The sequence below is a fragment of the Lethenteron reissneri genome, chromosome 63 (assembly GCF_015708825.2).
Source record: "Lethenteron reissneri isolate LAM-NWPU_2019-01 chromosome 63, ASM1570882v1, whole genome shotgun sequence".
NCBI lineage: Eukaryota > Metazoa > Chordata > Hyperoartia > Petromyzontiformes > Petromyzontidae > Lethenteron > Lethenteron reissneri.
Window position 1 is genome coordinate 1706337 of NC_083841.1, and position 71623 is coordinate 1777959.

A 71623-nucleotide genomic window follows, 5' to 3' on the forward strand; every position below is an offset into this window, starting at 1 on the left:
CCGGCGATTTGGAGAGATATTTGTGCTTTCGACTTTCCACTCGAATAAATTCGGACTTTGGAGCGGCGTTTCTTCACTCGGACATCATCAGCGCAATGAGGAGGGATATTTTCACACTTGCAAATATTAAACTGTGAAAACTCTTAAAGTTGCATATTATTTATTTATTGTAACCAGGTGAGGGTCCCGATGAGCTGCTACAATAGCACTCTTTTCTTTTCAGAAGCGACCTGGCAATCACGAATGCTAGCTCAGCGAAGTGGGCTCATCGTCACCATCGTCATCATCGTCACCATCGTCATCATCGTCACCATCGTCGCCATCGTCACCATCGTCGCCATCGTCATCATCGTCACCATCATCACCATCATCACCATCGTCATCATCGTCATCATCGTCGCCATCGTCACCATCGTCATCATCGTCACCATCGTCATCATCGTCACCATCGTCACCATCGTCATCATCGTCATCATCGTGTGGACATTTCGAGCAGCAAACGAAGACTGGGAACGCGTGGTGGTGGTGGTGGTGATTCTCACTGCGGAGGGAAAAAACTTGAAGACCCGTAGCGAAATTAACGCGACCACGGGGAGAGAGACACCACAAACTCCAAATATATAGCAGCAGCAGCAGGCGTCAGGGTCGGGAGAGAACCCACGACCTCCTGTACACCAGGCGAGGTAGTTAACATCTCATAGCCACCGTCGCACCCTTATTATCAAGCAAATATTCCATCACCATCATCATACATGCCCTCCTATCACCATCATCATCATACATGCACTCCCACCACCACCATCATCATCATACATGCGCTCCTATCACCATCATCATCATACATGCACTCCCACAACCCACCCCCTCGTGTGCCACAGTGCCGGTAGCCTTCACAGGTGCCGCTGCTACTCGCTAACAGCACTTGCCCCTACAGCCTGTTGAGGCTACACATGGGGGACGGGGGGGGGGTCTTTGGGGTCCTCCATAAATGACGTCACGCACCTAAGGGGGGGGGGGGTCAGACATTTGTGACGATGTGTGACGAGGGGGGGGGCGGGTTTGAGAAACGTGACGTCACATCAAAATGCGCAAATTTAAATAAATATAGACAACACGTTCTACTTAATTAAATAGACTTTGTAATAAAATGTTTTCTCCTACAACATCAGAGTGCAGCGCCACATTAAATACGCACTACAATGACAATAGTTTAAAGCGATTTGAAGCATGTTTTATTTTTTTTGGGGGGGGAGGGGGGCAGAGCTTTGTGACGTCATATTTGAGGGGGGGGGTCTGACTTTTTGTGACGCCGCGTGACGAGGGGGGGGGGGTCAAAAATCGTCTTAAATCGGGTGACGTCATTTACGGACGGCCCCTTTGCGGAGTTGATCATCGTCATCTTCTTGGTTCTTTCGGTAAAGTCACGTAGAAGGGAAGTAATAAAATAATAAAAATAAAACATAATAAAATAAAATAATGTTGTATAATGTTTTATTTTTATTATTTTATTACTTCACTTCTACGTGACTTTACCGAAAGAACCAAGAAAATGAATCCCTGCAGCCACGAAAGCTTTAAATAGAAATTTGATCATCGTCAGCTTCACGATCGCCTCGATGGAGCGACATCTTCACACGGCGTCATCACGCCGCTTGTGACGTCATCACGTAGCTGGTGACGTCATCGCGCAATTGGCCGCGTCATCACGCCGCCGTTGGACGGCTTAAAAAGGTAGGTCATCACGTTCAGTGACGTCATCGCGTACGAAGACGTCATCGCGCCGGTTTTGTCATTTCTATTATGCGCCCTTGACGTCATACCCGCAGGGCCGTAGGTTCTTACGTATTTTTTTAATCCTTTATATTAAGTTCGCGTGCTTGCTTGCGACCGTGCAAATCTTTCGGTCGTTTTTTAACCCACTTCCCGTGATCCAATCGAGCTGACATTTTCCACACAGACTCGTTGTGCCAGACAATTATTGTTCGTGAAAAAAAATTCCCAAAATTTTACACTTTTTAGGCAAAAAAAAATATTTTACATATATTCAAATAGAACGCATTCATGGCTTTGGCTGAACGTCAGAGTGTAAGAGCCCAGAGCGTAACCCCTCCACAGGCCGTGGCGGAGTAGCGCAGTTGGTAGCGCCCTCGCTTCCCATGCCAAAGGTCGCGGGATTGATCCCCGCGTCCTCCACAGGTGAATATATTTTTAAATCCTTTATATTAAGTTCGCTGCCACGCATATAAAGGATTTATAGTGAAAAACTTTGTTTTTACGGGTTATACTTATTTCTACTGACGTCTTCTGGTCACTAGAAAAGTGACGTCACAACTCGTTTGTGAGATGACGTCACTGGCACCTCGCTCGCCATCTATCGTTGTCACTCATTCCCTGTTGAACCACGACACATTCATATTGAATCGATCTAACCCCAAGACCACCTCTATTAATGGGTAACTATGAGCGATGATTAACTATCAATAACCATTCATGGATAACTACGTGGGCCGGCGCTTTGAGTGTAAATGAATAGGAATGAGGAGAGATCGTTGCTACTGCCACGTGCGTGAACTCCCGCAGGCAAATCGTCAAACGTGAACCCCGTGACACCATGTCATGACGTCACGCACCTGGGGAGGGGGGGGGGGGTCAGACGATGAGTGACGAAATCGGGGGTGGTTTGAGAAATGTGACGTCACATCAAAATACGCAACTTTAAATAAATATATAATTGTTATATCAACACTAATTGTTTATAACGACACTCCTACAACATCAGAGTGCAGCGCCACATTAAATACGCACTACAATCACAATAGTTTAAAGAGATTTGAAGCATGTTTTATGAAAATATGGTTTTGGGGGGGGGGGGGCATAGCTTTGTGACATCATATTTGAGGGGGGGGGGGTCTGACTTTTTGTGACGCCGTGTGACGAGGGGGGGGGGTTCAAAAATAGTCCAAAATCGCGTGACGTCATTTATGGACGGCCCCTAGACCTTGAAGGTGCACTGTGAATAGGTGGCACTATAATTGTTATATTATTATTGTAATAATACGATTAGATGTGTTACCTGCGAATATCGCACAATACAATGGCCACTTCCACGGGCTCAGGGAGACCGTCTCTAGCCCCGCCCTCTTACCCTGAGGGACCTCCCATCTCAGGCCTACACAAGGCCTTCATGCAGTAGCTTTGTCTATCTCTCTCCTGAAGACGATCGCCTGTGTTGCGATCGAAACGTCGTGATCTGTTATTTGTCTATCTACGTGACTTTACCGAAAGACCCAAAGAGTAGAGACTCGTTTCACCCGCAGTCATAATCAGGGCGGGCGCTGAATGCAGTGAACTGCTACCGCTCTCAACTTTATCCAGACCACCAACTCAAAGGAACTGACACTTTGGTAACTTTTGTCATGTAGACCGCCAACTGCAAAGTCCAACTTGACTCCTGTCCATTCCAAACACGTTGTCCGGCGTGTACATTCAACACGCGGGAATAACTTTAAACATTGTATCATCTCCTGTAGCTGTAGCTCCCGCTGAATCTTCACGTTCTGCTGATACCACTGATTCTTCACGTTCTGCAGATGTAGACGCCACTGGTTCTTCACGTTCTGCAGATGTAGATACCACTGGTTCTTCACCTTCTGCAGATGTAGATGCCACTGGTTCTTCACGTTCTGCAGATGTAGATGCCACTGGTTCACGTTCTGTAGATGCAGATGCCACTGGTTCACGTTCTGTAGATGTAGATGCCACTGGTTATTCACGTTCTGCAGATGTCGATGCCACTGGTTCATCACGTTCTGCAGATGTAGATGCCACTGGTTCTTCACGTTCTGCAGATGGAGATGCCACTGGTTCTTCACGTTCTGCAGATGTAGATGCCACTGGTTCTTCACGTTCTGCAGATGTAGATGCCACTGGTTCTTCACGTTCTGTAGATGTAGATGCCACTGGTTCTTCACGTTGTGTAGATGTAGATGCCACTGGTTCTTCATGTTGTGTAGATGTAGATGCCACTGGTTCTTCACGTTCTGCAGATGTAGATGCCACTGGTTCTTCACGTTCTGCAGATGTAGATGCCACTGGTTCTTCACGTTCTGCAGATGTAGATGCCACTGGTTCTTCACGTTCTGCAGATGTAGATGCCACTGGTTCTTCACGTTGTGTAGATGTAGATGCCACTGGTTCATCACGTTCTGCAGATGTAGATGCCACTGGTTCATCACGTTGTGTAGATGTAGATGCCACTGGTTCTTCACGTTCTGCAGATGTAGATGCCACTGGTTCTTCACGTTGTGTAGATGTAGATGCCACTGGTTCTTCACGTTCTGTAGATGCCACTGGTTCTTCACGTTCTGTAGATGCCACTGGTTCTTCACGTTCTGTAGATGTAGATGCCACCACCGCCATCTGTTGCGCGGCGGTTGAACTTACGACTCTCTGTCCGAACAGGCAACTGGACATACGGACAGGTTTGTTCGTATCTCTGAGAGTTCGTAAGTCGAATGTTCATATGTAGAAGCGTTCCTGCATTTGCGATTTGACGGCCGCTCAAAGACCACCCAAGGCACCGTGTTCAGTATGCAACGCAATGTATTTCCCGTGTTCGTTGTGCGCGTTACACAACAGGTACATACACACGCGTACGTACATACATTGTTGTTTGGTTTGCATCGCTGCATGCAGTGGGGCACGGGAGAGCGTATTGCACTTTAAAGAGTCAAAAACGACGGCAGCATGCACCGTGACAAGGCCAGCCAACATCCTTCCATAGCCCTTCCTTCAGTCGCAAATTCATTCACTCGCTCGATCGCTCGCTCAATCGCTCGCTCGTTCATTCGGTCATTCACTCGGTGGGGCCCGCCTGGGTTTGGTGGCTCACATGACGCGGGAGGTTGCAGGGAGATGGCAGTACAGCAAGTGGGATCGCTAAAACTACGTCGAACTTTCATCGGTGTTATTCCCCTCGCGTGCGTGCTGGGGTCTTTTTTTTATTCTTCGTCCGGGTACTGAGCATTGCTTACAAAAATACCAGACGCTTACCTCAACAATGAATTGTCCAAACATCCCAATGTAGGGCCCTCCTGAAATGCAGTGCTTAAATATAGAGCGTGTTTTTGTTTATATTTTAACTTGTTTTAATGATAGATACGAAGTTTTCTTGAGGATTTCTCCACAATTCTGGCTAATCGCCTGATGAGGCTTGTTGTTGTTGTATTTACTGGCGAAACGTCACGACCGGTGAGTGCTGAATTAGTATACTACACTATATACTACACTATACACTACACTATACACTACACTACACACTACACTATACACTAGTGCTGTACTGGTATACTACACTATACACTACACTATACACTACACTATACACTACACTATGCACTACACTATACACTACACTATACACTACACTATACTACACACTACACTATACACTAGTGCTGTACTAGTATACTGCACTATACACTACACTATACACTACACTATGATAGTAAATGTTGTTGTGGGGTTACTCTCCACCACACAACCGGTGAGTGCTGTACTAGTGACGAATTGGCACGTCTTGTTCACGTGACAACCCCTTACTGATTGTCTGTGTGCCGGGTGGTGGTGGCTTTAGCCGCACATTGAAACTTACGCGCTCCAACGCCAACAAAACCAATATGGTGGATGCTGTAGTTATTTTAACTCACTCTGTCTGTTGTTGTTGTCGTTGTCGTTGTTGTATCGTCAAATCTTGTAACTCAGTTTTAACCCACTTCCCAATGTAGTATCAACTGCAAACTTGGTATACTTATGTCATACTGATGACAATACTATATTCTATCATTAAAATATAAAAATATAAACATTATTTTTTATATGTTATGTTTCGACTTGGGTCTAATTGTCCACGGTCAACTGACGTTGGCTGTAATTGGCCACGGCCCCTTACGTTGTGGCAAGCTTCGGGGCCACTTCCTGGAGTTGTGGAGTTCTTCCATTACTAGCACATTTCATAAAAGCGTGTTTTAAAAAGTTTTTTTTTATTACTTATTTTTGTATCAGGAGGATTACTCCAAGTTGTGACCGCAGGAGGCCGTTCGTGAGCACCGCACGGTGGCTTTACACATTTGGACGATTTTGAACCACGACCCCGGCACAAATTGCCGCTTCCTTTTCCAATTTTGTACCGTAATCATTTGTTTGCGGGCGCCTCGGTGGCTAGATGTTGACTACGTCGCCTGGTATGATGCAGGAGGTCGGGGGGGGGTTGGTCGCGCCTTTAAACGACCGATAAGACGTCATGCTTGTTGGGGGTTAAGTCTCGGGAAATGTGTCCCAAGGCACCACATCACGGCCCTCCACAGCCAATTCGCGAGGTTTGTCACGTGAACAAAACATCGTCAACTCCAATTGTAAATGTTGCCTGGTTTTGCTCTCCAATACACGCGGTGTGACGCTATAAATGTCCACGTGATGATGATTATGCTGATGATGAAGCCACTTCGTTGAGCCATCATCATTTGTGATGGTCAGGTCGTTGCTGAAAAATAAGCTAATACCTCGGTGGGCTTCATCTGGTAAGATAAAACATGGTTTAGTTTAATTGTTTTTATATTTTTGTTCACGATTTGTTCACCTTTCCTACACCTGGCACGCCCATCGTGAGTTTGTCGTGTTCGTCGCTGTAACTCTCTGTCCCCGCGCCCCCTACTGGACATCTGTGAACATGACAGTTTCAGAGCCCGTCGGATTCCGCCAGCAGTCCAAAAACAAGAGTTCTGATGACTATTCTTAGGTTTTTTCGGTAAAGCCACGTAGGTAAAAAAATTAAATTAATAAAGTAAAATACAAAATAAAATAAAAATCACGACGTTTCGGAGGCAACACAAGCTTCCGTCTTCAGGTGGAACCGTCACAGCACGATAGCTGTACTTACTTGATATTATTTTTATTTTTTACCTACGTGACTTTACAGAAAAAACCTAAGAGTACGCATCCTTGCAGTCACGAAAGCTTCAAATCTGGTCTCAACTTTGTTGTTCGCCGGACGTTGTGACGGACCTCGAAGGTGCAGCCGATCACGGAGCGTTTAAACAGTCAAATCTTCGATTTTCTTTTTCAAAATCCATCGGTGGAGAGCCTGGGGAAAATAACTTTCATGGTGCGGTGGCGGCGGTGGCCGTCCACCCCGCCTGCTCGCTCAGCAGCTCACTCATCCGCTTGTCTGCTCACCCGCTCATCGACCCGCTCACCCCCTCGCTAACCAACTCGCTCACCCGCTCGCACCAACTCGCTCACCCGCTCGCTCAGAACCTGCAGGGTATACGACCAGAACTAGGCAGGGGGTAAAGGCCAGTTAACCCACCTGCTAACACACTCATTCACCCACCCACTCACTCACCCACCCACCCACCCACTCACCCACCCACTCACTCACTCACTCACCCACTCACTCACTCACTCACCCACTCACCCACCCACCCACCCACCCACTCACCCACCCATCCATCCACCCACTCACCCGCCCACTCGCCCACCTGCTCACCCGCTCACCCACTCACCCACCTACTCCCCCACTCAACCACCCACCCACTCATCCACCCGCCCACCCACTCGCCCACCCGCTCACCCACTCGCCCACCCGCTCACCCGCTCACCCACTCACCCACCCACCCACTCACCCACCCACTCACCCACCCACCCACCCACTCACCCACCCACCCACCCACTCACCCACCCACCCACCCACTCACCCACCCACTCACCCACCCACCCACCCACTCACCCACCCACCCACCCACTCACCCACCCACTTCTTCATCGTCCATCTTCTCTTGCAGCGCGTAGAGTCAACTCAAAATAATGTAACTGGCACCACTTTCATTCGCAGCAATAACATTCATCTTCTTGAACGCAATTAACACATAAATAGCATATTGTAGCTTTTTGTGTGTGTGTATACAGCTTGTAAAATCTTCCAAAGTTTATATTTTCGCAGTCCTTTGATTAGAGTGAGCAGTTTGATCGGTTTCTACTCCACAGACGCTCCACCTAAAGTGCTTTTTGTGTGTGTGTGTGCGTACGGTGTGTGTACTGTGTGCGTGCTGTGTGCATGCCGTGTGCGTACTGTGTGTGTGTGTGTGCTGTGTGCGTACTGTGTGCGTGCTGTGTGTGCTGTGTGTGCTGTGTGTGTGCTGTGTGCGTGCTGTGTGTGTGCTGTGTGCGTGCTGTGTGTGCTGTGTGTGTGCTGTGTGTGTGTGCTGTGTGTGTGCTGTGTGTGTGTGTGGCTGTGTGTGTGTGTGGCTGTGTGTTCTGTGTTTTTTTGGCTGAGGGCTTCGTCCCACGATGATTGTTTATCAGATGCCCACCACCCCCTCCCCACGCGCACGAAGATGCGTGCCACCAGGCGGTGCGGGTCACCAGGTGGTCACCAGGCGGTGCGAGCCACCAGGCGGTGCGGGTCACCAGGTGGCCACCAGGCGGTGCGAGCCACCAGGCGGTGCGGGTCACCAGGTGGTCACCAGGTGGTGGGGGTCACCAGGCGGTGGGGGCCGCTGCCGAAGCGGTGCTGACGGGCACCGGCGTGCCGGCCACGGAGCCACTGCCGGCCGGAGCGGGTGGAGGAGGGGGGGTAACGTTACAGGGGGAGTTAGTCCGTTACAGGGTAACGTTACAGGGTAACGTTCCAGCGGTCAACTGGTTCGCGGCGAGTGGTACCTCGTGCTTTCAGAGGCACCGAGCCATGCGACGTGACGCAATTCCTGCATTTGGTATTTTTTCGGAGTTGCGACGTCTGATTACTCACGCCGCCGCCTCCTGCTCCAGCGGCGGAGGCGGCGGCGACGGCAGTGACTGATTTCCTTCGAAGGCGTCGTTAGGAATTCTCTCGCGCCGAATCGACGGCGACGTCGGCGGAATCGCCGTCGGCAGAGGCGGCCGCGATCAACCGCCCGCCCATCCCAACCGCTGGACGAGGCGCTCCCCCCACGCCCCGCACCAGTCACGCAGGACGCACTCCGCACTCCGCCACGCCAGTCAGCGCCGGGATGGCCCCAGTGATCTCGCGGGGAGCGGGCGGTCGCGTTCTGGTCGTAGGCCCGGCGCTGTGACCTGCACAGAGCGGGGGAGTTAGTCCAAGAAGGATGACAGCGGCGTCTCTCCCGCCTTCCGGCTGATTTCAGTAATTAGAAAAAGAATGTGAACTTTTTTTCACTCTCTCTCCCTCTTTCTTGTACAGATTTCGTTTCACGAACAGCAACAAAAAGTTCGTCAAGCGAAGCGCACCACCAAGACGGGGCTATTCGACTGCGGGGGGCTATTCGACTGCGGGGGGCTATTCGACTGCGGGGGGCTATTCGACTGCGGGGGGCTATTCGACTGCGGGGGGCTTTTCGACTGCATCTCAGTGGGGAGCACAGAAGTGGGCGCAGAAAGACAAAGATCCCCCGCGTAGCCTGTAACAGACTGTAGGGGCAAGTGCTGTTAGCGAGTAACACCTATGAAGACCGGCACGGCACACGAGGGGGTGGGTGGCCAACACCACGCCCGGCCGCCTATGTCTCCCCCAGCGGCGATGTTCACGCACCGCACCAGCTACTCACTTGAGGCCGAGTCGACCTAGGGGCGGAGGCCCAGGACTGGTTCAGACAATCGCCGTCACCGCCGTTGGCGGCCGTGAGCTGGGAACCGAACTCGGCTCGCCATCGGGTTCGGTGGCGCGGACGCTGCGCCGACCGCTGCGCCACCGCTCCCCGCCGCGTGAGCAGAGCACGAGCGCCAGAGGTCGCAAACGGGTTTTGATTCCTTACCCCCCGTACCCGGTCGCACCAGGGTCGCAAACGGGTACCCGTACCCGTACCCGACCGTACCCTACCCGTACCCGTACCCTACCCGTACCCCGCCGGGTACGGTTAGGGTACGGGTATCGGGTACCTGATTGCGACCTCTGGGATGAAGCCATGTTGCAGGCGCGGGTGGGTTGATTCTAGGAACTTGAATTGTTAGAAGAGACAAGGCGTTGGGAAATAAGTTACAAACGGTGACTCACCAGTGGCTCACGGCCTACCCGTACCCGGCCGCACCAGGGTCGCCAACGGGTACCCGTAACCGGCCGGGTACGGGTAGCCGGGTATCGGGTACCCGGTTGCGACCTCTGACGAGCGCTGGTGCCCACGCGGTGCAGCGTGGCCACCAGCGTGGCCACCAGCGCGGCCACCAGCGCGGCCACCAGCGTGGCCACCAGCGTGGCCACCAGCGCGGCCACCAGCGCGGCCACCAGCGTGGCCACCAGCGCGGCCACCAGCGCGGCCACCAGCGCGGCACCGCCAGCCGGGGCAGGAGACCGCGTAGCCTCTAAGATCCCACGCCCGTCGGGGCTCCGATCCGCGCGATCTTTGGCCGTCGGCTGCCGTTGAGCGTTCATTGAAACGTCAAAGGAATCGACCGGGCGAGGGAACGGCAAATTGTGTTGCGCGCCGAGAGCGGAACCACCGGGAGGCAGTGTCCCCCTCATTGAATGTGGGAAATGAGGAATGCGACCTTCCTCCCGGACCCGCGAATATACAGGGCGCTTCAAAAAAATGTTCACACTTAGATGGAACCATCGTTTTCGATGGGACAAGAACGGATAACGAATGTAACGCTGATAGATTCACAAAGTCAAAGCGTCTCTCCCACTCGATCGCCGTCGTTGTCGACGCGCGTGCCTGGAATCTTCCCCAGGTGGTCTCCAGAGCTCGCAGTCAGCACAACTCTCGTGGTGGTGTCGTCGCAAATTCTCAGAAGTGTTTGAAACTTTTTTCTTGAAGCGCCCTGTACACCCGCCTACGTATCACTTCTCACAATACAAAAATAACAATTTCAATTTAAAGCTTTCGTGACTGCAGGGATTCATCTTCTTGGTTCTTTCGGTAAAGTCACGTAGAAGGGAAATAATAATATAATAAAAAAATATAACATAATAAAATACAATTCTCACAACGTTTCGGCCACAACGCAAGCAGCCGTCCTCAGGTGAAGAACAGGTATGTCGGAAAGACAGCGTCTGAATGACTTTCCGACAGCCTTGTTCTCCACCTGAGGACGGCTGCTTGCATTGTGGCCGAAACGTCGTGAGAATTATTTAATAATGTTTTATTTTTATTATTTTATTATTTCCCTTCTACGTGACTTTACCGAAAGAACTAAGAAGAAACGTAATAATAATAATGATGATGAACGTAAAACATTAAAAACAAATTGTAATGACTATGGATTAACAACCAGGGAACTCACCAACACGTCGGCAGCACGTTGGAGTGACTGGCGAGGCGGCGACGGCGTGGAGGCGTTCGGGATGCACGGCAGGAGGAATCTGAAGAGCTGAGAAGCTCTTTGTCAATGACAAGGTCGCTCTTGTTTGTCAAATCAAAAAGCGTCCGCAGAGTTTCCGCAACTTGCTGTCCGCGCGGCGTGTCGTGGGAAACCGAAACGAACGTTCCTCGAAATCGAGGAGATGCCCGTCGCCTTCCTTCGATAACAAAATCCAATCCCAGCGACACGTCGCCATGGTGATACTTCGATGGTCCAATCACAGCGACACGTCGCCTTGGTGATACTTTGCTCGTCCAATCACAGCGACACATCACCATGGTGATACTTTGCTCGTCCAATCACAGCGACACGTCACCTTGGCGATCCTTCGATGGTCCAATCACAGCGACACGTCGCCTTGGCGATACTTCGATGGTCCAATCACAGCGACACGTCACCTTGGCGATCCTTCGATGGTCCAATCACAGCGACACGTCGCCTTGGTGATACTTCGATGGTCCAATCACAGCGACACGTCACCTTGGCGATCCTTCGATGGTCCAATCACAGCGACACGTCGCCATGGTGATACTTCGATGGTCCAATCACAGCGACACGTCGCCTTGGCGATCCTTCGATGGTCCAATCACAGCGACACGTCGCCTTGGTGATACTTTGCTCGTCCAATCACAGCGACACGTCACCTTGGCGATCCTTCGATGGTCCAATCACAGCGACACGTCGCCTTGGTGATACTTCGATGGTCCAATCACAGCGACACGTCGCCTTGGTGATACTTTGCTCGTCCAATCACAGCGACACATCACCTTGGCGATCCTTCGATGGTCCAATCACAGCGACACGTCGCCTTGGCGATCCTTCGATGGTCCAATCACAGCGACACGTCGCCTTGGTGATACTTTGCTCGTCCAATCACAGCGACACGTCGCCTTGGCGATCCTTCGATGGTCCAATCACAGCGACACGTCACCATGGCGATCCTTCGATGGTCCAATCACAGCGACACGTCGCCTTGGCGATCCTTCGATGGTCCAATCACAGCGACACGTCGCCTTGGCGATCCTTCGATGGTCCAATCACAGCGACACGTCACACCACGGCAACGCATTTCTCACACTGGATGCTAACGGGCGGCCGGTGCGATCGCTTAGGTGCTTTCGCCACCATGCCGACGAATCGGTGTCACCCGCGTGCAGCGCATCACATCGGCGAGGGCGATTTGGGCGTCAAAACCACGTGGTCATGTTTCCGGTAACGGCGTCTCTTCCAAAGAGCCTCGCTCCGTCAACCATGACACTCACCCGTCCGGCAGGACGTGGGGAAGCTGTGAACACCGGAAACTTGAAGGGGGAGTAGCGGGGGGTGGGGGGGGGTCCCTCGTAATGGGGTGGAAAGGGGTCAAAGGGTTTGTGGAGGACAGTGCACTGAACAAACCTCTCCGACTCAACCCTGACATTGAGTCTCCAGCCTCCCAGGCGACGAGCCAAAAGCTGTTCTGCCCCCTCCTGCCGTTTCCCACTTTGGCTCTGGAGTGAGCTCCTTCTCCGCTGCTGGCCCCCGAGGTCTGGGACTCCCTCCGGCCACGTGCGCACTCGTGATGGCCGACGTCACGAGGCTTTGCCTCCTCCTCCTCTTGAAATCCCTTTGGCCCCCCCTGCTCAAGCCTAGGCCGAAAGCCTTTCCATTGTTTTTTCTGTCCCTCTGCCTGCGACTGACCGCCTCTCTCTCTGTGAAACAGCGTCTTTTCGATCGCATTTAAATATTGCACAACTTCACACGCTGATAACCAATGAGCGGGTAAATTACTCGTACTGAGCCCTACACCCCACCACACCAGATCACTCTAAACATAACGAGCCAACCTGCCACTCGTAATATCCCCAACTAGCCAGTGCATCCCGAGTACCGGCCCTACCTCTAACCAGGCACAAGCCAACAACCGGCTCGCACTCGCCGTAACCCTACGGCCAACGGCGCCTCCACCGCCTCACCAATTGGCCCCCTCTTTCGCTCTCTGTTTGCTCTTCACTTCTCGGCGTTCACACAGTCGTCGTCGTCGTCGCCGACCATCGCTCGAGGCGTCCGCATCGTATCCGGTACAGGACGCCGCCGGCGCCGAGCCTCATCCGTCGTGGGCGGCCGCTTCCCCGGCGGCGCTGCGTCTCTCCACGCAGGCCCACGGCGTCGCCCCCCCCCTCGCCTCCTCCCCGCCCCGCGGACGGCAAGAGCGGCCACCCCTCTTCTCCCTCCTGGCGCCGCCCTCCTCCTCCTCCGCGTCCCTCCCCTCCCCCGCCCCGTCGTCGCCTCCGTCTCCTCCGTCGCCCCCCTCGGCGCCGCGTGGCCGGTCCCGCCCGTCGCGTCCCCGCGCCCACTCGGCGAACGCGTCGAAGAGGCTGGGCCAGGCCTCGTCCTCGGCGTAGCCGGCCAGGTCGGGCCCCGCGGCGTGCGCGAAGCTGGGGAACATGAGCCAGGTGTCGCGCGACACTCCGCGCACGCCCCCCGGGTTCTCGCCCAGGAAGAGCAGCCACAGGCCGAGCAGCGGGGGGCCGTCGCGAGCGTAGACGCGCCGCCACAGCTCCGCCGCCGCCCCCAGCGGCACGCAGCGCCGCCGCCGGCCGGGGTCCGCCGAGGACGCGGCCGCCGACGACGCGGCCGCCGCGGCGTCGGCGGCGGCGGCCGCGTCGGCGTCGGCGGCCGCGAGACCCAGGTGGAAGGCGTAGCGGTAGAAGTCGCGGAAGGAGTCCTCGTGCCGGAGGTCGGAGAAGAGGTCGGGCAGCCGGGAGCGCAGCGAGCGGAGGCTGTCGGCACGCATGGAGCGGCAGCCAGAAAAAAACTCGGCTCTGTTTGGTGGGGGGGGGGGGGGGGGGTAGGAGGAGGACGAGAACGAGAGGAGCGAGGCAGAGGGTAGAGAGGTGGGGGAAGGAGAGACAGGAGAGAGACAGTGTGGGAGAGAGATGGAGAGAAGAGACATAAGGGAGAGAGACAGAGGGGAGAGAGAGACACAGAGGGGAGAGAGATGGAGAGAAGAGAGAGGGGAGAGAGACGGAGAGGGGAGAAAGACAGAGGGGAGAGAGAGACACGGAGGTGAGACACAGAGGGGAGGGAGACACAAGGAAAGAAAGGAACCAAGGGTAGAGAGGGGCATGGGGGGACAGGGAGAAAGAGTGGAGAGACGGCCTTCAAGGAGCAGTGGGCGCTGGAGGAGGCCGTGTGCTCGGTGGCAGATGACGGAGAGCTCTGCATGCTGATATGAGCTACCCGTCGGAGGCCGTCGGACTGCGAGAGGGGCTGCGTGCAGAACGAGAGAGAGCGAGAGAGTGAGCGAGAGAGTGAGCGAGAGGTGGGGGTTTACATAAAGCAAAGTTTAAAAATGTAATAAAAAAAAAAAATTACGAAATGATGAACGAAGCAAAGTGCCGACTACACCGAGCATCTTCTTGTTTCCTCTGATCGTAAAAAAAAGAGAAGGGAGAGACTGGAACAGAGGGGAACGGAAAGGGTAGTGGAGAAAAAGCGACCGATGGGAGAAAGAAGATACAGAAAGGTTGAGAGTGGAAGGAGAGATGAGATGCGACGCAAGTGAGAGGCACGGGGAGGTGAAAGAGAGACCTGCGGAGCGGAGCGGAGGAGAGCGATTAACAGAATGAGGTGGATTGGGGAGAGAGAAATGGATAGAGCAGAGGGAGGTGATAGGTAGATACACAGATTCTACGTACGTATGCTGAACTTCTTTCACACCATACATAGACAACCGTGCTAATCGGAGTGTATATAGATTAGTGTATAGTAGTGTTGTGTATATTGTAGTGTATAGTGTACTGTATAGTAGTGTAATGTACAGGAGTGTAGAGTGGTATGTATGTTGCACTTATTTCGCACCGTACGAAGAAAACCGTGCTGATCGGAGGTGCGGGGGTGGACAGCGAGATGCACAGGTGAGAGAGAGAGAGACCTCCCAATACGTTCCATTCATTGGCTATCACATTCTGATAAGCTCCTCCCCCCTCTCCTCCTCCTGAACTTGTATTTAAGAGCTTGCATCTTGAATCCCTGCCTCACTTGATGCAGCAAATCTGGCTGTGACGGTCCCACCTGATGACGGAGACTTGTGTTGCCTCCGAAACGTCGTGAGTTTATTATTTTATTTTTATTAATTTTAATTTAATTTTTTTTTACCTACGTGACTTTACCGAAAGAACTAAGAGTATGAGTAAGAGAGACACAAGAGGTACAGAATAGAATCGGAGGGGTGGAGAGTGACATAAATGAAAGAAAGATGGGGTAGAGAAAGTTACAGAGACAGCTACACAAAGACAAAGAACCTCCTCCGTGTGGCATGAACAGACTGCGGTGAGCGAGTAGCAGCACCTATGAAGGCTGGCACGACACACGAGGGAGTGGGTGGCCAACATTACGCCCGGCCGCCTTTGTCTTCCGAGTGGCGATGTTTACACACCGACCTATGGGAGGCCCAGGCCCGGTTCAGATAATTGCCACGTGGTGTTGGCCGTGAGCGAGAATCGAACTCGGGTCGCCGGGTTCGTAGCGCAGTGTAACGCTAACCGACGACACCACCGCTCCCCACACAGACACACACAACAGACACGTGACACTCGCGGACTGTTGGGGCAAGTGGCGTTAGCGAGCGCCTATTAAGCATGGCATGACTCCCGGGAAGATCGTGTTGCCAGCACAACGCCGATATTTACACGCCTCAGCAGGTAATCAATTTGAGGCCGAGTCGACCTAGGAGAGAACCAGGAACAGTTGAGATATCCACCACTGATTTGGCTGTGAGCGGGCTTCAAACTCGAGGGTTCATAGCGCAGTGGGCTCACCTCTACAACAACAACAGCCGCCATTCCCCACTAAGTGATGGTGACGTCACCACGGCGCCTGTGCCAGGCTAGGTGCACTACCAGGCCACGTGAAGTGTCGAAAGCTCGCTGCTGGCAGCAGGAGGTCACGGGACAGACCCGGCAGGTGCCATGGGTTGACTGACTGAGATGACCGGCAGATGCACCACCGCCTGTGCCGCCTACAGTGCTGTTTTATCTGCCCGGCGCTCCGCTCGCTGATGTGTCGCCCTCCGTTGCTGGAGGGCGACTGCCTCCAACGTCCCAGCAGCGTCCTTCACGAGCCTCCACCGTAAGTCGATGTTGGTTATTGATTTGAGATTGTTTGCACGATCACCGGCATTTGTGTTGCGACTACCTGACAGATGGCAGCAGCAGCAATGACAACAACCGCTCAAATGAATGAACAGATTCATTTATCGTCTTTAGTTTTCTGCGGCCGCTCGATGGCCGGTCCTTGGTCCAAACAAGGTCCCCTCCATCCTCTCCGATCTTGATCTCTCTTCATTTCACTCCCGCCTCCCAACCGAAACCTTTCTTGGGAGTCATCGGACAGCATCGTCCTTTCTGTGCCCTTCGACCTTTCCCAAGATCCTTCCAGGCCTCCCTTCCGAACCTCCCTTCCAGATCTTTCTTCCATACCTCCTTCCATACCTCCTTCCAGACCTCCCTTCCAGACCTCCTTTCCGAACCTCCATTTCAATCCTTCCTTGAGAAATTCCTTCCGAACCTCCATTCTGATCCTTCATTAGGGACCTCCCTTCTGATCCTTCCTTGAGAAATTCCTTCCGAACCTCCCTTCCAGATCTTGCTTTTGGACCTCCCTTTCGGACCTCCCTTCATGAAGCCATGAAGGGAGGCCCTTTCATGAACCTCCTCGTGGAAAAAAAAAAACTTCCTGGACACCTGCAAGAATTACTGGATGCCTCCGTGGGGGAAGGGGAAAGAGCCTCATAGCTCACCGCCCCCCCCCCTGACACAGCCGGCCCGCACCTCGTAAACTGGCAGTCGGTGCAGGCGTTGAACTTCCACGCGAGCGCCAGGGCGGTGAAGTCGGCGGGCTCGGAGCCCAGGTCGTGGCACAGCCTCTGCACGCCCTCCTCCAGCACCGCATCGTCGCGCTCGTCGCGGTAGCGCCGGAACAGCTCCTCCACGCGGCGCTCTTGGACCCTGCTCACTCGGCGTGGGTGGGTGGGTAGGATGGGTGGGGTGGGGTGGGTGGGTAGGATGGGTGGGGTGGTTGAGTGGGGTGGGGTGGGTGGGTAGGGTGGGGTGGAGTGGGTGGGTAGGGTGGGGTGGGGTGGGTGGTGGGGTGGGGTGGGGTGGGTGGGTGGGGTGGGGTGGGGTGGGTGGGTGGGTGGGTGGGTAGGGTGGGGTGGGGTGGGGTGGGGTGGGTGGGTAGGGTGGGGTGGGGTGGGTGAGTAGGGTGGGGTGGGGTGGGTGGGTGGGTAGGGTGGGGTGGGGTGGGTGGGTGGGTGAGTAGGGTGGGGTGGGTAGGGTGAGGTGGGTAGGGTGGGGTGGGGTGGGTGGGTGGGTAGGGTGGGGTGGGTGGGTGAGTAGGGTGGGGTGGGTAGGGTGAGGTGGGTAGGGTAGGGTGGGGTGGGGTAGGGTGGGGTGGGGTGGGGTGGGGTGGGTGGGTAGGGTGAGGTGGGGTGGGTGAGTAGGGTGGGGTGGGGTGGGTGGGTGGGCAGGGTGGAGGAGAATAAGGATTCACATCACTCACTCCCGTCCGGACCACCCACAATCTCCTGTGGCTCTCTCTCTCTCCCGTCACGTGACTCGCTGTCGCGTTACACCGCCACGTGTCTCGTTGTCGCGTTACGCCGCCACGTGTCTCGTTGTCGCGTTACGCCGCCCCGTGTCTCCAGTAGTGTGGGGCGGCAGCGTGGAGTACTCGGCGTACCGCGCGACGAACAGAGCGACCCGAGTTCGATTCCTGCTCACAGCTGCCTACGTTGAACTTCTTTCGCACCGTACGTAGCCGACCGTGCTAATCGGAGGTGCGGTGGATCAACAACAATGGCTACGATTATCTGAACCGGTCCTGGGCCTCACCTAGGTCCACTCAGCCTCAAATTAATACCTGGTGCGGTGTGTAAAATCATCGCTGCTGCGGAGGCAAAGGCGGCCGGGCGTGGTGCTGGCCGCCCACAAAGTTTATCGTTTGAATAGTTTTATAGCCAGGAGCACCTATGAAGGCCGGCAACGCCTTCGTTGCCGGCCTTCATCGGTGCTGCTGGCTTTGAAACTATTCAAACTATAAACTTTTTTTTATTAGAAATAAAATGTTACCAGGTGAGGCCCACTGAGCTGCACAGCTCGGGCCACAAACGGCAGCTCAGCGAAGTGGCTTATCACGTGGACACTTACAGCAGCCAAACGCTCCGAAGTGCGTGACGTTGATTCTGCATGTCGAGGGTGAAACTCGAGTTGCTCCGCGCACGATTCCATTCGGCGTGCTCGATTCACACACACACCGCGTATAGTGTAGTAGTGTATAGTAGTGTAGTAGTGTATAGTAGTGTAGTGTATAGTAGTGTAGTAGTGTATAGTAGTGTAGTGTATAGTAGTGTAGTAGTGTATAGTAGTGTAGTGTATAGTAGTGTAGTAGTATAGTGTAGTAGTGTATAGTAGTGTAGTGTATAGTAGTGTATAGTGTATAGTAGTGTAGTGTATAGTAGTGTAGTAGTGTATAGTAGTGTAGTGTATAGTAGTGTAGTAGTATAGTGTAGTAGTGTATAGTAGTGTAGTGTATAGTAGTGTAGTGTATAGTAGTGTAGTGTATAGTAGTGTAGTAGTGTATAGTGTAGTGTATAGTAGTGTAGTAGTGTATAGTAGTGTAGTGTATAGTAGTGTAGTGTATAGTAGTGTATAGTAGTGTAGTAGTGTATAGTAGTGTAGTGTATAGTAGTGTAGTGTATAGTAGTGTAGTAGTGTATAGTAGTGTAGTAGTGTATAGTATATAGTAGTGTAGTAGTGTAGTGTATAGTAGTGTAGTAGTGTATAGTAGTGTAGTAGTGTATAGTAGTGTAGTAGTGTATAGTAGTGTAGTGTATAGTAGTGTAGTAGTGTATAGTAGTGTAGTGTATAGTAGTGTAGTGTATAGTAGTGTAGTGTATAGTGTAGTGTATAGTAGTGTATAGTGTAGTGTAGTAGTGTATAGTAGTGTAGTGTATAGTAGTGTAGTAGCGTATAGTAGTGTAGTGTATAGGTAGTAGTGTAGTATATAGTAGTGTGTAGTAGTGTAGTGTATAGTGTAGTAGTGTATAGTAGTGTAGTGTATAGTGTAGTAGTGTATAGTGTAGTAGTGTATAGTAGTGTAGTGTATAGTGTAGTAGTGTATAGTAGTGTAGTGTAAAGTAGTGTAGTGTATAGTGTAGTAGTGTATAGTGTAGTAGTGTATAGTAGTGTAGTGTATAGTGTAGTAGTGTAGTGTATAGTAGTGTGTAGTAGTGTAGTGTATAGTGTAGTAGTGTATAGTAGTGTAGTAGTGTATAGTGTAGTAGTGTAGTGTATAGTGTAGTAGTGTATAGTGTAGTAGAGCCCGTCGCCAGGGACAGGCAGGTCTGGGACTGCCGTACTCAGCACGCTGCCGCCGCGACCCTCGCCAGGCCAAGCGGACTGAGAAACGAGCCAATGAATTGGTGACATTAATCACATAGAGCGCCTTCAGTGGAGGTGCTCTCTGTACATATTAATTGGATTATTTCTGCTCGGCAAGAGTAAAATTCTAAACGCCGTTTTTGCGCACTATTTGTCGGTGTCCCGTGCGCTACGACTTATTTGTTGGGAAAAGTGCCGTAAGTTTTCGTTGTTTAGTTTTTTCACCAGGGTGGGATTACCACCACGTTCACCGTCGTCGTCGTCATCATCCAGGAGCCGCACGCGAGCCGATTCCACTGATCTCTCCCGTAGCTCCCAATGCACTCCGTGCGCGACCCCACGATGCATGCACATCACGTAAGCTTTAAATAATTAACTGCCCGCATGAAACCCATCTGATTTCACTGCGCTGGCAACATTAATGTTTTATATCATTATTGTTTTATTACCACCATCGAGAGTGGCACTAAGTGGAAAGATCCAATAATCAGCCTCGACAATACACGCAGGAATAGGATTAAAAATGTACACTATGAGACCTCCTTTACCAGTGGCAAAATATAATAATAGGTTTTTACCCTCTCAACTGGTACAAAAACTGACACCTTTATACAAGGCATCATGTTTGCAATGACCACAACACAAGCAGTCAAAATGCAAACAAAAAGAAACAACTCTGATGGTGATGATATGCGCTGTCCTTGAAGTTGATTGGTCCACACCCGAGATAGCTTTTCTTAGAGCCTAGTTTCCACTGGTGTTGGACCAGATGACGCCAAAAGGCGCACAACTCAAAGACAGCGCACTATCAGAGTATTTAGAGCTCGGGGGGACGTGGGGGGTGCGGGGGTGGGGGGGTGCGGGGGGAGGTGGGGGGGGGGGGAGCGGGGGGAGGTGGGGGGTGCGGGGGGACATGGGGGGTGCAGGGGGAGGTGAGGGGGGTGCGGGGACGTGGGGGGGTGCGGGGGTGGGGGGGTGCGGGGGGAGGTGAGGGGGGGGTGTGGGGGTACGTGGGGGGGTGCGGGGGAGGTGGGGGGGTACGTGGGGGGGGTGCGGGGGGACGTGGGGGGAGGTGGGGGGGTGCGGGGGAAGGTGGGGGGGTGCGGGGGAAGGTGGGGGGGTGCGGGGGTACGTGGGGGGGTGCGGGGGGAGGTGGGGGGGGTGCGGGGGGAGGTGGGGGGGGTGCGGGGGAAGGTGGGGGGGTGCGGGGGTACGTGGGGGGGTGCGGGGGGAGGTGGGGGGGGGTGCGGGGGAAGGTGGGGGGGTGCGGGGGACGTGGGGGGTGCGGGGGAAGGTGGGGGGGTGCGGGGGGACGTGGGGGGTGCGGGGGGACGTGGGGGGTGCGGGGGAGGTGGGGGGGTGCGGAGGGGGGGGGTGCGGGGGGGGGGTGCGGGGGGGGGGTGCAGGGGGAGGTGGGGGGGGTGTGGGGGTACGTGGGGGGGTGCGGGGGGGTGCGGGGGAGGTGGGGGGGGGTACCACCTTCACTCACCCGCCACCTCCACCGCCCCCGTATCCGTGCTCTCCGGCGTTCCCCAGCGGGCAGCCGGCCCCCACGCAGCTGCCCCCCACGACGCCCCCCACCACGTCCCCCAGCCAGCTGGTGCGCCGCTTGGGCCCCGCGGCGGTGGCGGTGGCGGCGGTGGCGGCACGGACGGGCCCCGCCCCGTTCTGCGCCTCCTCCGAGTTCACGGCGGTCGCGTCGGGGCGGCAGTGGCCTCCGCCGCGGAGCGTCGGCCCGCGGCCCGGCTTGGCGGCTCCGTTGCCGCCGCCGCTGTGGGCCGCGCCGTTGGCGTGGTGCTGGTGGCCCTGGTGGTGGTGGCCCTGGTGGTGGCCGTGGTGGTGGTGGCCCTGGTGGTGGTGGTGGTGCGAGCCGCGGCCGCAGCGCGCCACGCACTGGCCCATGGTCTCCACCCTGACGGAGTGCGGTCGCCGGGACCACGTCCGCTGGCGATAGCGACGGTGAGGGCTTCGACGATGGATACCGGTGGTGGTGGTGGTGGTGTAGGTTTGGGTGATATCAGCTGTGGTGGTGATAGTGGCGGTGAGGGCTTCGATGATGGATACCGGTGGTGGTGGTGGTGTAGGTTTGGGTGATATCAGCTGTGGTGGTGATAGCGGTGGTGAGGTTTCAGTTGGTAGCAGCGGTCGATTGGAGTGGTAGCTGTGGTGATAGCCGTGGCGGTGCTGATGGTAGCCGTGTTGGTGGTGACTCTGGTGGTAAAGTTATTCTGCCGGCGGTGGCGAGGGTTTTGAGTTTGGGTTGCAGCGGTGGCGATGGAGGTGATCGTGCTGGCGATCGCTCAGATGTTGAGCATCGGCGGTGGTGAGCGTTGCGTGTTGAGCGGCAGCGGTGGCGATGGGGCCACGATCGCGTGGCGGAAGTTGTTGGCAGCGTTCGAGGTGGTAGCTTCAGGTGGTGTTCAGGGGATACGATGTTGGGCGGACGACTTACGTGGCAATGGTCGTTGCGCTGGCGGTGATGAGGGTTTAGCCGGTGGCTCGCAGTGGTGGTGGTGGTTGTGAAGGTGGTGTTAGTGGCAGCGGTAGTTACGGTGGCAGTGGTAGTCGTGGTGATGATGAAGATGATGGGTAGCAGCAGTAGCGTGGCAGTGGCGGCTGGTAGCCGTGTTCGGTCGTAATCGTGGTGATGGTGGTGGCAATTGTTAAAGCGGTTGATACACTTATGTGACAGCGTCGGTAACGGTGAAGATGTTGAGAAGTGGCGGTGGTGGTGGCGGTGGCGGTGGTGGCGGTGGTAGTGGCTGTGGTGGTGGCGGCGGTGGTAGTGGCTGTGGTGGTGGCGGTGGTGGTGGCGGTGGTGGCGGTGGTGGCGGTGGTGGTGGCTGTGATTCGTCGCGAAGTGCCGACTCTGCGACAAACTTTTGGATCTTTCGAAGTCAAGGAAGCAGTGGCGGTCGTGAGTGGCGGTGGCGGTGGTTATGGTGTTAGTGGCGTATTGGGTGGCGGTGGTGGCGGCTGCAGTGGTGATGGTGTTAGTGGCATATTGGGTGGTGGTGTTGGTTATGGTGTTGGTTATGGTGTTAGTGGCGTATTGGGTGGTGGTGGCGGCTGCAGTGGTTATGGTGTTAATGGCGTATTAAATGTGGTGGTGTTGGTTATGGTGTTGGTGATGGTATTAGTGGCGTATTGGGTGGTGGTGTTGGTTATGGTGTTGGTTATGGTGTTAGTGGCGTATTGGGTGGCCGTGTTGGTGCCGGTGTTGGTTACGGTGTTAGTGGCCTTGGGTAGCAGACGTTAGTGATAGCAGTGGCTGTAACTAGTGGAAGTCCTGTACAGTAGTTGCGTGTAATCAGCGGTGTGCAGCGTTCCCTTTAGACGAACATTAGGCTACATCAATTCCGCCTTGGCAGGGATTAGGTGATATTAAATATAAATATACGTAATGTAGAACTCCCTCACTAATGGATGCTGTCAATCTTTGGCCGGAAGACTTGGAGTGGAAACCTTTAGTGGACGCGTTCGGCCGTGGGTGATTGACAGGTTTCACCCTTTCAAGAGTTCATCAGTGAGACACGTCCAGCTACGTGAGAAATACGATAGCAGTCGAGATATATAGTATCGTTAGCCGTGATTACATTCGTTTACATAGTTGTTATATGGAGTAAGTACAAAGCCTCGCTTAATCGTTATTGTTAATATAACAACAACGATGATGATGATGACTCTTGCTATATAATGCCGTTTAGAAAATCCACTTGAACGCAATGGGCAGAACGCTGAGCGATATTCGTGAACAGCAATAGACTTTCCATCGAGCGCAGTATAAAACACGCACGCACTGTGTGTGTGTGTATATATATACATACACAGCATAACATTTCACAGACGCAATGCCCTTTGTGTTCGCCCAAGATCTCGGGGCTCGCTTATTTACAAATCGACACGAGCGTCGATCTCTGCTTTTGGCCTTGTCCGTGACGAAGCCCCATCATCATCCACCATCATCCACCATCATCCACCACGGCGCTGTTTGCCGCTAGGGTCAAGCAGCGTGCGGAGGCGTGCGTGTTCACGCACGCACGCGTCGTAAGCACGCGGGGATTTTATTTTTTGATATACTCCGTGCTATCGAGTGCGGTGATGCTTCTCTCTCTGTGCGTGCGTGTCACGTGCGTGCGTGTCTGTGCGTGTATGCAACGCATGTGTGTGTATAACGCGTGTGTGTGTGTGTGTAATGCGTGTGCGTGTGTGTATTTAACGCATGTGCGTGTCTGTGCGTGTGTGCACGGGCACACGTGTGTGCAACGCGTGTGTGTGTGTGTGTGTAACGCGTGTGTGTGTGTAATGCGTGTGCGTGTGTGTATTTAACGCATGTGCGTGTCTGTGCGTGTGTGCACGGGCACACGTGTGTGCAACGCGTGTGTGTGTGTAACGTGTGTGTGCGTGCGTGTGTGCAACGCGTGTGTGTGTATAACGTGTGTGTGTAACGCGTGTGTGTGTGTAACGCGTGTGTGCGTGTGTGTGTGTGTGTAATGCGTGCGTGTGTGTGTGTAACGCGTGTGTGTGTGTAACGTGTGTGTGTGTGACGCGTGTGTGTCTGTGTATGTGTGCACGGGCGTGCGTGTGTGTAACGCGTGTGCACGGGCGTGCGTGTGTGTAACGCGTGTGTGTGTGTAACGCGCGCGTGTGTGTGTAACGCGTGTATGTGTGTGTAACGCGTATGTGTGTGTGACGCGTGTGTGTGTAACACGTGTGTGTGTAACGTATGTGCGTGTGTGTAACGCGTGTGTGTGTGTAACGCGCGTGCGTGTGTGTGTAACGTATGTGCGTGTGTGTAACGCGTGTGTGTGTGTAACGCGTGCGCGTGTGTGTGTAACGTGTGTGTAATGTGTGTGTGTGTAACGCGTGTGTGTGTGTGTAACACGTGTGTGTGTGTAACGCGTGTGTGTGTGTAACGCGTGCGTGTGTGTGTGTAACGTGTGTGTGTAACGCGTGTGTGTGTGTAACGCGTGTGTGTGTGTAACGCGTGTGTGTAACGTATGTGCGTGTGTGTAACGCGTGTGTGTGTGTAACGCGCGTGTGCGTGTGTAACGTGTGTGTGTGTGTATCGCGTGTGTGTGTGTGTAACGTGTGTGTGTGTGTAACGCGTGTGCGTGTGTGTAATGTGTGTGTGTGTAACGCGTGTGTGTGTGTAACGTGTGTGTGTGTAACGTGTGTGTGTGTGTAACGCGTGTGCGTGTGTGTGTGTAACGCGTGTGTGTGTGTAACGCGTGTGTGTGTGTGTGTAACGTGTGTGTGTGTGTAACGCGTGTGTGTGTAGCGTGTGTGTGTGTGTGTAACGCGTGTGTGTGTGTGTAGCGTGTGTGTGTGTGTAACGCGTGTGTGTGTAACGCGTGTGCGTGTCTGTGCGCTTGTCCACGTTTGCCCTTCAAACCCGCGCGTGTGTGTGTGTGTGTAACGTGTGTGTGTGTGTGTGTAACGCGTGTGTGTGTAACGCGTGTGCGTGTCTGTGCGCTTGTCCACGTTTGCCCTTCAAACCCGCGCGTGTGTGTGTCTGTGTAACGTGTGTGTGTGTGTAACGCGTGTGTGTGTAACGCGTGTGCGTGTCTGTGCGCTTGTCCACGTTTGCCCTTCAAACCCGCGCGTGTGTGTGTGTGTGTAACGTGTGTGTGTGTGTGTGTAACGTGTGTGTGTGTAACGTGTGTGTGTGTGTGTGTAACGCGTGTGTGTGTGTGTGTATAACGTGTGTGTGTGTGTAACGCGTGTGTGTGTAACGCGTGTGCGTGTCTGTGCGCTTGTCCACGTTTGCCCTTCAAACCCGCGCGTGTGTGTGTGTGTAACGTGTGTGTGTGTGTGTGTAACGTGTGTGTGTGTAACGCGTGTGTGTGTGTGTAACGTGTGTGTGTGTGTGTGTAACGCGTGTGTGTGTGTAACGCGTGTGTGTGTGTGTGTGTAACGCGTGTGCGTGTCTGTGCGCTTGTCCACGTTTGCCCTTCAAACCCGCGCGCGGCTCTAAATCGCCTCGTCGCGGTGATTCGTCAATCAGCCGTCGTCACCGTTTGTCACGGCAGGGCTCGCCGGCCTCGCGAGGACTCCGAAATCTCCCCCCCCCCTCCCTTCCGTTCAATAATTTAATATTTAATATAACCCCCCCTCCCCTCTACCCCCCCCCTACCGCCACCATCCCCCCCCCCACCCCCGACCCTCTTGCCGACCATTTGCGTAAAATTGCACTCGGTGCGAATTAACGATCACGGTGCAGAGTCGTGATGCGCCGTCGTCCGCTGGCCACGCGGATGGCGACCCAACGGTCCGTGGGCCGGTAGCGGTGGCGAGGCGGCGGGGTGACGGTGCTGAGGGCGGCGGCGAGGGTGGCCGTCGATTGCGTGGCAAGGAGGTGGTGGTGAAGAGACTGTAAGAGGGCTCCTTGGAGGTCGCGGGTGTCAGCTGTGAAACATCGACAGGATCGAGCAGAGGGAAAGGAGCGATGGCTGGCGTGCTGTGGCATCGACAGCATTGGCTGTGATGATGGTCTTCATCCCCCTGACCCGAACGGCCACCGTTTGTTGTTGTTTATCTCCGCACGTGACCCCGTGACGATGTACGTGTGATTAGATCGCGCGCGTCCCACAAGATCTTTAAACCCCGAGAAACGTTTCGTGCGGCTTGCTCTTTTTCTCGAAGTTATTTAGTTTTTGTTGTTGTTGTTGCTGTTATTCTCCTTTGCTCGGCAAACCGCAGGCAAGCCCCTCGCCGCGAGGCACGGACAGCGCTACCGTGAAGGCGTCTCACGGACGATGCGGTCGCGACGCGCTCATCCCGTTCACGAGATCTCCGGCGACTTCACCGCGCACCCGGCAGGCACCAGGTCTTTGAGCTGCTACCTGATGTGGCTGTCACGGTTGCCCCCGATGGCAAACGGAAAGTAGGGGCGGCCTTCTCACGACCGGATGACAAGCGCCACCAGATCGAGCTGCGAAACCGATCGAGTGATGAGACGCGAGAGGTTTATATTTGCGCGATACTCACCCCAACAAGAACACGCCTTGTTATGGTCGCAGAAGCATACGACTGCGTGTTAAAGAGAGGCAAAGTTCACGTTGGTTTTGGGCGAGCGGAATAGTTTCAGCCTCCAAACGTGGCTTAGGTTTAGATGCCCCACTGCGCATGGCCTCCGTGCGGTCCCTTACAGGACTGTGGATCGTTCAGACTGAGCAGGCTCATGAACGAGGAAGGTTCAGACTGAGCGGGCTCGTGAACAAGGAACGTTCAGGCTGAGCGGGCTCATGAACAAGGAACGTTCAAGCTCGGCCGTGCTGCGTGTGTGCGCGCGCTCGTTTATTAAACCTCGGTGCGCGTACGCATCTTGCTTTGGTTGCAGCTCCAACAGCACGGTGAAGACCCTCGCTTGCGATGGCCTTGATCCGTGCGATGGCCTTGATCCGTGCACAGGTGCAGCGCGTGGCGCGGTGTCCACGCAGCAGGGCCGGCGTCTGTGCAAATTTGCGAGAGGAAAACCAAAAATGTAAGAAAATGTTTTTTTTAAAAATGCCGCCCTTTGCCAGCAAAACTTACGGCGGCTGCGGCGGCCGCCGTGGCTACGTGTGGGTATTGAACTTCTTTCGCGCCGTACGCGGCTCACGGCGCCGGCCGGAGGCGAGATGGCGCAAGTGACAAAGCTGAAAGTGTCGCGGGTAGAACGCAAAGCTGTCTAGATGCAACCGCGTCTCGAGACATTCCTCACGTCCGGGGACTTGTTGTTGTTGTTTGAAGATGCTGTATTTAAAGAGGGTTAAAGTGCGAGGAGGTCAGTGGGAGGCTAGAGTCAGCGTGAAGGTTTAACGGCGTGAAGTCTTGAGACTGCGAGAGGATGGCTCAGGAAAGAAGGGTCAGAGGGGTAGAGGTGGCGGGCGATGAGACGCTTCACGTCACGATGGGACGAAGAGACCGCCAGTCAGGAAACGACTGTGACATGACCCTCGTCTGTTGCTGAATTACCATCCTGTGTCACTGACGCGGTATTATTTGGACGTTGCAAATATTTACCAGGGTATCATTATTATTATAATTTACTGTTGATTTTCAAACTGTTCAATACATTTTCTGTTGCGTTATCAGCTCTCTGTTTGTTCCTGATACATTTCCCTGACATAAGAATGTGGAATTTCCACCACCGGGGCAGAGGGTCGTGAATAACCGGACCGTGTCACAACACTCGCTGCTACAGGCGATGTTTGCAATTGCGATGATTCTCACCTGCAACTGCTTTAATGTTTACAAACGGGTGTTGATGTTTACTTGGCCGAGTAATTGTGATTTCCGTCCTGTTACCTCGAGCATTGATCCGTGTGTATTGAGCACGCGTTTGATGAATACCATTCGTGCCGCTTGATTATTGGAGGTGTTTTCTGACACGGGAGGTGCACGCATTAGTCATAGTGAATCACCGCACCGCAGATTCACAATGTGATGGTTTGCAAGAACTCCTAAACATTTTACAACATTTTAATGACTGCTCTTGGACTATTTTCATTCAGCGTTTGTTATAAACGTTACGACTGTTGTTATTATTATTGTTTAGGTCTTACCTCGTGTTCATTAACACGATTAGGAAAAGTTACCGTTGAACATTGGATGTTTCCTATCAAATCTTAAGTCGTCGTCATCATCGTCAAAACCACTTACGAATTATTCTCTTTCTTTACGTGCTAATTTGTGTTATTTCAACCACTTCAATGGACTGAGATAACGCGTTATATATAAGTATTGTTAAACGTAATTAATATTTTACATTGGGAGTGTCAACCCAGGCCCCAGTGACCGCAGTGAAGACCCTAAAGCCAGACGGTGGTGGTGGCGGTGGTGGCGGCGGTGGTGGGGGTGGTGGTGGTGGTGGCGGTGGTGGCGGCGGTGGTGGCGGTGGTGGCGGTGATGGCGGCGGTGGTGGTGGCGGTGGTGGCGGTGGTGGCGGCGGTGGCGGCGGTGGTGGTGGCGGTGGTGGCGGTGGTGGCGGTGGTGGTGGCGATGGTGGCGGTGGTGGCGGCGGTGGTGGCGGTGGTGGCGGCGGTGGTGGCGGTGGTGGCGGTGACGGCGGCGGTGGTGGTGGCGGCGGTGGTGGTGGCGGTGGTGGTGGCAGTGGTGGCGGTGGTGGCGGTGGCGGTGGTGGTGGCGGTGGTGGCGGTGGTGGCGGCGGCGGCGGTCGTGATGAGAGCGTTAACAGCGGACCATTGCCGACGGGCTGTCAACGGTGCAGCGGCTGCACAGAATCTGGCAGGAGGAAGGAAGCGACGGCGAGATGAGATGGCATCAAAGGGGGCGGGCGAAGCTTTGGGCAGTAACTGCGAGGCTTTGACCTTGGTGCAGGGTCAAGCAGGGCTCGGCGGCGGCGTGCTCACGGGGAGCTGCGGATTGGAATGGATGTGTGAGCCGCGAGGAAGATGGGCGTTGACACGTGGGCGGGTGGGCTGGACGTGTGGCGACTCCGACGAGGTGGATGGACCGAGGAGGTCGAATGATGCCTTCCCCTGATCCACCCCCCCCCCCCCCCCCCAGATCCGCTTGCGTTTGACCTCTGCGTGGTTTAAAGGGGATCGCCCTCGCACGCTCACTCGCCCTCGGTGTGTGTCCACAAAGTGGCAGCAGCAGCAGCAGCCGATCACCAATGAGTGGCGGTGACGTCACCGTGGCGCCTGTGCCAGGGGAGGTGCGCTTTGAGGCCGGCCGCGTGAAGCGTCGGAGGCTCGGGAGGAGGTCACGTGACTGACCCGGCGGCCGCCGTGGAGTTGACTGGCGCACACAAAGACAAAGACAAAGATCCCCCGTGTAGCCTTCACAGACTTTCGGGGCGAGTGCTGTTAGCGAGCACCTGTGAAGGCCGGCGCGGCACACGAGGGGGTGGGTGGGTGGCCAGCACCACGCCGGGTGGACAGCACCCACGCCCGGCCGCCTTTGTCTCCCTAGTGGCGAGGTCTACTACACACCGCACCAGGTACTCGTTTGAAGCGGAGTCAACTGTGTATTATGATTGGTCGTGAGCAGTAATCGAACTCGGGTCACCGGGGTTCGCTCCCACCACAGACACACACAAAGACAAAGATCCCCCCACAGACTGCTGGGGCAAGTGCTGTTAGCGAGTAGCAGCAGCGCCTACGAAGGCCGGCACGGCGCAGGGTGTGGGTGGGTGGGCGGTCTGGGCAGCAGCCTCACACACACACATCCACTGGCAGATCCATTACACGTGCACACGACATAACCTTGGCAGGGCTTCGCTTAAAACTGCTGCATTGCAAGATGCCACGCGCACGCGCACACAGCCGCGTGTCTGATGCCACTCCAATCAAACGTGCATACATCAACGCACTCGGACGGTTTAGCCAGTGTAGGGTACAATATTTCATTCGCCGTTGCACTGTGTACGTGTGTACGTGTGTTTGTGTATGCATGTGCGTGTGTGTTTGACCATCAGTGTGTGCGCGTGTGTCTATCCGTGATGGGGAGCGGTGGTGGAGCGGTTAGCGCGCTGCGCTACGAACCCGACGACCCGAGTTCGATTCCCGCTCACCACCACCGGTGATGGATATCTGGACCGGTCCTGGCTCCCGAATAGGCCGAATCAGCCTTAAATGAGCACTTAGGGCGGGTGTTTAAACAATGTTGTCCTTCCCCGGCACCTCCGCTTATCACGGTTGACTATGTACGGTGCGAAAGAAGTTTAACACACATACACGCGAAGACAAATGTCACCCGTATAGCCTGTTAGGGCAAGTGCTGTTTCACGAGTAGCACTTATGAAGGCCGGCACGTACACACACTCACCCACACAGTCGCCCTTTCAGATGCGCTTCTGCGGCCGTCTGGAACGTTCTTCCTTTCGATATTAGGAAGCCACTGGAGCTGGGCACTTTTAAATCATCGTCGTCCAGTTTGTCAAACTAACTTGTTTAGAACTTATTGTTGTGTTTCGTTTATCCTTCCCCCGCACTTCCGATTAGTACGGTTGGCTACGTATGGTGCGAAAGAAGTTCCACGTACACACGTACGTACACACGTACACACGTACACACGTACGTACACACGTACACACGTACGTACACACGTACACACGTATACACGTACACACGTACGTACACAAGCACTGGGGAGACAGCTCACTGTCTTATTAATTAGGCGACCTAAGTTCGATTCCTTGCTACGTCAGTATTGTTGGTGAATTACCATGTTAATGAACTTTCATTATCAAGACAAACTTCACAAAAGCACTCCAGCCCGCTCTCATCCGCCTATTTGTTGAGTAATCTTACCCCAAAAGCTGTCCGTGTACACCCACTCGGCTATGTTAAATGCTTGGGGAGATCTTCATCCAGCAGTGGAGTGATAATGGCTGATGATGATCGTGACAATTTTCTAATGCCACGTAATCACTTTGGCAAGAGCATATCGCCCTTTAACAAATGGTTTTGGTACCTTGATGTGATATTAATATTGATGTTCCATGTTGCTAATTGTGTTTTTATAACATCTGTAAAATACACAGAGATGGTTGGGCCTTGGTTTGTAAGAGTTTTGAGTAACTGGAACTTCTATTTCTCCCGAGTGGACACCTTGTCCGCAGTTTGACGAAGGCGTAATATGGTAGAGCGGAGGCAGACCCTCCCGCGGAGTGCTGATTCGTTACGGAGCTTGAAAGAAAACGGTTTTACGGTAACAAAAATGTAGAAAATCCAAAAATCTATAAAGCTCTTAGGAGTGAGGAAACGCACACCCGCCGCCATCTTTTTTGTCGACACTGGCCCCAGCCAATGAGAGCAATGGACGCTTTTGAACCAATCAGCAACCCCCGTCCTCCAGCGATTCTATTATCACGATCGGCGGTCACGATAATAAAAAAATATCTATTTGTTGGCCAAAGTTATTACAGTTTAACACGTAGTAGGCTATCGCGACCAACATTGTCAATAATAGAGGTTGTTCTTGGGTTAGATTGCATAAATATACATGGACATTCGACTTACGCACATTCGACTTACGAACTTTCAGAGATACGAACAAAGTTGTCGATATGGTCCAGTTGCCTGTTCAGACCGAGTTTTTCAAGGGTAGAGGGAACACGATCCCCAAAGGGAATTAGCATCTACGTGCTAATTCCAGTGGCATCTACATCAGCAGAACATAAAGAAGAACCAGTGGCATCTACATCAGCAGAACGTTCAAAACCAGTGGCATGTAAATCTGCAGAAAATGAGGAACCAGTGGCATCTCCATCTGTAGAACGTGAAGAACCAGCGGCATCTACATCTATAGAACGTGAAGAACCAGCGGCATCTACATCTATAGAACGTGAAGCACCAGTGGCATCTACATCTGCAGAACGTGAAGAACCAGTGGCATCTACATCTACAGAACGTGAAGAACCAGTGGCATCTACATCTACAGAACGTGAAGAACCAGTGGCATCTACATCTACAGAACGTGAAGAACCAGTGGCATCTACATCTGCAGAATGTGAAGAACCAGTGGCATCTACATCTACAGAACGTGAAGAATCAGTGGCATCTACATCTACAGAGTGTGAAGAACCAGTGGCATCTACATCTACAGAACGTGAAGAACCAGTGGCATCTACATCTACAGAACGTGAAGAACCAGTGGCATCTACATCAGCAGAACGTTCAAAACCAGTGGCATTTAAATCTGCAGAAAATGAGGAACCAGTGGCATCTCCATCTGCAGAACATGAAGAACCAGTGGCATCTACATCTATAGAACGTGAAGCACCAGTGGCATCTACATCTATAGAACGTGAAGAACCAGTGGCATCTACATCTGCAGAACGTGAAGAACCAGTGGCATCTACATCTATAGAACGTGAAGAACCAGTGGCATCTACATCTATAGAACGTGAAGAACCAGTGGCATTTACATCTGCAGAACGTGAAGCACCAGTGGCATCTACATCTACAGAACGTGAAGAACCAGTGGCATCTACATCTATAGAACGTGAAGAACCAGTGGCATCTACATCTGCAGAACGTGAAGCACCAGTGGCATCTACATCTATAGAACGTGAATAACCAGTGGCATCTACATCTGCAGAACGTGAAGAACCAGCGGCATCTACATCTATAGAACGTGAAGAACCAGTGGCATCTACATCTGAAGAACGTGAAGAACCAGTGGCATCTACATCTACAGAACGTGAAGAACCAGCGGCATCTACATCTATAGAACGTGAAGAACCAGTGGCATCTACATCTGAAGAATGTGAAGAACCAGTGGCATCTACATCTACAGAACGTGAAGAACCAGTGGCATCTACATCTACAGAACGTGAAGAACCAGTGGCATCTACATCTGAAGAACGTGAAGAACCAGCGGCATCTACATCTACAGAACGTGAAGAACCAGTGGCATCTACATCAGCAGAACGTTCAAAACCAGTGGCATTTAAATCTGCAGAAAATGAGGAACCAGTGGCATCTCCATCTGCAGAACATGAAGAACCAGTGGCATCTACATCTATAGAACGTGAAGCACCAGTGGCATCTACATCTATAGAACGTGAAGAACCAGTGGCATCTACATCTGCAGAACGTGAAGAACCAGTGGCATCTACATCTATAGAACGTGAAGAACCAGTGGCATCTACATCTATAGAACGTGAAGAACCAGTGGCATTTACATCTGCAGAACGTGAAGCACCAGTGGCATCTACATCTATAGAACGTGAAGAACCAGTGGCATCTACATCTGCAGAACGTGAAGCACCAGTGGCATCTACATCTATAGAACGTGAAGAACCAGTGGCATCTACATCTGCAGAACGTGAAGAACCAGCGGCATCTACATCTATAGAACGTGAAGAACCAGTGGCATCTACATCTGAAGAACGTGAAGAACCAGTGGCATCTACATCTACAGAACGTGAAGAATCAGTGGCATCTACATCTGCAGAACGTGAAGAACCAGTGGCATCTACATCTATAGAACGTGAAGAACCAGTGGCATCTACATCTACAGAACGTGAAGAATCAGTGGCATCTACATCTATAGAACGTGAAGAACCAGTGGCATCTACATCTATAGAACGTGAAGCACCAGTCAGTGGCATCTACATCTGCAGAACGTGAAAAACCAGTGGCATCTACATCTGCAGAACATGAAGAACCAGTGGCATCTACATCTACAGGAGATTATACAACTTTTAAAGCCATTCCCCGTGTTTAGTGTACATGCCGTTCAACACGTTTGGAATCAACAGGAGTAAAGTTGGACTTACAAACAAATGAACCAAACTCGTTCGTAAGTAGACAACAAACACCGGTGTTTGTTGAACTAGCAGCGACTTGGCATGCTCTGTTTACGTGACAAACCCTCACTAATTGACTGTGTCGGGTGGTGGCGGCTTTAACGACTCATTTATATTCACGCGATCTAACCCAAAAAACCTCTCTATGGTAATTATAGTCACTCTGTGAGCCACGCCATCTACCCGCCAGTAGCTCCTCCAACCTCGTCTCCCGCCCTGCCATGTAGGAGTGCAGTAGAATGCACTCGTAGGTACAGTAAATAACACCTGATGTCATTATAATTAAACATTGTTTTTATGAAATAATGTACAACATCTGTATTATTCAGTTTAACGCGTGTAGGCTTTCGCGACCAATATTATTCATAATCAACGTTTTTGGGTTTAGATCGCGTTATTTATAAATGTGTCGTAACCCTCCACCACCCGACACGGCCAATCAGTAAAAAAGTGTCACGTTGACAAAAGACAAATAGATCACTACTTTAGCCCACCGGTGTGTTGAAGAGTGATTCCCAACCCTCTGAATGGACAAGTTGTACATCTGGAGGCTTGAAGAAGAGACTTTTCAAATATGACAATGAAAGTGACTTCAAGATGATGTTACACAAAACACTTAACGGCTCCCAGAACTGCTTTAACCCACGCAAACTCTGGACTGGTTCATCAGCAGAGTCGGGCCTGCTTCAAACTATTAACAATTTTTGTTTAATTTTACCAGGCAAGGCCCCACCACTGAGCTACTGTGTAGATCTTTTTCAGAAGCGACATGCCCTTCGCGAACGATAGCTCCACAAAGTGGGCTCATGGTCATCATCACGTGGAAAGTCACAGCAGCAGCAGCCAAACACTCTCACATGCGTGGTAAAGTCGATTCTAAATGTGGAGGTAAAAACCCGACTATGGTGGTGAACTGACAGATGTTTCAATGCCAGGAACCTCCTGCCTGTCCGATAATGGGGTCCAGGCTGAAACGCAAAACTACACAACAGAAAATAACAGCTGTGGGTAATATCACAGATGCATGGTATAGTCGACATAAACTCATGGCTATGGACAAACTGCTCAGAATGCACGTGTGTGTGCTCACCAGATCTCAGAAGCTAAGCAGGCCTTTGAGCCTGGATCGTGCCGAGATGACCGAGGTAGCCAACTAGTCCCCTTCTCAGCGCGATGTCTAGCGGAGACGTTTAGCGACGACGGCGACGACGAGACGAGTTCGCTCCCAGAACCGGCAGCCCCGAGCTCCACGCTCTCAGCTCCTTTTATGCTCCCAGCGCGGCCTGGCTCCGCCCTGACCGCGCCTCCCTTTTCGAACCCGCTAGCAGGTTCCAGGACCTTCCAGATGGGGTCCTCCATGACCCTTGTCCTAGTTCCTCCGCCCTGCCCACACCCCGTGCTCACGCCCTCACCGGCGTGTGCGCTGTCTGTCCACCGCAGTTGCCGCTGCTGCCCACCAGCCGGAGCTATTACACTACACATGCATCGACACTCAGTGCCACATGTATAGAGTGGACACAAATACAGGACGTGACTATGTATTCAGCATAATGCATTTGTACGGATAGACGACTGCCCCATGTTATATCTATGTACATAGAAATACACTGTAGTATACACACGCATCTGTACTTACATATACAACGGATAGATGTGTGTACATGTACAGACTGCAACATGGAATACCGACATGCAGAGATGTACCAATACACCCGTGTTGTGTATGTACCCCCTTTTTATTTTTTTTAATATTCTTTTTTTTAAGGCTTATTCTGCCATCATATATAATATTGTTTTTTTAATAGACACGGGGCCACGTGGGAACGAACACGCCCCCACACTTCCACAGAGGCCCCACACTTCCACAGATGCGCGCATACCTCATTTCAAAGGAAAGACGGCATGAAAGAGGGTAATCAAGGTCATAAACTCCCCGAATTTCACACAAGAGGAACAAGGAATGGGGGAATTGCAGGCGGGGGGTTGCAGAACCAGGAGACACGGAGGAAGAGATAATTATATTCTTAACAAAGAAACAGCATCGACGACAAAAAGCACAGATGGGTCTTTGAACCATGTTAAATACACAAGTTACCAACTCAACCATAAAGATTAAGCAAACAGTATCCATCCTCACTCCAATTGAAAACCAAAAGACAATCTGCACCAGAATCGCGACCCATCATTGTTAATTAAGTACTGACATTATTTACCTTTAAAGAATATCTACACGGCCGGGCCGAAGCATCAAAGAATAATTAGGGCATCTATTTCGCTCCAAAACAAATTCCTAGCCAGGATATCAGATCAAATAATCACAAGAAGTCGAATAATAAGTACGGAATTAAAATAGAAGAGGAATCAAGGGCGGAGAAGGCTCTCAAAATTAACCAAACACAACACCCATGGGAAGCGAGCAACACGACCGCCTTTGTCTTTCCGAGAGGATCTCCACACACAGGCACCAAGCCAGGAAATGACACCCATAAAGGTTGGGTCACGATGAAACATCGTGAACACGGTTTCGGCATAACTGTGCAGATGGAACCAAGCAGCAAATAAGTTGCATTTCAACTTCCAAACCAAACCAACTTAAGCTGTGTGAGACAAAGGATGTGATCCCAGAGCAAGGGAGGTAATAATTAAGCTCGCTTAACGCGTAAGTTTTCGCGACAAATATTATTCAGTAACAAAACATGGATTCGAATGTTTTTTTATAACTCGACGCGAATCATCGGTCTGGCTAATGGATAACTTTGGTGGCACCGTCACGAGACCCCCACCCCTTTCTTCCAGAACGACACACACAGCTGTGTCTTCAAAGCTAATAAACACACGGACAAACACGCACGCGAAACACACGGACGGACACACACACGGACGCAGATGGTCCACCCCCACAGGAAGGTTTTATGACACAGCCTTTGAACAACTCGGGAAGCCGAGTGGAAGTTTCCGATATAAACCGAAGGAAAATCCATACAAAGCATATCGTCCGGGCTTCGGCTCCAACACACATATCATCCGGGCTACGAGCCCATCTTCGGCTCCACCACAGATCGACAGGGGCTCTGGCCCCCATCACAGATCTCCAGGGCTGTGGCTCCATCTCTCCTTGTCGCCGCCAACGAAGAAGCTCCTGTCATTCAGAATGACGAGGTTTGCGGAGTAGCGACGCGTAGCTACAAGCCGAGGTCTGCACCACCTGAGAAGAATCGCTACCCTGAGTCGCAGAGTTGCGAGTGAAGCCAACAAAGACGCCAACGTCCACCCTGCCACGAACGAAGCATCGCTCCTCGTCAGAGTGACGACCAGCGAACAACCCGCAGGAAAGGCGGAGATCGCTGAAAGAGCGCCAACGAGCAACAACCTTGCGCCACCGTGCGCCACCTTGCGCCACCTTGCGCCGCCGTGCGCCACCGCGCGCCATCGAGCGACAACGAGCGACACGAGCGACCGAGCATCTTCAAGGACAGCATCGTGCCAACTCGTCATCTAGCAGTAGAAAGAGAGAGCGCACGAGCAGCACCAAGCCCCCGGAACCATCAAGCGCCAAGCAAGCAAGTTTCTTCAAGGAACATCGTGCCAACGCCGCTCAATCCAGCAGTGGAGAGAGAGAGGGAGAGCAAAGCCGAGCGACACGCCGAGCGAGGGAGCAGCAGGAGCTGTTCGTATCCTCCCACACCACACAAGCTAACGACACAATTAATATTACGAGGGGACAACGCACACACAGCACGCACACGAATAAGACTTTAAAAGAAAACTGTCTTTTCGTTTCAAAAAGGGTTGCCATTTCGAGGTGGTGCGTTCAATATCAACTGATCGTGCAAAGCAGTTGCTGCCGTCGAGTTACATAAATGCATAAGAGTTTTCGTTATTCATATTGCATAATTGCATAATTTCGCAACTGCATAAGTTTTTGTCGTTCATATTAGTTAATTGCATAATCTTGCCCATGAATTATTGACGCATGTTTGACCTGCATGATAGAATGTCACGTGCTTGTTAGAATAAAATTGTTATCACAGAAGCATATCGAGTGTTCCTTCCAAGTCCATGCAAAACTGTCTTATTCTTGACAACTGTATCCTGTGATGAGATATGAAAATGGAGACCTAAAATATTATAACACACACTAGGATAATCGGTAAATGAATCTATGATAATCGTGTTATCCTGATTGATAACTCTGGATAAACGAAAGCAAATTATCATAACTGCACACATTAACATAATCGCAAGCCTCCGCATAAATTACTACGATTATCATAATTTATGCATATAATCACACGCATTATCATAATTTATGCATATTAATACACACACTATCATAATTAATGCGATTTGCGCATTTTTCGGAAAATTATTAATTTTTATTATTTTCATCAAAATTTCATAATCACAACACATACAACACCCGCCATTCGCCACGAAGTGACGGTGACGTCACAAAGGCACATGTGCCAGGCCAGGTGCACGTTGAGGCCACGTGAAGTGTCGAAGGCTCGCTAACAGGACGAGGTCTCGGAACAGACCCAGCAGGTGCCATGGGTTGGCTGACTGAGATGACCCGTAGATGCACCACCAGCTGTACCTCCTACTGTGCCAGGCTAGGTGCAGGAGGTCTCGGGACAGACCCAGCAGGTGCCATGGGTTGGCTGACTGAGATGACCGGTAGATGCACCACCAGCTGTACCCCCCACTGTGCCGAATTGCTCCATTTTAACCGCCCGGCTCTCCGCTCGTTGTTGTGAGCGTCAGAGATGCACATGGTATTATATACAGGCATGTGTTCACATATACCACGTCCTGGTATGTGTACACGTACAGCCTACTGCCCCATGTAATATCTATGCAACGTATCGTGTGGGGTGTGCATGCACAAGTACACGCCATGTACAATGTATAGCAAAAGTGTGTGCGTGTGGAATAAGACTGCACCACACAGACACTATGCACGACGCAAAGACGACGATGTGATAGGTAGGATGCGTTGGACAGTGTTTACATTTTGCCCCACACACATAATGTAACGTATTACCGTAGTGCATACATGCTCCACATGCTTAGTAGACATACTGTACAAAAAAAAAACAAAGAACCCCCATATAGCCTGTAACAGGCTGTTGGGGCAAGTGCTGTTAGCGAGCACCTATGAAGGCCAGAACGGCACACGAGGGGGTGGGTGGCCAACACCACGCCCGGCCGCCTTTGTCTCCCCAGTGGCGATGTTTACTACACGCCGCACCAGGTACTCATTTGAGGCTGAGTCGACTTAGGGGAGGCCCAGGACCCGGTTCAGATAATTGCCACGTGGTGTTGATGGCCGTGAGCGAGAATCGAACTCGGGTCGCCGGGTTCGTAGCGCAGCGTCGCGCTAACCACTACGCCACCGCTCCCCCGACATGACCAGCATACAAAGACAAAGGCCCCCCGTGTAGTCTCTAACAGACTGTCGGGGCAAGTGCTGTTAGCGAGCAGCAGCAGCAGCACCCTACGAAGTGCTACCGTCACTGTGGCACACGAGAGCAGGGGTGGGTGTTCAGCACCACGCCGTGTGGACAGCACCCACGCCGGGCCGCCTTTGTCTCCCCAGTGGCGATGTTCACACTGCACCACCTCTGCACAGGGTGCTCATTTGAGGCCGAGTCGATCTAGGGGGGTAAGAGACCCAGGCACCCGGTTCAGCACACGTACACGTACAATGCAGCACACGTACACACACACACACACGGCAATCCACCCGTGTATCGGCAGACGTGTGGTTTTTAAACGCGCACACGCACACTGCATTGCCATTACTCGTCACTATTTGACGGGAACCCTCACCGCGGCTACATTCTCGGCATCGTCCCTGCAGTGTCCATGTCGACACGATTCTGATCCTCGTTGTTGCACAGCACGTGAGAATGCGCCGCCCGAGCAGATAGAGGATGAAGATGATGATGAAGATGCGGCCGTGTCACAGCACAGGCTGCTGTGCACGATGAACATGACACGGGCATACACACACACACATGTGTGTACGTGCCCACACACGTGTGTGCATGTACGTACACACACACACGTGTGTGTACGTGCCCACACACGTGTGTGCATGTACGTACACACACACACGTGTGTGTGCATATACGTACACACACACACGTGTGTGTACGTGCCCACACACGTGTGTGCATGTCCGTACACACACACGCGTGTGTATGTATGTACACACACACACACGTGTGTGTGTATGTGCGTGTGTGTGTGCACGCCTACACCAACACATCGCGTGGCACTTACCTGGTGCTGCCGTTGTAGGATGAGAGCAGAGAGTGACGTCTGTCCGCCCCTTACATCCCTCGTGTGTGTGTGTACAGCCTACTACACACATACACCTCGCGTGTGTGTGTGTACAGCCTACTACACACACATACACCTCGTGTGTGTGTGTACAGCCTACTACACACACACACATACACCTCGTGTGTGTGTGTGTGTACACCTCGTGTGTGTGTGTGTACACCTCGTGTGTGTATGTGTGCACAGTCTACTACACACACGTACACCCTGTGTGTGTGTGCGCACAGTCTACTGCGTGTGTGTGTGTGTGTACAGTCTACCACACACACATACACCTCGTGTGTGTTTGTACGTGTGTGTGTGCGCACAGTCTACTGCGTACACACACACACGTACACCTGTGTGTGTGTGAGTGTTGTTCGCGTGATTCCCCTTGTCTCTGATGCGTTATCACTGCTGCAGGCAGCCCGACTGTGGCCGACAGAGCGAGTGAGGCTTCTTTATAATAACAACGACGACTCCGACTGGGTTACATAACAGACGTGTCCACACATCGCCAGCGGGCTAGGCGCTAAACGCGACCACCGATACAGATTAATGATTGTTTGTGACGTATCCACGAAATCAACCTGCTCATCGCAGTCCAACTATGGACTAGATATCTTTAAAAAATGTGGTTTATAGTTGGACAAAGCTAAGCCCGATATGATGGTTTGTGTTGCTGTGCTGGTGGTCATCTTCCGTGTGAATGATATACACGTGTGTAGGCCCAACCACTGGGTGTGTGATACACACAGCACAGAGGGTGACAGTCGTGTTAGTCTACACCGGTGTGTGTGTGTGATACACACAGCACAGAGGGTGACAGTCGTGTTAGTGTACACCGGTGTGTGTGTGTGATACACACAGCACAGAGGGTGACAGTCGTGTTAGTCTACACCGGTGTGTGTGTGTGTGATACACACAGCACAGAGGGTGACAGTCGTGTTAGTCTACACCGGTGTGTGTGTGTGTGATACACACACGCACAGAGGGTGACAGTCGTGTTAGTCTACACAGGTGTGTGTGTGATACACACAGCACAGAGGGTGACAGTCGTGTTAGTGTACACCGGTGTGTGTGTGTGATACACACAGCACAGAGGGTGACAGTCGTGCTAGATTACACCGGTGTGTGTGTGTGATACACACAGCACAGAGGGTGACAGTCGTGTTAGTCTACACTGGTGTGTGTGTGTGTGTGATACACACAGCACAGAGGGTGACAGTTGTGTTAGTCTACACCGGTGTGTGTGTGTGATACACACAGCACAGAGGGTCACAGTCGTGTTAGTCTACACCGGTGTGTGTGTGTGTGTGATACACACAGCACAGAGGGTGACAGTCTTGTTAGTCTACACCGGTGTGTGTGTGTGATACACACAGCACAGAGGGTCACAGTCGTGTTAGTCTACACCGGTGTGTGTGTGTGTGTGATACACACAGCACAGAGGGTGACAGTCTTGTTAGTCTACACCGGTGTGTGTGTGTGATACACACAGCACAGAGGGTCACAGTCGTGTTAGTCTACACCGGTGTGTGTGTGTGTGATACACACAGCACAGAGGGTGACAGTTGTGTTAGTCTACACCGGTGTGTGTGTGTGATACACACAGCACAGAGGGTGACAGTTGTGTTAGTCTACACCGATGTGTGTGTGTGATACACACAGCACAGAGGGTGACAGTTGTGTTAGTCTACACCGGTGTGTGTGTGTGATACACACAGCACAGAGGGTGACAGTCGTGTTAGTCTACACCGGTGTGTGTGTGTGTGATACACACAGCACAGAGGGTAACAGTCGTGTTAGTCTACACCGGTGTGTGTGTGTGATACACACAGCACAGAGGGTGAAAGTCGTGTTAGTGTACACCGGTGTGTGTGTGTGTGTGTGTGATACACACAGCACAGAGGGTGACAGTTGTGTTGGTCTACACCGGTGTGTGTGTGTGATACACACAGCACAGAGGGTGACAGTTGTGTTAGTCTACACCGGTGTGTGTGTGTGATACACACAGCACAGAGGGTGACAGTCGTGTTAGATTACACCGATGTGTGTGTGTGTGATACACACAGCACAGAGGGTAACAGTCGTGTTAGATTACGCCGGTGTGTGTGTGTCGATGTAGGAGCACGTCTCACCTGTGTGTAGGAGCACGCCACCTCGAGCCAGCGCTGACAGCTGACTGCGTCAATTGTGAACACAATCCAGAGCTTTCTGCCTCTCTCCCCTCCCTCTCTCTCTGTGTGTTGCACTCTCTCTCCCCGTCTCCCTCTCCTCTCCCCCTCTCCCCGTCTCTCTCTCTCCCCGTCTCTCTCTCTCCTCCTCCCTCCCCGTCCTCCCCTCTCCCCGTCTCCCTCTCCTCTCCCCCTCTCCCCGTCTCGCTGTCTATCTGTCGCTGTCTCCCCGTTTCTCTCTTCCCCGTCTCTCCCCGTCTCTCTCTCCCCGTCTCGCCCCCCCCCCCCCCTTTCCTCTCTCTCCGCTCCAGCCCGAATGAAAGTCGTGGTCCAATCACGAACACGCCTTCAGCGTCTCCATCCTGCCCCCCCCCCCCTCTCTCTCTCTCTCCGCCGTCGCTCTCCCAATCGCTCTCCCCCGCACCCTCTCACAGCCACGCCGGGGGGCGCCGTTCACGTGTGCCCGTGTCTGCTGCGTGGGGAGCGGTGGCGCAGTGGTTAGCGCTGCGCTGCGCTACGAACCCGGCGATCCGAGTTCGATTCCCGCTCACGGACAACACCGGTGGCGATTATCTGAACCGGTCCTGGTCCTACCCTAGGTCGACTCAGCCTGAAATGAGTGCGGTGTGTAGTAAACATCACTGCTAGGGAGACAAAGGCGGCCGGGCGTGGTGCTGGCCACCGGCCCTTCTCGTGTGCCACAGGGCCGGCCTTCATAGGTGCTGCTACTCGCTAACGACACTTGCCCCAGCAGTCTGTGCAGGCTACACGGGGGATCTTTGTCTTTGTAATTGGCACCTGCCGTGTGGCAGAGGCCTCCACCTGGAACCCCTCCCAGCAGCCTTGGTCTCCGCGAGCTGATGAAGGCTTCAAGGTGCATCCGATGTGTGGGCTTACCTGGGCTTACCTGTGCTTACCTGTGGGTACCGCGGTGGCTAGGAGATGTCAACTACCTCGCCTGGTACGCAGGAGGGCGTGGGCATCGATCTCGACCCTGACGCCTGCTGCTGCTGTATATTTGGAGTCTGCGTGTCTCTCTCTCTCTCATCATCACGGTGGCTAGGAGATATTAACTAACTCGCCTGGTGTGCAGGAGGTCGTGGATTCTATCCCGACCCTGACGCCCGCTGCTGCATATTTGGAGTTTGCGTGTCTCTCTCTCTCATCATCATCACGGTGGCTGGAAGATGTTAACTACCTCGCCTGGTGTGCAGGAGGTCGTGGGATGGATCCCGACCCTGACGCCTGCTGCTGCTGCTGCTGTATATTTGGAGTCTGCTTGTCTCTCTCTCATCATCATCACGGTGGCTAGGAGATGTTAACTACCTCGTCTGGTATGAAGGAGGTCGTGGGTTCGATCCTGACCCTGACGCATGCTGCTGCTGCTGTATATTTGGAGTCTGCCTCTCTCTGGGTCCTCCGGTTTTTCCCTCCCACGTTTAGAATCGACATCAGAATCAGAATCAGAAATCAGAAACGGTTTTAATCGCCATGTAAGTTTGCACAAACAAGGAATTCACTATGGCGGGACGGTGCATACATTGAACAAGTAGGAATCTTAACTTATATAAAAGGTATACACTCTAACTATACTAACGTTACAAAGTATAAGTAATACCAAAGGGCTAAAATCTTTAAAATTATGAATAAGTAGACCTTATAAAATGCGAATGTAAAATGTTAATTAGCCGTATTAAACAATCTTAAAATACAAAAATACAAATAAGTTTACACGTTGTAAGTATGACAAGGTGTAATTTTGTAGATAAAATTATGTAGATAAAATTATGTAGATAAAATTATGTAGATAAAATTATGTAGATAAAATGTTATAGTAAGTGTAACAGTCATTTTAAGCCCTTGGCCTTGTTGAGGAGGCCAACAGCAGACATCGCCACGCGTTCAGAGTGATTGGGCTCGCTGGCTCTACGTTCGCACGACGACGACGACGATGATGATGAGAAGCCACTTTCGTTGAGGTATCATTTGCGATAGCCAGATGCCGCTTCTGAAAAATAACTAAGTTGCTCAGTGGAAAAATTAAAATCGTCACAGCCACCTCTGAGACACACTTGAGCGGAGTGCTTTCGCTACGTTGTCCTCACCTGAAGAAGGCCGCTTGTGTTGCGCCCGAAACGTCGTCATTTAATTCAGTTTAATCTTTCTACCTACGTGACTTTACTGAAAAAAACAAAGCGTATGAATCATTGCAGTCACGAAAACTTAAAATCTAGAAGCTCAGTGGAGCCTTGCAGCCTGGTGAAAACAGAGATTAGTGTATGGATTCTAGATTTGAAACTTTCGTGACTGCAAGGATTCATACTCTTAGGTTTTTTTCGGTAAAGTCACGTAGGTAAAAAATAAAATTAAAATTAATAAAAGTAATAATAGAAATAAAATAAATTAATAAATCACGGCGTTTCGGAGGCAACACAAGTCTCCGTCATCAGGTGGGACCGTCACAGCTAAATTTACTGTATCAAGTGAGGAAAAATCCAAGAGACAAGCCCTTAAATACAAGTTGGATTTTTCACTTGATACAGTAAATGTAGCTGTGACGGTCCCACCTGATGACGGAGACTTGTGTTGCCTCCGAAACGTCGTGATTTAATATTTTATTTTATTTCTATTATTACTTTTATTTTTTGCCTACGTGACTTTACCGAAAAAACCTAGTAGTATTAGTGTATGGCATACTGAATGGCACACACAGCTTTGCGTGTATACTCAGGGTGCTGCAGCCGACGCGATGTAGTCGTGACCCGCGGATTGAACCCTAAACCACCACATTAGGCCACGACCAGACATCAGCTGTGACATTGAAATCTACGGGACTCCTTTTTTTGCCAGTACCGTATCAAGATGATGAAATGGAAGTAAAATAATGAGAATAATAATAATAGGCTTTACCCTTTCCGGCAATAGTACATCCAGGAGTTGTGTTAAGGTGTCCAATGAATAGACACGCAGATCGCAAGCCATCATGAACAAGTCTGCATTAACCACGCATCGTGCTTGTGGCAAGAAAACGTCTCAAACAAACATGCTCTGTTTCGATTTAAAGCTTTCGTGACTGCAGCAGGGATTCATCTTCTTGGTTCTTTCGGTAAAGTCACGTAGAATGGAAATAGTAAAATAATAAAAATAAAACATAATAAAATAACAAGCTCTGATAGGAATGTGGGCATGGTCCTTGAAACGGGTTGACCTCCACGAGAGACGACAGGCGAGATGGGGGGGTGAGCGACTCCATCAGCGCCCAGGGGCAATGCCGCACGTGCCAGAGGGTGGACAACTCGGGGGGTGGGGGGGTGAGCGACTCCATCAGCGCCCAGGGCAATGCCGCTCGTGGCAGAGGGTGGACAACTCGGGGGGGGGGGGGGTGAGCGACTCCATCAGCGCTCAGGGCAATGCCGCACGTGGCAGAGGGTGGACAACTCGGGGGGGGGGGGTGAGCGACTCCATCAGCGCCCAGGGCAATGCCGCACGTGGCAGAGGGTGGACAACTCGGGGGGGGGGGGGGGTGAGCGACTCCATCAGCGCTCAGGGCAATGCCGCACGTGGCAGAGGGTGGACAACTCGGGGGGGGGTGAGCGACTCCATCAGCGCCCAGGGCAATGCCGCACGTGGCAGAGGATGGACAACTCGGGGGGAGGGGTGAGCGACTCCATCAGCGCCCAGGGTTATGCCGCAAGTGGCAGAGGGTGGACAACTCGGGGGGGGGGGTGAGCGACTCCATCAGCGCCCAGGGCAATGCCGCACGTGCCAGAGGATGGACAACTCGGGGGGGGGGGGGGGGGTGAGCGACTCCATCAGCGCCCAGAGCAATGCCACTCGTGGCAGAGGGTGGACAACTCGGGGGGGGTGAGCGACTCCATCAGCGCCCAGGGCAATGCCACTCGTGGCAGAGGGTGGACAACTCGGGTGGACCAGGGCCACGGCAAACAGCGCGGGGGGCGGTTCGGAGGTGGGATGGAGCGCGTCCAGAGGCCCTCTTCGATGCTGACCCAGGCGGAGACGAGGAGGATGGGGGGTGTTGTTCTGTTTGTTGTTGTTGTCCTTGTTGTTGTTGTCGTTGTTGTTGTTCTTCTTCTTGTTGCTGTTGTTGTCCTTGTTGTTGTTGTCCTTGTTGTTGTTCTTCTTGTTGTTGTTGTCCTTGTTGTTGTTCTTCTTGTTGTTGCTGTTGTTGTTGTCCTTGTTGTTGTTCTTCCTGTTGTTGTCCTTGTTGTTTTTATTGTTGTCACTGTTGTTGTTGTTGCCCTTGTTGTTGTTGTCGTTGTTGTTGTCGTTGTTCTTGTTGTCCTTGCTCTTGTTCTTCTTCTTGTCTTGTTGTTGTTGTCCTTCTCGTTATTGTCGTTGTCCTTGCTGTTGTTGTTGTTGTGGCAGCGTTACGCGACGCATAATTTCCCGGTCGGCCACAAGGGGGACCCCGAATCAACAGATAAACAAGTCAACGATGTTCAAGAATTTGTTTTTTTTAATCTTTAAAATTTATTCAATGAAAGTTTCCTGCGGCCTATCACCATGAACCAAGCACCACTAACCTGTCAACTCCTAACCAGTGCCCTACATCGTGACAGAGCAATCCACACCGTACTGGTCACCCCGTGACATTATCAATCTCAACTTTCATCCTACAAAGACCCATCACAAGTAGAGAAACACAAAAAATAAAAAGTTGTTTAACTCAATTTCCCTGCACAAGAATACGGATAAACAGTTTGGTAATAGGGGTTTCCCACCATTTTTTCTGGCAACAAAACAGGTGATAAGATTTCGATTTAAAGCTTTCGTGACTGCAGGGATTCATCTTCTTGGTTATTTCGGTAAAGTCACGTAGAAGGGAAATAATAATAAATAAACATAATACGATAAAATGTATTTTATTTTATAAGTAAATATGAAATATGTTTTATTTTTATTATTTTAAAAAAGAAAACATAATAAAAGAAAATGTATTTTACATAAAAAAAATATGTTTAATTTTTTTTACTTTATTTTTTCCCTTCTACGTGACTTTACCGAAAGAACTAAAGAGGTGATAGGATGTTAAAACACCAAACTGACACCTTTTACAAGGAGTCATGTCTGCATTAACCACAAGACTTCTAGTCAGAATGCAAACAATAAACACACGATCTAACCCAAAACAAACTCTATTATGGATACTAAAATCAGAATATGTATTTCTACTGCAGGAGGAGGAATCCGATTAGCTATGAAGCGCTTTTATCACAGATGTCCAGTCGGGGCTCGGGGTAAAAACGTTACAACAATCAACGCAACAACAAAAAAACGCCACGATATTAGTGCAAAGTATAAAGAAAGATTATCAAATCACCAAACACACAAACAAAGACAGCACCAAACCAACTTCTTGTGTGTCGGACGCGGCCTGGACACCGCTGACGACAGCTCAGCGAGTGGCTTCACAGCATCGTCGTCGTCGATGCGTGGACATTCACAGCAGACAAATAATGGCCTCGAAGCACGTGTCAGTGTACCACGTGTCCCAGAGTTCCAGTGTCTCAGTGTCCCAGTGTCTCAGTGTCTCAGTGTCCCAGTGTCTCAGTGTCTTAGTGTCCCAGTGTCTCAGTGTCTTAGTGTCTCAGTGTCCCAGTGTCCCAGTGTCTTAGTCTCTCAGTGTCCCAGTGTCCCAGTGTCTCAGTGTACCACGTGTCTCCGTGTCTCAGTGTCCCAGTGTTTCAGTGTCCCAGTGTCTCAGTGTCCCAGTGTCTCAGTGTCTCAGTGTCTCAGAGTTCCAGTGTATCAGAGTCCCAGTGTCCCAGTGTCCCAGTGTCTCAGTGTCCCAGTGTCTCAGTGTCCCAGTGTCTCAGTGTCCCAGTGTCCCAGTGTCTCAGTGTCTCAGTGTCTCAGTGTCCCAGTGTCTCAGTGTCCCAGTGTCCCAGTGTCCCAGTGTCTCAGTGTCCCAGTGTCTCAGTGTCCCAGTGTCCCAGTGTCCCAGTGTCCCAGTGTCTCAGTGTCTCAGTGTCCCAGTGTCTCAGTGTCTCAGTGTCTCAGTGTGTCAGTGTCTCAGTGTCCCAGTGTCTCAGTGTCCCAGTGTCTCAGTGTCCCAGTGTCTCAGTGTCCCAGTGTCCCAGTGTCTCAGTGTCTCAGTGTCTCAGTGTCTCAGTGTCCCAGTGTCTCAGTGTCCCAGTGTCTCAGTGTCCCAGTGTCCCAGTGTCTCAGTGTCCCAGTGTCTCAGTGTCTCAGTGTCCCAGTGTCTCAGTGTCTCAGTGTCCCAGTGTCCCAGTGTCTCAGTGTCTCAGTGTCTCAGTGTCCCAGTGTCCCAGTGTCTCAGTGTCTCAGTGTCCCAGTGTCTCAGTGTCCCAGTGTCTCAGTGTCCCAGTGTCCCAGTGTCTCAGTGTCCCAGTGTCTCAGTGTCTCAGTGTCCCAGTGTCTCAGTGTCTCAGTGTCCCAGTGTCCCAGTGTCCCAGTGTCTCAGTGTCCCAGTGTCTCAGTGTCCCAGTGTCTCAGTGTCCCAGTGTCCCACGTGTCTCAGTGTCCCACGTGCTCACTGCCACCACCAACAGGGAGTGAGGGGGGCCACCACACAATTTGAAACCGTCAGTTAGCGCTGCGAACCCGGCGACCCGAGTTCGATTCCCGCTCACGGCCACCACCGGTGACGACTATTCTGAACCGGTCCTGGTGCCTCAAATGAGTAGCTGCTGCGGTGTGTAGTAAACATCGCCACTGGGGAGACAAAGGCGGTCGGGCGTGGTTCCTACTACCCACCCCCTAGCGTGTTGTTTTGGCCTTCATAAGTGCTCGCTAACAGCACTTGCCCTTACAGTCTGTCAAGGCTACACGGAAAATCTTTGTATTTGTGGTGTAGTGCTAGCTAACAGCACTTGCCCCAACGGTCCGTTAAGGCTAACCGGAGGAATCTTTGTCTTTGTGGTTTAGTGCTCGCTAACAGCACTTGCCCCAACAGTCCGTTAAGGCTACCCGGGGGACCTTTGTCTTTGTGGTGTAGTGCTCGCTAACAGCACTTGCCCCAACAGTCTGTTAAGGCTACCCGGGGGAATCTTTGTCTTTGTGGTGTAGTGCTCGCTAACAGCACTTGCCCCAACAGTCTGTTAAGGCTACCCGGGGGAATCTTTGTCTTTGTGGTGTAGTGCTCGCTAACAGCACTTGCCCCAACGGTCCGTTAAGGCTACCCGGGGGACCTTTGTCTTTGCGCTCAGGCCGTGGCGAGCGGCCCCGCGGCCCCGGGCGGCGTGGAGCAGGCGGCCACGCGGCGCGCCGCTCCGCGCACGAAGCCGCAAGGGACGAACGCCGCCAAGGCCGCCTCATCGTCCCCCCCATCATCACCATCACCACCCTCCCCCCCATAACCACCATCACCACCCTCCCCCCCATAACCATCATCACCATCATCCCCCCCATCACCACCATCATCGTTTGCGACCGGTGGCAGAGCGTCCCAGCCGCTGTCCGAGTTGGCGGCGGCGGCGGCGGCGTGGGGGGCAAAGGCTCGGGCCACGCCGTAGAAGCCGGGGGGGCTCTGCGTGTGGCGAGGGGGGGCCCCGCGGGGCGGCGAGGGGGGCCCACGCGGGCCTCTGGCCGGGCCCAGGGAGGCCGCCGCCTCCAGCGCGGGCCGCTCGCCGTGATGGTCGTGGTGGTGGTGGTGATGGCGGTGGTGGTGGAGATGGTGGTGGAGATGACTTTGCTGCAGTTGTTGGTGGTGGTGTTGGTGGTGGTTGGGGTGTTGTTGCTGTTGAAGGAGATGCTGCTGCTGATAATGATGATGATGGAGATGATGATGGAGATGATTGCTATCATCGTAGTCAGGGAGCTGCTGCTGATGCTGATAATATTCACGATGCTGCTGCTGCTGCAGCTCCAGCTGTTGCTGACGGTGCTGATTATAATCTTGCCGTTGATACTGCTGATGACTCTGCTCGTGATCACGACGAGAACGGGGATGACGATGACGATCATCGTCATCGTCATCAGCACCACCACCAGGATGATCGCCACTCGCTCTCCACTGCGCCCCAGGACCTCCGTCACTGCCACTGACCTCCGCCTGCTCGTGCCGCCCGGTCTCGAGGGTCAGCGAGGCGACGTCCTCGAGGTCACGCTGCCGGTCAAGGTCACGACCCCCGGCTGCCTTGGCTGCCTCCATCTGCGCGTACTTCCTGCAGAGACACGTGGCGAGGCGCGCGGTCTCGAGGAGATGATCGGCTCAGGGGGATTCACTCGGGACGCTGGTTTCGAGTCTTCGGATTTTGGGTCTCATTCGCCCACGCAGCCAATGCGCTCGCTCTCACACAGCCACGAAGTCAGCCGCCCATTCGGTTGGCTGCGCGCGGTGCGTGGATTCACCAACACCCCCACGAACACAAAGACAAAGATTCCCCCGTGTAGCCTTAACAGACTGTCGGGGCAAGTGCTGTTAGCGAGCACCTATCAAAGCCGGCACGGCACACGAGGGGGTGGGTGGCTAGCACCACGCCCGGCCGCCTTTGTCTCCCCAGTGGCGATGTTTACACACCGCACCAGGTACTCATTTGAGGCTGAGTCGACCTAGGGGAGGAGGCCCATGACCGGTTCAGATAATCGTCACCGGTGTTGGCCGTGAGCGGGAATCGAACCCGGGTCGCCGGGTTCGTAGCGCAGCGTAGCGCTAACCGCTACACCACCGCTCCCCCTAACACCCCCATCCACTCACCCGCATCATCGCCGACTCGCTCACCTACTAACCCACTCACTCACCCACTAACCACACCCACCCACCCACCCACTCACCCACCCATCCACCCACCCACCCACTCACCCACCCACCCACCCACCCACTCACCCACCCACCCACCCATCCACCCACCCACCCACCCACTCACCCACCCACCCACCCACTCACCCACCCACTCACCCACCCACCCATCCACCCACCCACCCACCCACTCACCCACCCACCCACTCACCCACCCATCCACCCATCCACCCACCCACTCACCCACCCATCCACCCACCCACCCACTCACCCACCCACTCATCCACCCTCTCAACCATCCACTCACTCACCCACTCACCCATCCACCCATCCACCCACCCACTCACTCACTCACCCACCCACACACTCACCCACTCACCCACCCACCCACCCATCCACCCACCCACTCACCCACTCACCCACCCACACACCCACTCACTCACCCACTCACCCACTCACCCACTCGCCCACCCACTCACCCACCCACTCGCCCACTCGCTCACCCACTGATTATCTACCGTGCGAGCTGCCCTTGAACGAGAGGCTCCTCAGCTCACGGGGCTTGAGTCGGGGCCACCGAACCCCTCGCTGTGATTCTGACTCGGCGTTGATTCTCGTTTGGGTCAAAGAGGTCACAGCGACGCCACTCCACCGCCCTCGAGCGCGACCTCGCGGGCAGCCCAGAGGCATCAGCGTGGACACCCCTTGCTGATGCTCAATCCGTTGTTGCTGCTGCTGCTACTGGGAATCGATCATCTCCCCCCCCCCCATCTCTCTGCCCCAAAGCTGTCAACCCCTTATCAATGTCCTGCCTCATCACAGACCAACTCAGACCTTATTGGCCACCCCGTGCCCTTTCTAAATCTCAACGTTCATCCTACAAAGTCCCATCACAAGGGACAAACACAAACACAAATAGATATTTAGGAAAAATTTGCCCCGTGTTGAAACGGCTGAAACGCCGTATGGACCTGAAAACTCAATGTCCCTGTACAAGAATACGGGGTAGACCGTGTGGGTTGACACGGTGTGACACCCCCCACCTCCCTCCCCCCACCTCCCCCCACACCCCTCCCCACCCTCCACACCTCCCCACCCACCTCCCTCCCTCCCAGCCCACCACCCCACACCTCCCCCCACCCCCACACCTCCCCCCCCCACCCTCCACACCCCCCCACCCCACTCCCCCACCTCCCCCACCTCCCCCCACCCCCCCCCCACACCCCCCACCTCCCCCCACCTCCCCCCCACCCCCCACACCTCCCCCCCCCACCCTCCACACCTCCCCCCCCACACCCACCCCACCCACCTCCCCACCTACCACCCCCCACACCCCCCCCGCACCCCCCCCCCCACCTCCCCCCCACCTCCTCCCACCTCCCCCCCACCTCCCCACCCCCCCACCCCCCCACCTCACCTGCAGATCTGGTTGTGCAGGAACCTGCGGTGGTTCACGCGCCGCTTGGAGGAGCGCGCGCGGCGCGGCCGCTGCAGCGTGCGGATCACGTGGCACGAGGCCGCCGTGACGAAGGTGAACAGCTCACGGCCGCGCTCCACCACGGCCAGGTGAGGCTGCTGCTGCTGGTGAGGGTGGTGGTGGTGAGGGTGGTGAGGCTGCTGCTGCTGGTGCTGGTGAGGGTGGTGAGGCTGCTGGTGAGGCTGCTGGTGAGGCTGCTGCTGCTGCTGCTGGTGAGGCTGGTGGTGAGCCTGCTGGTGAGGCTGCTGCTGCTGGTGAGGGTGCTGCTGCTGGTGCTGGTGAGGCTGCTGGTGAGGCTGCTGGTGACCCTGGAGCTGATCCTGCATGTGATGCTTATGCTGCTGTGGTTGTGGTAGTAGTGGGTGGAGGGGTGACTGCTGTTGCTGTGGTTTTGGTAGTGGTGGGTGGAGGGGTGACTGCTGTTGCTGTGGTTTTGGTAGTGGTGGGTGGAGGGGTGACTGCTGTTGCTGTGGTTTTGGTAGTGGTGGGTGGAGGGGTGACTGCTGTTGCTGTGGTTTTGGTAGTGGTGGGTGGAGGGGTGACTGCTGCTGCTGCTGTGATTGTGGTGGGTGGAGGGGTGACTGCTGCTGCTGTTGTGGTATTGGTGGGTGGAGGGGTGACTGTTGTTGTTGTGGTTGTGGTGGGTCGAGTGGTGACTGCTGCTGATGGTAGAGTTGTTGTTGGGGCTGTTGGTAGCGATGTTGTTGTTGTTGCTGTTGTTGTTGCTGGCGGTGTTGGTGGTTGTCTGTAACTACCATCTCACTTCGCATCGACATCAGAGCAGCCGTGACTGCGTGTGCGTAGGTGTGTGTGTGTAAGTGTGTGTGTGTGTAGGTGTGTAGGTGTGTGAGTGTGGATAGGTGTGAGTGTGTGTAGGTGTGAGTGTGCGTAGGTGTGTAGGTGTGTGTGTAGGTGTGTGTGTGTAGGTGTGTGTGTGTGTGAGTGTGTGTGTGAGTGTGTGTTTGAGTGTAGGTGTGTGTGTGTGTGAGTGTAGGTGTGTGTGTGTAGGTGTGTGTGTGTGTGCGTGTGTATAAGTGTGTGCGTGTGTGGGTGTGAGTGTGTGTGTAGGTGTGAGTGTGTGTAGGTGTGTGTGGGTGTGAGTGTGTGTAGGTGTGTGAGTGTGTGGGTGTGTGTGTGTGTGGGTGTGAGTGTGTGTGTGTGTGTAGGTGTGTAGGTGTGAGTGTGTGTAGGTGTGGGTGTGCGTAGGTGTGTGTGTGTGTAGGTGTGAGTGTGTGTAGGTGTGAGTGTGTGTAGGTGTGTGTGTGTGTAGGTGTGAGTGTGTGTAGGTGTGAGTGTGTGAGTGTAGGTGTGAGTGTGTGTGTGTAGGTGTGTGTGTGTGTGTGTGTAGGTGTGAGTGTAGGTGTGTGTGAGTGTGTGTAGGTGTGGGTGTGTGTAGGTGTGAATGTGTGTAGGTGTGTGTGTATGTAGGTGTGAGTGTGTGTAGGTGTGTGTGTGTAGGTGTGTGTGTGTGTGAGTGTAGGGGTGTGTGGGTGTGAGTGTGTGTGTGTAGGTGTGAGTGTGTGTGTGGGTGTGAGTGTGTGTGGGTGTAAGTGTGTGTAGGTGTGTGTAGGTGTGTGTAGGTGTGAGTGTGTGTAGGTGTGTGTGCGGGTGTGTGTGGGTGTGTGTGTAGGTGTGAGTGTGTGTAGGTGTGAGTGTGTGTAGGTGTGTGCGTAGGTGTGATTGTGTGTAGGTGTGTGCGTAGGTGTGTGTATAGGTGTGAGTGTGTGTGTAGGTGTGAGTGTGTGTGTAGGCGTGAGTGTGTGTAGGTGTGTGTGTAGGTGTGAGTGTGTGTGTAGGTGTGTGTGAGTGTGTGTGTAGGTGTGAGTGTGTGTAGGCGTGAGTGTGTGTAGGTGTGTGTGAGTGTGTGTGTAGGTGTGAGTGTGTGTGTAGGTGTGAGTGTGTGTAGGTGTGTGTATAGGTGTGCGTGTGTGTAGGTGTGAGTGTGTAGGTGTGTGTGAGTGTGTGTAGGTCTGAGTGTGTAGGTCTGAGTGTGTGTAGGTCTGAGTGTGTGTAGGTCTGAGTGTGTGTAGGTCTGAGTGTGTGTGGGTGTGAGTGGGTGTGAGTGTGTGTAGGTGTGAGTGTGTGTGTAGGTGTGAGTGTGTGTGTAGGTGTGAGTGTGTGTGTAGGTGTGAGTGTGTGTGTGTAGGTGTGAGTGTGTGTGTGTAGGTGTGAGTGTGTGTGTGTAGGTGTGAGTGTGTGTAGGTGTGAGTGTGTGTGTGTAGGTGTGAGTGTGTGTAGGCGTGTAGGTGTGAGTGTGTTTAGGTGTGAGTGTGTGTAGGCGTGAGTGTGTAACTGTGTGAGTGTGTCACTGCATGTGTGTAGATGTGTGTGACTGTGTGTGTAGATGTGTGTGTGTAGATATGTGTGTGACTCAGTATGTGTGAGTGTGTCACTGAGTATGTGCCAGGCTAGGTGCACTTTGAGGCCACGTGAAGTGTCGAAGGCTCGCTGCTGACAGGAGGTCACGGGGCAGACCCAGCAGATGCCACGGGTCGACTGACCGAGATGACCGAGTTGACTGGCTGATGCACCACCTGTGCCCCCTACTGTGCCAACTTGCTGTGCTTTAGCCACCTGACACTCCGCTCGCTGTTGTGAACGTCGCTCCTCTGCCCTCCGTTGTTGCTGGAGGGCGACTGCCTCAAACTGCCGAGTAGCAGCAGCAACGTCCTTCACGAGCCTCCTCCACAGAGGCCGATCTTGACACCGCTGGTACCGCTCTTCGGCAAGTCCACTCAGCTCCACGTCCTCCTGTACGGCGTCAGCTCCGTCTCTTCTCCAGCCCGTGCCGCACTCGTTTAGCCCCCCTCCCCCCTCTACAGAAGCTGCTTGGGTAGGCGGTGGCTGGGCATGCGGCTACACAAACACACGCAGAGGCACACGCAGAGGCACACATCACAGCAACACTCAACATCAATAACAACCGCCATTCGCCACTAAGTGGCGGTGACGTCACCACGACGCTTGTGCCAGGCTAGGTGCACGTTAAGGCCACGTGAAATTTTGAACGCCCGCTGGCAGGAGGTCACGGGGCAGACCCAGCAGGTGCCACGGGTCAACTGACTGAGATGAGTGGCCGATGCACCACCTGTGCCCTCTACTGTGCCAACTCGCTGTTTTAGCCACCCGGCGCTCCGCTTGTTGTTGTGAGCGTCGCTCCTCCGTCCTCCGTTGTTGTTGGAGGGTGACCGCCTCCAACTGCCCAGTAGCGTCCTTCACGAGCCTCCTGCACAGAGGCCGATCTTGACACCGCTGGTACCAGTCATCGGCAAGTCCACTCAGCTCCACGTCCTCCTGTACCACATCACTCCATCTCCTTACTAGCTCGTGCTGCGCCCGTTTAGCCCCCTCGATCCGGCCGAACAATATCTGTTTAGGCATGCGGTGGCTGGGCATGCGGGCTACATGACCCACCTTCTCAAACACCTTGATTGATAACCACATTCACCCTCTCTCACTCATGCACCCATTCACTCACCGTCTCTCACTCACCCACCCACTCACTCACCCACTCACCCACCCACTCACCTACCCGCCAACCCACTCACTCACCCACTCACCCACCCACTCACCCACTCACCTACCCGCCCACCCACTCACCACTCACTCACCCAGTCACTCACCCACCCACTCACTCACCCAATCACTCACTCACCCACCCACACACCCACCCACACACCCACCCACTCACCCACTCACCCACTCACCCACTCACTCATCGACTCACTCACCCACCCACCCAATCACTCGCTCACCCACACACCCACTCACCCACTCACTCACCTACTCACCGACTCACTCACCCACTCACTCACCCACCCACACACCCACTTACTCACCCACCCACCCACTCACCCACCCACTCACCCACCCACCCACTCACCCACTCACCACTCACTCACTCACCCACTCACCCACCCACACACTCACCCACCCACTCACCCACTCACCCACCCACTCACTCACCCACTCACTCACCGACTCACTCACCCACCCACTCACCCACCCACTCACTCACCCACTCACTCACCGACTCAGCACTCACTCACCCACTCACCCACCCACCTACTCACCCACTCACCCACCCACCACGTGAAGTGTGTCGTCTTCCTCCGCCTGTGCGCCCTCTCCGCTCTCCTCGGGGGCCCCACGCCCGGTAGCGCAGACAGCCAGAGGGCACCGCTCCCCCTCCTCCTCCACCCCCTGCCCACCTCCACCCCCTGCCCACCTCCACCCCCTGCCCACCTCCACCCCCTGCCCACCTCCACCCCCTGCCCACCTCCACCCCCTGCCCACCTCCACCCCCCTCCCCTGCCCGTGTCACCCACCACCGCCTCCTCCTCCTCGCGTCACCACAGCCACCAGCAGCAGCAGCAGCCCGAGGGAGGTTATGCGCTCTCTGCGCTGAGAGGAAGGGCGGTGGTGGTGGTGGCGGTGGTGGGAGAGAGGTGACGAGGAGGGGTGGCCATGGGTGGGGGGTGGGGGGAGGGTCCCTTAATTGAAGGGGCGAGTGGCGGTGGTGGTGCCAACGACTGCTGCTACTGATGATGCTCTGTGTGTGTGTAACAGCACTTGCCCCAACAACCTGTTAAAGCTATAGGGGGGATCTTTGTATTTTATGTACACCTGATATGTGTTACTCGCTAACAGCACTTGCCCCAACAATCTGTGAAGGCTACAGGGGGGATCTTTGTCTTTGTGTATACCTATGAGGAGCGGTGGTCCAGTGGTTAGCGTTTTGCACTACGAACCCGGTGACCCGAGTTCGATTACCGCTCACCGCCACGAACACCAGTGACGATTATCTGAACCGGTCATGGGCCTCCTCCCCTAGGTCGACTCAGCCTCAAATGAGTACCTGGTGCGGTGTGTGGTAAACATCGTCATTGGGGAGACAAAGGCGGCCGGGCGTGGTGCTCGCCACCCACCCCCTCGTGTGCCGTACCGGACTTTATAGGTGCTCGCTAACAGCACTTGCCCCTACAGTCTGTTAAGGCTACACGGGGGATCTTTGTCGCTGGCTGGGTCATGTCGCCCGCAGGAGCAGCTCCTGTTTTGCGGCATAGAGGGGGCTAAACGGGCACAGAACTTGCTGGAGAAGAGATGGAGTGATGCGTTACGGGAGGATGTGGAGGTGAGTGGACTTGCCGTTGACCGGTACTAGCGGTGTCAAGATCGGCCTCTGTGGAGGAGGCTCGTGAAGGACGCCACTGGGCAGTTGAAGGCAGTCGCCCTCCGGAGGGCAGAGGAGCGACGCTCACAACAACGAGCGGAGCGCCGGGCGGATAAAATAAAAAAAATAAAGAAAATTGGCACAGGTGGTGCATCTGCCAGTCATCTCGGTCAGTCAACCCATGGGACCTGCCGGGTCTGTCCCGTGGCATCCTGTCAGCGACTCTTCAACACTTCACGTGACCTCAAAGTGCACCTAGCCTGGCACAAGCGCAGTGGTGACGTCACCATCACTGAGTGGCGAATGGCGACTGTCGTTGTTTACACCCCACAGGTGCTGCTCGCTAACAGCACTTGCCCCAACAGTCTGTGGAGGCTATAGGGGGGATCTTTGTGGGGTGTGGAGGGGGGTTTGTGGTTCCACAAGTGACTGTGTTCAAGGCCACTTAGTCATTTGACGGGTGGCCGGTCCATTGTATCTGTGTGTGAATGTGTGTGTGAGTGTCTGTGTGTGAATGTGTGTGTCTGTCAATGTGTGTGTGAGTGTCTGTGTGTGAATGTGTGACGGGGGAGCGGTAGTGTAGCGGTTAGCGTGTTGCGCTATGAACCTGGCGACCCGGATTCGATTCCTGCTCACGGCCAACACCGGTGACGATTATCTGAACCGGTCCTGGGGCTCTCCTAGGTCGACTCAGCCTGAAATGAGTACCTGTTGTGGTGTGTAAACATCGCCACTGGGGAGACAAAGGCGGCCGGGCGTCTCCCCAGTGTTGCCGGCTGCAATCTGTGATTGACGTGACCGGGTGGGTGGTTCAGGAGGGGGCTGAGTGGGTGGGGTACACTGAGCCGGCAGCACTGAGGGGCCTGGGTTCAAGCCCTGGGTCAAGGTGTCTCTCTCTCAAGGGGTTCACAGTGGCCGTGTCAGAGATTATGACCTGGCATCACTGAGGACCTGAGTTCAAGCCCTGGGTCTGGGTCTCTCTCTCTCAAGGGGTTCACAATGGCTGTGTCAGAGACTCTGACCTGGCACCACTGAGGACCTGGGTTCAAGCCCTGGGTCTGGGTGTCTCTCTCTCTCAAGGGGTTCACAATGGCCGTGTCAGAGACTCTGACCTGGCAGGACTGAGGACCTGGGTTCAAGGTCTGGGTCTCTCTCTCTCAAAAGGTTCACAATGACCGTGTCAGAGACTCTGGCAACACTGAGGACCTGGGTTCAAGCCCTGGGTCTGGGTCTCTCTCTCTCAATAGGTTCACAATGACCGTGTCAGAGACTCTGACCTGGCAGCACTGAGGAGCTGGGTTCAAGCCCTGGGTCTGGGTCTCTCTCAAGGGGTTCACAATCGCTGCACTTGCCTCAGCAGTCTGCTGAAGGCCATGCTTCTTGGTCTTGGGTGCAATTGCGCCTCCGATGGGCAACGAACCGGCTGACGCGCGGCGCCGAGAGAAACTTCCAGCGGTCTCACGGACACGCCGCACATCCTTGACACCGACCACAGCCCAGCGAGCGAACAAAATAAACCTCCAATTACGGATGGGCGTCAATGGGGGGGGGGGGGGGCAGGGGGGGGTGCAGGGGGGAGGGGGGATTGGTGCCCATTCCAATTACGGGATGCCTGACGCGTGGATGCAGTCCGCGCTCCCCCGGACCGAGCGGTCCCCGCGCCTCCCGAGTCGAGGGTTGAGCGAGGGCGAGATTCAATTACGGGACTACAAAGGGGGGTGGGGGGGGGGTGAGAGGTGGGGGGGGGGTGAGAGTTGGGGGGGTGAGGGGTGGGGGGGTGAGAGGTGGGGGTGAGAGGTGGGGGTGGGGGGGTGAGAGGTGGGGGGGGGTGAGAGGTGGGGGGTGAGAGGTGGGGGGGGTGAGAGGTGGGGGTGGGGGGGGTGAGAGGTGGGGGTGAGAGGTGGGGGTGGGGGGGTGAGAGGTGGGGGGGGTGAGAGGTGAGGGGGGTGAGAGGTGGGGGGGGTGAGAGGTGGGGGGGGTGAGAGGTGGGGGTGGGGGGGTGAGAGGTGGGAGGGGTGAGAGGTGGGGGGTGAGGGGTGGGGGGGGGTGAGGGGTGGGGGTGAGAGGTGGGGGTGATCGCAGCTGCAATCTGTGATTGACGTGGCTTGGTGGGTGATTCAGGAGGGGGCTGAGTCGTACAATAGCCGAGTGGGTGCATTGAGGCCCTGGGTTCAGGCCCTGGGTTCAAGCCCTGGGTTCAGGCCCTGGGTTCAGGCCCTGGGTTCAGGCCCTGGGTCTGGGTGTCTCTCTCTCTCAAGAGGTTCACATTCGCCCTGTCGCCACTGTCGTTGGCCATGACCGGGGAGTGGGGGGTGTTAAACTCAGGTGGCCGGGTTGGTAGCGCGGTGCGCTCACCGCTGCACCAGGCACGCGCACAAAGACAAAGATCCCCCGTATAGCCTTACCATGCCGTTGGGCCAAGTGCTGTCAGCGAGTCGTGGCGCCTATGAAGGCCGGCACGGCACACGACGGGGTGGGTGGCCAGCATCACGCCCGACCGCCTTTGTTTCCCCAGTGCCGATGTCTACACCAGGTAAGGCTGAGTCGACCTAGGGGAGGCCCATTTTAGATCATCACCGGTGTTGGTGGGCCGTGAGCGGGACTCGAACGCGGGTCGCCAGGTTCCGTAGCGCAGTGAGATAACCGCTGCACCACCGCTCCCCACGCACGCACAAAACACGTGAATGCACACAAATACAAAGATCCCCCGTATAGCCTTAACAGACTGTCGGGGCAAGTGGGAGGCCCAGGACCGGTTCAGATAATGTAATCGTCACTGGTGTTGGCCGTGAGCAGCGTAGCGCTCACCGCTGCGCCACCGCTCCCCCCCCACACACGGACAGACACAGCAGACAATGATCACCCATTTAGCCTTACAAACCGTCGGGGCAAGTGAACTTCACATGCACACAATTACCGCAAGACAAACACAGGCACACACACGCGGGCACGCACACACGCACACGCACACACGCACACGCACACAAATATCCCCTGTATAGCCTTAACAGACTGTTAGGGCAAGTGCTGTTAGCGAAAAACTATGAAGGCCGGCACGGCATACGAGGGGGTTGGGTCGCCAGCACCACGCCCGGCCGCCTTTGTCTCCCCAGCGGTGATATTTCCACACCACACCATGGACTCGTTTGAGGCTGAGTCGACCTAGGGAGAGGGCCAGGACCGGTTCAGATAATCGTCACCGGTCTTGACCGTGAGCGGGAATCGAACCCGGTTCGCCAGGTTTCGTAGCGCAGTGTAGCGCTAACCACTGCGCCACCGCTCCCATCTCATGCTGAGAAAGGGGGTTGGGGCCACTTCCACCGATGAGACCACAGCAGCGTGACCAGGGCCTCCACGCCATTTGAAACCACTGGGCTTTGGCAGCAGCACGATCATGATGGGTTAGGGGGGGGGTTCACTTGTTGTGTATTGTCGGGGGCCACACTAAAGACCGCCAGGAGCCTCACTAAAGGCTACCAGGGGCCTCACTAAAGACCCCCAGGGGCCTCACTAAAGGCCACCAAGGGCCACACTAAAGACCCCCAGGGGCCTCACTAAAAGACACCAAGGGCCTCACTAAAGGCCACCAGGGGCCTCACTAAAGGCCACCAAGGGCCTCACTAAAGACCCCCAGGGGCCTCACTAAAAGACACCAAGGGCCTCACTAAAGACCCCCAGGGGCCTCACTAAAGGCCACCAAGGGCCTCACTAAAGACCCCCAGGGGCCTCACTAAAAGACACCAAGGGCCTCACTAAAGACCCCCAGGGGCCTCACTAAAAGCCACCAGGGGCCACACTAAAGACCCCCAGGGGCCTCACTAAAAGACACCAAGGGCCTCACTAAAGGCCACCAGGGGCCTCACTAAAGGCTCCCAGGGGCCTCACTAAAGGTCACCAGGGGCCTCACTAAAGGTCACCAGGGGCCACACTAAAGGCCACCAGGGGCCTCACTAAAGGTCACCAGGGGCCTCACTAAAGACCCCCAGGGGCCTCACTAAAAGACACCAAGGGCCTCACTAAAGGCCACCAGGGGCCTCACTAAAGACCCCCAGGGGCCTCACTAAAAGACACCAAGGGCCTCACTAAAGGCCACCAGGGGCCTCACTAAAGGTCACCAGGGGCCACACTAAAGGCCACCAGGGGCCTCACTAAAGACCCCCAGGGGCCTCACTAAAGACCCCCAGGGGCCTCATTAAAGGTCACCAGGGGCCTCACTAAAGGTCACCAGGGGCCACACTAAAGGCCACCAGGGGCCTCACTAAAGACCCCCAGGGGCCTCACTAAAGGCCACCAAGGGCCTCACTAAAGGCCACCAGGGGCCACACTAAAGACCCCCAGGGGCCTCACTAAAGGCCACCAGGGGCCTCACTAAAGGCCACCAAGGGCCTCACTAAAGACCCCCAGGGGCCTCACTAAAAGACACCAAGGGCCTCACTAAAGACCCCCAGGGGCCTCACTAAAGGCCACCAAGGGCCTCACTAAAGACCCCCAGGGGCCTCACTAAAAGACACCAAGGGCCTCACTAAAGACCCCCAGGGGCCTCACTAAAAGCCACCAGGGGCCACACTAAAGACCCCCAGGGGCCTCACTAAAAGACACCAAGGGCCTCACTAAAGGCCACCAGGGGCCTCACTAAAGGCCACCAGGGGCCACACTAAAGACCCCCAGGGGCCTCACTAAAATACACCAAGGGCCTCACTAAAGACCCCCAGGGGCCTCACTAAAGGCCACCAAGGGCCTCACTAAAGGCCACCAGGGGCCTCACTAAAGGCCACCAGGGGCCACACTAAAGGCCGCCAAGGGCCTCACTAAAGGCCACCAGGGGCCTCACTAAAGGCCACCAGGGGCCTCACTAAAGGCCACCAGGGGCCACACTAAAGGCCACCAGGGGCCACACTAAAGGCCGCCAAGGGCCTCACTAAAGGCCACCAGGGGCCACACTAAAGACCCCCAGGGGCCTCACTAAAAGACACCAAGGGCCTCACTAAAGGCCACCAGGGGCCTCACTAAAGGCCCCCAGGGGCCTCACTAAAGGTCACCAGGGGCCTCACTAAAGGTCACCAGGGGCCACACTAAAGGCCACCAGGGGCCTCACTAAAGGTCACCAGGGGCCTCACTAAAGACCCCCAGGGGCCTCACTAAAAGACACCAAGGGCCTCACTAAAGGCCACCAGGGGCCTCACTAAAGACCCCCAGGGGCCTCACTAAAGACCCCCAGGGGCCTCATTAAAGGTCACCAGGGGCCTCACTAAAGGTCACCAGGGGCCACACTAAAGGCCACCAGGGGCCTCACTAAAGACCCCCAGGGGCCTCACTAAAGGCCACCAAGGGCCTCACTAAAGGCCACCAGGGGCCACACTAAAGACCCCCAGGGGCCTCACTAAAGGCCACCAGGGGCCTCACTAAAGGCCACCAAGGGCCTCACTAAAGACCCCCAGGGGCCTCACTAAAAGACACCAAGGGCCTCACTAAAGACCCCCAGGGGCCTCACTAAAGGCCACCAAGGGCCTCACTAAAGACCCCCAGGGGCCTCACTAAAAGACACCAAGGGCCTCACTAAAGACCCCCAGGGGCCTCACTAAAAGCCACCAGGGGCCACACTAAAGACCCCCAGGGGCCTCACTAAAAGACACCAAGGGCCTCACTAAAGGCCACCAGGGGCCTCACTAAAGGCCACCAGGGGCCACACTAAAGACCCCCAGGGGCCTCACTAAAATACACCAAGGGCCTCACTAAAGACCCCCAGGGGCCTCACTAAAGGCCACCAAGGGCCTCACTAAAGGCCACCAGGGGCCTCACTAAAGGCCACCAGGGGCCACACTAAAGGCCGCCAAGGGCCTCACTAAAGGCCACCAGGGGCCTCACTAAAGGCCACCAGGGGCCTCACTAAAGGCCACCAGGGGCCACACTAAAGGCCACCAGGGGCCACACTAAAGGCCGCCAAGGGCCACACTAAAGGCCACCAGGGGCCACACTAAAGGCCACCAGGGGCCTCACTAAAGGCCACCAGGGGCCACACTAAAGGCCTCCAGGGGCCTCACTAAAGGCCACCAGGGGCCTCACTAAAGGCCACCAGGGGCCACACTAAAGGCCACCAGGGGCCACACTAAAGGCCTCCAGGGGCCTCACTAAAGGCCGCCAAGGGCCTCACTAAAGGCCACCAGGGGCCACACTAAAGGCCACCAGGGGCCTCACTAAAGGCCACCAGGGGCCACACTAAAGGCCGCCAAGGGCCTCACTAAAGGCCACCAGGGGCCGCACTAAAGGTCACCAGGGGCCTCACTAAAGGCCACCAGGGGCCGCACTAAAGGTCACCAGGGGCCGCACTAAAGGTCACCAGGGGCCGCACTAAAGGTCACCAGGGGCCGCACTAAAGGTCACCAGGGGCCTCACTAAAGGTCACCAGGGGCCTCACTAAAGGTCACCAGGGGCCTCACTAAAGGTCACCAGGGGCCTCACTAAAGGTCACCAGGGGCCGCACTAAAGGTCACCAGGGGCCTCACTAAAGGTCACCAGGGGCCTCACTAAAGGTCACCAGGGGCCTCACTAAAGGTCACCAGGGGCCTCACTAAAGGTCGCCAGGGGCCTCACTAAAGGCCACCAGGGGCCTCACTAAAGGTCACCAGGGGCCTCACTAAAGGCCACCAGGGGCCTCACTAAAGGTCACCAGGGGCCTCACTAAAGGTCGCCAGGGGCCTCACTAAAGGTCACCAGGGGCCTCACTAAAGGTCACCAGGGGCCTCACTAAAGGTCGCCAGGGACCTCACTAAAGGTCACCAGGGGCCTCACTAAAGGTCGCCAGGGGCCTCACTAAAGGTCACCAGGGGCCTCACTAAAGGTCACCAGGGGCCTCACTAAAGGTCACCAGGGGCCTCACTAAAGGTCGCCAGGGGCCTCACTAAAGGTCACCAGGGGCCTCACTAACGGCCACCAGGGGCCTCACTAAAGGCCACCAGGGGCCTCACTAACGGCCACCAGGGGCCTCACTAACGGCCACCAGGGGCCTCACTAAAGGCCACCAGGGGCCTCACTAAAGGTCACCAGGGGCCTCACTAACGGCCACCAGGGGCCGCACTAAAGGCCTCCAGGGGCCTCACTAAAGGTCACCAGGGGCCTCACTAAAGGTCACCAGGGGCCTCACTAACGGCCACCAGGGGCCGCACTAAAGGCCACCAGGGGCCTCACTAAAGGTCACCAGGGGCCTCACTAAAGGCCTCCAGGGGCCTCACTAAAGGTCACCAGGGGCCTCACTAAAGGTCACCAGGGGCCTCACTAAAGGTCGCCAGGGGCCTCACTAAAGGTCACCAGGGGCCTCACTAAAGGCCACCAGGGGCCTCACTAACGGCCACCAGGGGCCTCACTAACGGCCACCAGGGGCCTCACTAAAGGCCTCCAGGGGCCTCACTAAAGGCCTCCAGGGGCCTCACTAAAGGCCACCAGGGGCCTCACTAACGGCCACCAGGGGCCTCACTAAAGGCCTCCAGGGGCCTCACTAAAGGCCACCAAGGGCCTCACTAAAGGTCACCAGGGGCCTCACTAAAGGCCTCCAGGGGTCTCACTAAAGGTCACCAGGGGCCTCACTAAAGGTCGCCAGGGGCCTCACTAACGGCCACCAGGGGCCTCACTAACGGCCACCAGGGGCCTCACTAACGGCCTCCAGGGGCCTCACTAAAGGCCACCAGGGGCCTCACTAAAGGTCACCAGGGGCCTCACTAAAGGCCTCCAGGGGCCTCACTAAAGGTCACCAGGGGCCTCACTAAAGGTCACCAGGGGCCTCACTAAAGGTCACCAGGGGCCTCACTAAAGGCCACCAGGGGCCTCACTAACGGCCACCAGGGGCCTCACTAAAGGCCTCCAGGGGCCTCACTAAAGGTCACCAGGGGCCTCACTAAAGGCCACCAGGGGCCTCACTAACGGCCACCAGGGGCCTCACTAACGGCCACCAGGGGCCTCACTAAAGGCCTCCAGGGGCCTCACTAAAGGCCTCCAGGGGCCTCACTAAAGGCCACCAGGGGCCTCACTAAAGGCCACCAGGGGCCTCGCTAAAGGCCTCCAGGGGCCTCACTAAAGGCAACCAGGGGCCTCACTAAAGGCCTCCAGGGGCCTCACTAAAGGCCTCCAGGGGCCTCACTAAAGGCCACCAGGGGCCTCACTAAAGGCCACCAGGGGCCTCACTAAAGGCCACCAGGGGCCTCACTAACGGCCACCAGGGGCCTCACTAAAGGCCACCAGGGGCCTCGCTAAAGGCCACCAGGGGCCTCACTAAAGGCCACCAGGGGCCTCACTAAAGGCCACCAGGGGCCTCACTAAAGGCCACCAGGGGCCTCACTAAAGGCCACCAGGGGCCTCACTAAAGGCCTCCAGGGGCCTCACTAAAGGCCACCAGGGGCCTCACTAAAGGCCACCAGGGGCCTCACTAAAGGCCACCAGGGGCCTCACTAAAGGCCACCAGGGGCCTCACTAACGGCCACCAGGGGCCTCACTAAAGGCCACCAGGGGCCTCACTAAAGGTCACCAGGGGCCTCACTAAAGGCCTCCAGGGGCCTCACTAAAGGTCACCAGGGGCCTCACTAAAGGTCGCCAGGGGCCTCACTAAAGGTCACCAGGGGCCTCACTAAAGGCCACCAGGGGCCTCACTAACGGCCACCAGGGGCCTCACTAACGGCCACCAGGGGCCTCACTAAAGGCCACCAGGGGCCTCACTAAAGGCCTCCAGGGGCCTCACTAAAGGCCACCAGGGGCCTCACTAACGGCCACCAGTGTCCCGCGGGGCTTTGCGATGAGGAGCACCGAGCTCTCTGGCACAAAGCTTGTCTTATTATTGTATTTCCGCTGGCTGTGACGTCCTCTGGGTGTGTGAGGCGTTGGATCTGCATGGAACGGTGCAAGTAACGCAATGCTGCCGTGCTGTGAACACATTCGTAGATGCATCGAATATGATCACCGTGACATATAACATCTCCTCGCCACCACAACGCAGGCACGTGCACGCGCACCAACAACCACCCAACAATCACCATTCATTCACTCAAACAGCCACACACCCACCCACGAACATTCACCTACAACCACAACTCACACACCCACCATTCACTCGAAGAGCGAGTCACTCACTATGACCTCCACTTCAAGGCCGTAGCCATGGACTCAACATTTGGGGGGGGGGGCAAATCTTCCAAGGGGTCTGGGGGTCCCCCCCTCCCAGAAAAAAATCTAAATTTGAAAACGAATTTCCTGCCTAAAATATTTTAAAAAATCACTAACACATCGCTTTATTTATTTATTTATTACAATAATGTCTACGAGTGTATTGTATTACATTGCTCTGTTTTTTATGTTTTACCTTCTCTTGTTTCATTGTAGGTCGTGGCAGGGATTAGGGATAAATAAAATACAACCATAATCACAATCATAGAAACATAAATCTATTTTACAGCAATATATTGGGGGGGACGTCTTGAGCATATTTTAATATTTTGGGGGGGGGGTGTGCCCCCCCCAAAAATATTATAATTACGGCCTTGCTCCACTCACACAACCACCCAGCAAGCGCCACTCACCCACAGACCACCACAACACCCACAGCCCAACCGAACTACCCACCACTCACCCAACCACCAACAAAGCACGCGCAACCACCACCCCTACACCCAGCCACCCCCACCCCTACACACACCCCTACACCCCCAACCCCAGCCACCCCTACACCCAGCCACCCCTACACACACCCCTACACCCCCAAACTCAGCCACCCCCACCCCTACACCCACCCCTACACCCACCCCCACCCCTACACACACCCACCCCCACCCCTACACCCCTACACACACACACCTCCACCCCTACACACACACACCTCCACCCCTACACACACACACCCCCACCCCTACACCCTCACCCCCACACCCAGCCACCCCTACACCCAGCCACCCCCACCTCTACACACAGCCACCCCTACACCCCTACACCCACCCCTACACCCAGCCACCCCCACCCCTACACCCCTACACACACACACCTCCACCCCTACACACAGACACCCCCACCCCTACACCCCCACCCCCACACCCAGCCACCCCTACACCCAGCCACCCCCACCTCTACACACAGCCACCCCTACACCCCTACATCCACCCCTACACCCACCCACCCCCACCCACACAACCCTACCACTACACCCAGACACCCCCACCCCTACACCCACCCACCCCTACACCCACCCCCACCCCTACACCCACCCACCCACCCCATCCCTACACCCACCCCCCCACCCCTACACCCACCCCCCCACCCCTACACCCACCCACCCCCACCCACCCCACCCCTACACCCAGCCAGCCCCACCCCCACCCCTACACCCACCCTCACCCCTACACACAGCCACCTACACACAGCCACCTCCCGTCAATTATGTGGGGACGGCCAATTAGGGGTCGTTTGGTGCAGCCAGCGATAGCGCGCAGAGGAGACAAAGGGGCAATTATGGATGCGTTTGCGCCTTAAATGGCAATTTGTGGGGCATTTGTTAAGCAACGTCAGCTTTTGTGAGCAAGGCATGTGTGTGTGTGTCTGTGTGTGTGTCTGTGTGTGTGTCTCTGTGTGTGTGTCTCTGTGTGTGTGTCTCTGTGTGTGTGTCTCTGTGTGTGTGTCTCTGTGTGTGTGTCTCTGTGTCTGTGTGTGTGTCTGTGTGTGTGTCTGTGTGTGTGTCTCTGTGTGTGTCTGTGTGTCTGTGTGTGTGTCACTGTGTGTCTGTGTGTGTGTCTGTGTGTGTCTGTGTGTGTGTCTCTGTGTGTGTCTGTGTGTCTGTGTGTGTGTCACTGTGTGTCTGTGTGTGTGTCTGTGTGTGTCTGTGTATCTGTGTGTGTGTCACTGTGTGTCACTGTGTGTCTGTGTGTCTGTGTGTGTGTCTGTGTGTGTGTGTGTCTGTGTGTCTGTGTGTGTGTCTGTGTGTGTGTCTGACTGTGTGTCTGACTGTGTGTCACTGTGTGTGTGTCACTGTGTGTCTGTGTGTGTGTCTGTGTGTGTCTGTGTATCTGTGTGTGTGTCACTGTGTGTCACTGTGTGTGTGTCTGTGTGTGTGTCTGTGTGTGTCTGACTGTGTGTCACTGTGTGTCACTGTGTGTGTGTCTGTGTGTGTGTCTGTGTGTGTCTGTGTGTCTGTGTGTGTGTCTGTGTGTCTGTGTGTGTCTGTGTGTCTGTGTGTGTGTCTGTGTGTGTGTCACTGTGTGTGTGTACACCTTATATCGGTGCTCGCTAACAGCTGCGCTACGAACCCGGCGACCCGAGTTCGATTCCCGCTCATGGTCAACACCAGTGACGATTATCTGAACCGGCGCTGGGCATCCCCTAGGTCGACTCAGCCTCAAATGAGTGCCTGGTGCGATGTGTAAAACATCGCCAGTGGGGAGACAAAGGCGGCCGGGCGTGGTGCTGGCCACTCACCCCCTCGTGTGCCGTGCCGGCCTTCATAGGTGTTGCTCTTGAACAGCACTTGCCCCTACAGTCTGATAAGGCTACACGGGGGATCTTTGTTTTTGATCCCATAGGTGCTCGCTAACAGCTGCGCTACGAACCCGGGCGATCGGAGTTCGACTCCCGATGACGGCTAACAACCGGTGACGATTTTCTGAATCGATCCTGGGCCTCTCCTAGGTCGACTCAGCCTCAAATTAATACCTGGTGCGGTGCGTAAACATCGCCACTAGGGAGACAAATGCGGCCGTGCGTGGTGCTGGCCACACACCCCCTCGTGTGCCGTGCCGGCCTTCGTAGGTGGTGCTCTTTGTATTCTTAGGTTTTTTCGGTAAAGTCACGTAGGTAAAGAATTAAAATTAATAAAAGTAAAATAAAATAAAAATCACGACGTTTCAGAGGCAACACAAGCTTCCGTCTTCAGGTGGAACCGTCACAGCACGATAGCTGTATCAAGTGAAAGAAATTCCAAGAACACAGTATTTGCATATATACTGGTTATCTTTGTGTACACCTAGCCTGGCACAGCCGCCGCGGTGCTGTGTGCGATGGGTTTGTGAGTATTGAGAGCGACGGGTGCAATTCGTGGTGAGTATTCTTGCGTAACGAGTGATCCGAGTTCGATCCGCGCTCACGCCCAACGCCGGTGGCGTCAATCGGAACCTGTTCTGGACATCCCCGAGGTCGACTCAGCCTCAAATGCCGACACCTGGTGCGGTGTGTAACACGGGGAGAGAGAAAGGCGGCCGGGCCGAGTGCTTACGACCCATCCTCTCCCCCACCCTCGTGTCCCGTGCCAGCCTCTGGGAGATTTGCTGGTTTTTTCCAGGATGTTTCTGTTGCGCGTCGTCGCTTTGAGATGTTCTCCGTTCATGTTTTTTTGTTTGTTGCGGTTGCACCCGACTCAAGAGCCGCATGGCTCACAGGGCTACACCTATTCTTAGGTTTTTTCGGTAAAGTCACCATTATATAAACGGAGTGGTAGCTCCTGCAATCTCTCATTTGCTTGATACAGCTGTCGTGGCTGTGACGGTCCCACCTGAGGACGGAAGCTTGTGTTGCCTCCGAAACGTCGTGATTTTTTTATTTTACTTTTTTAATGTTTTACCTACGTGACTTTACCGAAAAAAACCTAAGAATATGAATCCTTGCAGTCACGAAAGCTTCAAATCTAGGGCTATACCTAATAAATGAAACTTGAAATGAATGAAACTTGAAACCATAGGTTGCTCCTCGCCACGAACAGCACTTGCCCCAACGGCCTGCTAAGGCTGTACGGGGAGATATTGATTTGCCTTTGGTGTTACTGTGACAGCTGACGAGGCATCTCTATGGAGACACGGTGGGGTCGACCCTGACGACGCCTGCTGCTGCTGTATATGTGAAGTCTGCGTCTCTCTCCGTGGTGAGATGTTAACTACCTCTCCTGGTACACAGGAGGTTGTGGGTTCGATCCAGACCCATTGACGCCTGCTGCTGCTGCTGTATATGTGGAGTCTGCGTCTCTCTCCGTGGTGAGATGTTAACTACCTCTCCTGGTACACAGGAGGTTGTGGGTTCGATCCAGACCCATTGACGCCTGCTGCTGTATATGTGGAGTCTGCGTCTCTCTCCGTGGTGAGATGTTAACTACCTCTCCTGGTACACAGGAGGTCGTGGGTTAGATCCTGATCCATTGACGCCTGCTGCTGCTGCTGTATATTTGGAGTCTGCGTCTCTCTCCGTGGTGAGATGTTAACTACCTCTCCTGGTGCACAGGAGGTCGTGGGTTAGATCCTGACCCATTGACGCCTGCTGCTGCTGCTGTATATGTGGAGTTTGCGTGTCTCTCTCTCCCAGTGGTCGCGTGGATTTTTCTCCGGGTCCTCCGGTGTTTCCATCCCAACGTTTAGAATCAACATCGCCACTCTGCGATCAATGTCCACGTGATTATGATAAGCCGCTTCTTTGAGCCATCATTTGTGACCAGGTCGCTTCTGATCCACCACCACGTGGTGATCCACCACGTGATGATTGTCCACCACCACCACGTGATTGTCCACCACCACCAAGTCGAAACGATGTGGTGACGCTGCTACCGCTGCTGCGTTGGCAGTGGTGCCACGCACACAGTGAACTACAATCTCGCTTTTATTGGCACAATGTTTACTTTCTTCTTAGTAAATGAAGATGTACAATACTTGTATAACAGTTCAAGTTCATGTATTAGGTATAGCCCTGTGAGCCATTCGGCTCTT

At 54.3% G+C, this 71623-nt stretch overlaps 1 protein-coding gene and 1 long non-coding RNA gene across 2 annotated transcripts; both read right to left on the bottom strand.

Moving 5' to 3' along the window:
* Positions 1 to 7814: 7814 nt before the first annotated feature.
* Positions 7815 to 21682, bottom strand: LOC133358702 (DCN1-like protein 3). The gene is made up of 4 exons (XM_061577133.1): positions 21262 to 21682; positions 17163 to 17339; positions 11275 to 14153; positions 7815 to 9111 (listed from the first exon to the last, which is right to left on the bottom strand). Exons 1-3 carry the CDS (start codon positions 21672 to 21674, stop codon positions 13436 to 13438), a joined length of 1308 nt encoding a protein of 435 aa, XP_061433117.1. The 5' UTR covers positions 21675 to 21682; the 3' UTR covers positions 7815 to 9111; positions 11275 to 13435.
* Positions 21683 to 26606: 4924 nt separating this feature from the next.
* On the bottom strand, positions 26607 to 42711 carry LOC133358757 (uncharacterized). Its single transcript, XR_009757117.1, has 3 exons — positions 42507 to 42711; positions 29393 to 29519; positions 26607 to 27226 (listed from the first exon to the last, which is right to left on the bottom strand). It is a non-coding gene; the product is annotated as an uncharacterized LOC133358757 (long non-coding RNA).
* Between the last annotated feature and the right edge of the window lie 28912 nt (positions 42712 to 71623).

What these genes read in the sequence shown, in the direction of transcription:
- LOC133358702 (XM_061577133.1), bottom strand. Translation starts at nt 21,674, where the DNA reads ATGGGCCAGTGCGTGGCGCGCTGCGGCCGCGGCTCGCACCACCACCAC. An exon ending in GGGGGCGGTGGAGGTGGCGG is followed by an intron (nt 17,340 to 21,261) that starts GTGAGTGAAGGT and finishes CCGAGTGAGCAG; the next exon opens with GGTCCAAGAGCGCCGCGTGG. An exon ending in ACCGACTGCCAGTTTACGAG is followed by an intron (nt 14,154 to 17,162) that starts GTGCGGGCCGGC and finishes CCCACCAAACAG; the next exon opens with AGCCGAGTTTTTTTCTGGCT.